At 38.8% G+C, this 72,089-nt stretch overlaps 4 protein-coding genes across 6 annotated transcripts; 2 read left to right on the top strand and 2 right to left on the bottom strand.

Annotated features, from left to right (window-relative positions):
• Positions 1-22,393: 22,393 nt before the first annotated feature.
• LOC103426979 (uncharacterized) lies at positions 22,394-33,791 on the bottom strand. Of its 2 annotated transcripts, none has more exons than XM_070819160.1 (11): positions 31,198-33,791; positions 30,819-31,058; positions 30,113-30,239; positions 27,815-27,970; positions 27,476-27,723; positions 27,319-27,388; positions 26,373-26,579; positions 24,564-24,799; positions 23,802-23,880; positions 23,598-23,735; positions 22,394-23,259 (listed from the first exon to the last, which is right to left on the bottom strand). In XM_070819160.1, the coding sequence occupies exons 1-11, from the start codon at positions 33,360-33,362 to the stop codon at positions 23,056-23,058; spliced, it is 3,870 nt and encodes a 1,289-aa protein (XP_070675261.1). In that variant the 5' UTR covers positions 33,363-33,791; the 3' UTR covers positions 22,394-23,055. The 2 variants fall into 2 exon arrangements, with proteins under 2 accessions (XP_070675261.1, XP_070675262.1); XM_070819161.1 differs by having other exon boundaries at positions 27,476-27,720.
• Positions 33,792-40,419: 6,628 nt separating this feature from the next.
• Positions 40,420-44,039, bottom strand: LOC103426964 (uncharacterized). 2 transcript variants are annotated; one of them, XM_008365045.4, is made up of 13 exons: positions 43,565-44,039; positions 43,348-43,386; positions 43,073-43,263; positions 42,806-42,886; positions 42,475-42,519; positions 42,304-42,342; positions 41,993-42,191; positions 41,687-41,763; positions 41,446-41,559; positions 41,268-41,360; positions 41,086-41,130; positions 40,917-40,955; positions 40,420-40,795 (listed from the first exon to the last, which is right to left on the bottom strand). In XM_008365045.4, the coding sequence occupies exons 1-13, from the start codon at positions 43,806-43,808 to the stop codon at positions 40,523-40,525; spliced, it is 1,479 nt and encodes a 492-aa protein (XP_008363267.3). In that variant the 5' UTR covers positions 43,809-44,039; the 3' UTR covers positions 40,420-40,522. The 2 variants fall into 2 exon arrangements, with proteins under 2 accessions (XP_008363267.3, XP_008363274.3); XM_008365052.4 differs by lacking the exon at positions 42,806-42,886.
• A 19,444-nt stretch (positions 44,040-63,483) lies between these two features.
• LOC103426956 (lysine--tRNA ligase-like) lies at positions 63,484-64,984 on the top strand. The gene is made up of 6 exons (XM_029100611.2): positions 63,484-63,583; positions 63,672-63,831; positions 64,029-64,172; positions 64,267-64,335; positions 64,428-64,553; positions 64,664-64,984. Exons 1-6 carry the CDS (start codon positions 63,489-63,491, stop codon positions 64,751-64,753), a joined length of 684 nt encoding a protein of 227 aa, XP_028956444.2. The 5' UTR covers positions 63,484-63,488; the 3' UTR covers positions 64,754-64,984.
• A 5,430-nt stretch (positions 64,985-70,414) lies between these two features.
• Positions 70,415-70,918, top strand: LOC103407908 (uncharacterized). The gene has a single exon (XM_008346784.3). It carries the CDS (start codon positions 70,415-70,417, stop codon positions 70,916-70,918), a length of 504 nt encoding a protein of 167 aa, XP_008345006.3.
• The last annotated feature ends 1,171 nt before the right edge of the window (positions 70,919-72,089 follow it).

Here is a 72,089-nt window from a genome sequence, read left to right as displayed (position 1 = left end):
TTCATCAAACAATACATGTCTGGACATAATCAACTTGTGTTTAGAAACATCAAAACAAATATAGCCTTTGTACTGGGCAGCATAACCCAAGAAAATACATTGTGTTGTTTTAGGATCAAGCTTAGTGGTTCTATAAGGTTTCAGAGAAGGATAACATGCACAACCAAACACTCTTAACTGATTTAATCGAGGTGGAGAGTGAAACAACACTTCAAATGGTGATTTCATGTGAATAATAGGTGTTGGCATCTTATTTATAACCTATGTCGCAGTAGCACATGCATGATACCAAAACAGATTTGACAAGGAAGCTTGCTGAATAAGAGTAATAGTTGTCTCAATGACATGCCTATTCTTTCTTTCAGCTAAGCAATTTTGCTCAGGTGTGTATGGGAAGGAAGGCTAATGAAATATGCCTTTGTATTCAAGAAAATATTGAAATTGGGTACTAGTGTACTCTCCACCACCATCACTTTGCAAGATTTTAATATGCTTATCAAAAGAATTGACTATATAGGCTTGAAACTGAACAAATAGTCCAAAAAACAGCAGCTTTATTGATAAGAGGAAATATCCATGCATACCTAGTACATTCATCTATCAATGAGACATAATACTTGAATCCTTCTAAAGACATTGCAAGAGTAGACCCCTATACATATGTGTGAATCACCTTAAAAAGAGTTGAGGATTTAGACACATTTACAAGAAATGGTAATTTTGTGAATTTGCCCTTTATGCAAGGAATACAAGTATGAGGATGTAGTGTACTAGGAAATGGAATAGATGACTTACTAAGGGCAGTTTGCACAATATTATTGGCAAGGTGGCCCAATCTACAGTGCCAAAGAGTTGAGCTAACTTTTTGTCCAAGAAATGCTGCTGGAAGACCTGTTGAGGATTTGAACATAGGAATAAGGTAAATTGCATTGTTACTCAGTCCGTGGAATAATGTTCTCTTGGTGACCTTATCCTGTACACAAACAGAAAACTCATCAACAATGCATCTACAATTGTTATCTTTACACAACTGATGCATAGATAGCAAATATTGAGACAATTGAGGCACATGTAGAACATAATTCAATTAAAAATTATGAGACTTAGTTTGAATATTAGTATTGCCAAAATTAGCAATTGTTAAACCTTCATCATTTGCACCAGTGACAGTATCAGTAGTAGGATAAGGAGCTGCAATATGAGGATTAAACAGATCACTGGTCATATGATTGGTTGCCCTCGAGTCAAGTAGCCAATACTCCTGTTAGGGTGCAAAATGGGATGCTTGAGTCCGAGCATTCATGGCAATGTGAGAGTTGTTTGAAGAACTGCCAGTATAAGACAAGTACTGAGAAGGCATTGCAGGTACTGAATTGTATGAAACATTAGCTAGGCCTGTATGTGGAACTTGAGATTGCATTGACTGTTGGTATTGTTGTGGATGAGATTGCATGGACTGTTGGTATTGCTATGGATGGAATAGTGGATTGACACCTTAATTCCTATCAAAACAAGTAACTGCAATGTGCCCCACCTGATGACAGATTTGACATCCAAGCTGAAAACAAGTGAGTGCAAAATGACATTTCCTATCACATATTTGACACACTTGTTGAGGATTCTCAGAAGACTGAGATCCTTAAGATTGAAATATGGACTATGGGAATGGATTAGCATCATAAGGTGGCTGTTGAATACATTGAGACTGATTCCCAAAGAAAAATCTTTTCCCTTTTCCTTTGGATTTGAAGTTGTTCTCCCTAAAATTATTGTAAGTACCTGAGCTAGATTGAAAGACAAATGTCTAAGGTCCAGGAAATGGAAGTTGTGAAAACTAAGGTATGAATGGCATTTGAGCAAATTGTTGTAAAACTGGAGGTGCAGAGAAAGGCAATGCATGTCTAGATGATTGACCAAGATCAGATCTTGAAGCATAAGCGTTTGCGCTTGAAGAACCACCAACATCAAATGTAGAGCCAATAGTTCGAGCATGCATGGCAGACATGAGAGGAATCTGCCTAGTGGTCTCATTTAGTGTAGATTCTTCAGCCCTCAGTTATGATCGAAGTTCTTTAAGTGAGACCAGATTCTCACGACCACGTATCATTGCTTTAATGGTGTTATACTCAGGAGGTAAACCTCACAATGCAACAATAACAATGTCCTCATCAGATATGAACACTCCAACTGTAGCCAATTGATCGTTAACATTTTTTATTCTTTGCAAGTATGCATCAATATTCTCAAATCCTTTCTTAATGTTTTGAAGATCAATTTTCATCTAGACAATACTGGTCCTAGTCATATTGGCAAACCTTTCATGAAGACAAGTCCACATTTCTTTCAAGCTTTTGTAACCAATCACACTGGACAAAGCCGTAATGGACAAAGTGGCAGCGATGAGTGCCATCAAAGCCTTATCATGAATCTTCCAAACTTTATATACATCAGTTAACATTTGTTCATTTTCTACTCTGTCATTATCCGAATCAGAATTAGCAAATTGTGCAGGACAAGGAATAGATCCATCAAGAAAGCCACGAATTCCATTGCCTTCTAACAACAATTCCAATTGGAAATTCCAAATAACATAATTTAAGTCATCAAGTTTGACCGTAACAGTGTTACTCACACTCGGAATCAATGAGAAAATTGGAGATTGTGTAAGAGCCAACTGTGCAGTGGTAACCATGTTTTTAGACAATTTGATACACTGCAAATCTTGAATCACAAGCAAGAACTCAACATGAATGACAAATTATACCACAGTTAATTCCAAAAACAAAGCAAGATCAAGCACAATCTTAATGTCACAGTAGAAAGACTACAAACAGAATCAAGAATCCATAGCAACAATCCCAAATATTAAGGTTTCAGTAGAAAGAACAAAGATCACAACAATTACCAACTACATAGTGATAATGTAGAAGTAATATCACCTCGATAACTGATTACGACAAACAACAGCATAAGATCACCAAAAATCCCCAAAACTCTAGGGTTTCACAAACCACTGACTTCGAACAATAGCAACAATCACCAACTGAAATAAGAAATTACAACCAGAACACCGACAAAACGACGACGACCAAGAAACCACAACAACAATTCGAGATGGAGAAAGAGCGGAACCAAGAGAGATCGACAACCAATGGTGTTAACCATTCCAGCGAAGATACCATGTTAACATTGTAAAGAATAAAGAAACTTAGCTATGAAGGCAGAGATAGAGAGAAGTCGAAGAGGTTTTAGAGAGAGAAGAATACTTTTCAACTGAGTTTCTATTTCTGTTAACTTAACTATTACTAAGCATTCCTACTTTTTATACTCATATACTCTCATAACTTCCTCCACTAATATCAATACATGTGGCACCCTTTACATAACACAAATGACAAGATACAAATATCCTTATATTCTAACAATAGTGTTAACACCCAGATTCTGGGTTCAACCTTGACCTGAACAATGGAGGATACAGAGAGAAAGATAGAGAGAGAGACAGAGAGAGAGATAGAGAAATTCAATTCTTTTCCATTTCTAACCGTTGCCTCCAAATTCGAGGACTTATAACAAACTCACAAGGCACGTAAGTGCTGACTCAGCAATACAAGAAGCATATTAAATCTATCCCCCACAACTTACTAAAATACTACTAAGTCCCAACTTATTACATTTCCATATTAAAACTACTTTGCCTTATTATATTTTCGTCCTCGTCCACAAGGTCTCAAAGTGGAAAATCTGGAAATTTTGAATGGAACTCATCAAAGTCCTCCTAAGTAGCCTCAATTGCTTCCTTGCCAAGCCATTTCTTCAGGTAGTTGATGTGCTAACCCGTCTTCCAAAGGGTGAGGTAACATTGGCTACACTAGAATGCCAGTTCCCACTTGCTTTTTAAGGCAACTCACATGAAACACTGGATGAATTTTGTTGCCCTCAGGGAGTTTGAGTTTATAAGCCATTTCTCCAATTTTTTCAATCACCTCGTAAGGATCATAGTATCTAGGTTGCAGCTTATGATAACTCTGTGGTGCCAATGATTGTAGCTGATAAGGAACCAACTTCAAGTAGATCAATTCCCCAACTCCAAATTGCCTTTCACACCTCTTTTTGTCCACTTGTACCTTTATGCGATTCTGAGCTAATTCCAAATTGGATTTAAGCACAGTTAGCATTTTATCCCTGTCAAGTAAGCTTTGTTCCACTGAATCAACTCGAGTAGTGCCCAACTCATAAGCTGCCAAATGTGGAGGTGGATAAACATATACCAGTTCAAAATGAGTGGTTTTAGCAACTGTGTGGTGAGAGGTGTTGAAACACCATTTTGCCTAAGCAAGCCACTTAACCCAGTTTCGAGGTTGCCTTACCACAAAGCATTTGAGATAAGTCTCCAAGCACCTATTGAGCACTTCAATTTGGCCACCACTTTGGGGGTGATACCCCGAACTCATACATAGTTTAGAATTCTGCAATTTAAAAAATTCTTTCCAGAATGCACTAAAAAATATAGGATCCCTATCACTCACTATAGTCTAAGGCATACCATGCAACTTGAAAATATGGTCCACAAACAACTGTGCCATACCAACAGCATTGTAGGGGTGAGAGAGGATCACAAAGTGTGCATACTTGGATAAACGATCAACAACCACCATGATCACTGATTTACCTTTGCAGAGAGGTAATCCACTTATAAAGTTCATACTTATATCAGTCCAAACTTTAGTGGGAATAGGTAGAGACTGCAATATACATGCTAGAGAAGTGGTTCCATACTTCTGTTGTTGGCAAATGTGACAACTAGAGATAAATTGATTAACATCTCACTTCATGCCTTGCCAATAAAATTGCTTTTTCAACCTATGATAGCTTTTTAAAACCCCTTGATGACCATTAGTAGGAGTGGAGTGGAACTTAGCCATGAGCTTACTTTTCCATTCAGAATCTGAACTCAACATTATTCTCCCCTTGTAGCACAAAAAACCATTCACAAAAGAGAATTTAGCAAGTGGTGAACTACTCTTGGTAGAAGTCCTACCCTTTAACACTTCCCTAATCTTCTGTATAACCCACTCATCCTTCTCATTGTACCTCCTAATGTCATCTAACTAGCCTTCATAAGGATAAGAAATAGAAAAACACTCCAATGAAGAAATGGCCCCCAAGTCCTTACTTGTAAACACTACATGCACTCTGGACAAAGCATCAGCTACCACATTCTCATGGCCAGCCTTATAGTGTATCTCATAATCGAACCCTAAGAGCTTAGAGACCCATTTTTGTGGTAGAGGTTGCTGGCCATTTAAGACTATGGTGGTCAGTCTTAATCATAAAGTGTCTACCCTAGAGGTAATTCTGCCATTTTTTAACTGCATAAATAATTGCAATTAACTCCCTCTCATAGGTAGACAAGGCTTGGTTTCTAGGTCCCAAAGTCTGGCTAGCAAATGCAATTGGCCTCTTATCTTGTTGTGGCACAGTACCTATTCCCTCACCCGAGGCATCACACTCAATCTCAAAAATCTTGGTAAAGTCTGGTAAGGCTAACACTTGTGGAAAAGCTATGGTAAACTTGAGGTTTTCAAAAGCTGCATTGGTCTCACTGGTCCATTGATATCCATCATTCTTCGTGAGATTATACAAGGGTTAACAGATACTACTATATCCAGGTATGAACTTCTTGTAGTAACCTGTCAATCCAAGGAATCCCCTCAATTGCTTGAATGTCTGTGGTCTAGGCCATTCCTTGATTGCTTATAGTTTAGATGGATCAGCTTCCACTTCATCACTAGAGACTATATGCCCCAAATATTCAACAATTCGTTGACCCAATGAACATTTAGACTTTTTAAGGAATAGTTGGTTGAGTTATAGAATCTGGAAAATAGTCTTAAGATTTTGCAGATGTTCCTCCCAACTTTTACTATAGACCAACAAATCATCAAAGAACACCTAGATAAATTTCCTCAAGTAAGGCTTGAACTTGTCATTCATCAAGCTTTAGAAGGTTGCAAAAGCATTAGTAAGATCGAAGGGCATCACTAAAAACTCATAATGACCTTTATGAGTCTTGAAAGCTGTTTTAGGCACATCCCCAGGGTGCATTAAAATCTAGTGGTATCCAGATCTAAGATCAATCTTGGAGAAGTAGGTAGCACCATCAAACTTATCAAGTAAATCATCAATCAAAGGAATATGATATTTATCTTTAATGGTCAGTGTATTAAGTTCTCTATAATTAATACACATGCGCCAAGTCCATTCCTCATTCTTCACCAAAGGATAGGAAATGAAAAGGTGATGTGACTTGGTCAAATAAACCTTGTAGCAAGCAATTCTTGGACAACCTTCTCGATTTCTTTCTTTTGCAAGAGACCATAATGATAAGGCCGTATGTTGGGAGGTTTAGCACCAGACACCAGTAGGATATGGTGATCGTGCAACCTCGAAGGAGATAGCTGATAGGGTATCCCAAACAAGTCTTCAAAATCTGCAATGATAAGTTGCAAATCTTCTAGCTGAGATGGTGCTAAATCAATGAGTTCACCATTTGAATCTTCCATAGAATACAAAAAGAAACCCAAATGTGAGTTGGAGACTTCCTTGTCTAAGTGGTAAAGGGACACTTCTTGGATAAGTGGTTCCGCATGAGGATTGCGATACAACTTATAGCGCTGCTAATTCTTTATAAACTCCATTGTCAATAATTGGAAATCCCAAAGACCAGGGCTGACTGTAGAGAGCCATTAAACCCCCAACACCACATCACACCCACCTAAATGAAGGGAATAGAGATCCACTTCACACTCATACCTTCCAAAGGACAGAGAAGTAGATCTGCAACAACCAAAACTTTTCACCTTCCCTCGATCTGCAATCATCACTTCAAAACTTCGAGTGGATTAAGCTGGTTGCCCATACTACCTCAAAAGCTTTAAACTATGAAATTGTGAGAGCTACTAGAGTCTAACAAAATCCTGACAGTTTGTCCATTCACCAAGCCACTAACCTTCATTATGCGAACATATTGCCTAGCATTAGTACCATAAAAGGCACACTCACTCAATTCCATGGACTGTAACTCAAGATTAACCTCATCAAAACAGTCTTCACACAATCCAGGATCAAGTTCGTCAATCATCAGCAACTGTTTAAGACCACATTTATGACCCCTAGTCTAATTATCTGAGTAAAACCAACATTCCTATCACTCTCGTTTGAGTTGATTCTCAGCGAGACTCAATTTCTTAATAGGCAAGGCTCTAGTTCTAGGTACAGTGTGAAGATTAGTTCCAAGTAATTGAGGTTTAGGGTTCATGGCATTTCTAAAGACATTAGACCTCATCTCGGAAATCTTTGTATCCAATTGCACGACTATAGCTATAGCATCGTGCAAAATTTCAGGCTTAAGAAGTTTCACATCATATTTCAACTCATGTTTAAGCCCTCCCAAGAAACAGCACTTGATGAGAATCGGACCTGAATCACTAGTTTGATTGGCTAACCTCCTAAATTCAATTATACAGTCTCAAAGTGTACCTGTTTAGCGGAGATTGAACAACGATTTTGCACTGTCATCAAACTCAGATGGGCCAAATTCTCGGCAAAACACTCTGGTGAAATCCTTCTAGCGTGGTGTGGTATGCACACAATCCATCCATTTGAACCACTGCAGTGCTTCCCCCTCGAGGTGGAAGGATGTTGTAAGGATGGGTTGGTTGTCCGGCGTGTTGTAGAACACGAAGAACTAGTCAGCCTTATAGATCCAAGCTAACGGATCATTACCATTAATAAAATGAGGAAATTCCACACAAGGAGTCTAATATTGGCGAGAAGTAGTGCCGCCTCGAGTCTAATTCTGATTGTGAGGTTGTTGAATTGAATTGAGCTTATGTAGTGGAAGTGGATCAGGGAGAATCGTCGCAGAAGAGCTCTCACCCTTCCGGCGAAACGAGAGTTCGCGGCGAAACTGCTCGAAATACCCCGGAAAGCGAGTATCCAGATGGATAAGCAATCGGGACTTCAAGACCTCAAAGATGGCAGTCTACATAGAAAAGTTCACCGCTTCAGCAATGGTGGAATGGATAGCAGCGAGGGAGGCTTCTAGAGCTAAAACACGAGCATTCATGGATGGCGCACGAGCAGCGACGGAGTGGCGGGTCATACACACAGAAAAGGAACCAGGAGAATTGGATGATACCAATGTTAACACCGAGATTCTGGATTCGACCTTGACCTGAGCAATGGAGGAGACAGAGAGATAGAGAGAAAGAAGGAGAAAAAGAAATTCAATTCTTTTCTATTTCTAGTCGTTGCCTCCAAATTCGAGGACTAATAACGAACTCACAAGGCATGTAAATGCTGACTCAACAATACAACAAGCATATTAAAACTATCCCCCACAACTTACTAAAATACTACTAAGTCCCAACTTATTACATTTCCATATTAAAACTACTTTGTCCCATTACATTTTCATCCTCATAGAATTGGATCATAACACATAGTAAGATAAATGACTTACATGAACCGAATAAACTTTTCATCAGTTCAGGCTAATAGTATCTTGGATTTTGATTCATTCTCATTCCAACTCCTGATTTTGATCCCCTCATTTCGACTCCTGATTAGTCTAAACGATCGTTCCAATTCCAAATTAGTAAATGTCATAAACGTGTTTTTAACTCTCAAGCAAAATATCCAACTTATTTCTAGTCGAGTTAACTCTCTTTACTTTCCAATTCTGAAGTATGAGAGCAACTGGCCAAAAATAAAATGATCACAATTGGAAACATGTTTAGTCTGGTCATAATGGTGGAAAGAACAAGTGACTTTTGTTTTTTGTTTTTCCTTCAGAAAATGATCCCTTAGATTCAATTGAACTTTGACATAAGGAGTTCTACACTTATAAGGGATGAGGCAAAGGTGCGAGTCATTCATCAAATGAAAAATAGATTTCCCTTTAAAACTACATTAGTGACGTATTTGCTGATGTGAGTTATCAAATACAAAAGTTTCTAAATTTGGTATTTATTTGGTACAATAAAAACAACTTACAAGTTGTCATAAATTGTTTAAATTCAACAATCACACATGTCACGCGCTGATCCTGACATACGTCCAAGATTGACACGTGACATCATCAAGTATCCGTATATCTAACATAACCTGCCTCCGGGATATGGCAACGCACAACTCGAGCATCGATTCGCATAGAAATTTTTTGTGCACTTTGTGGCTGCATCTAACCTCGTTATTAGATTGCCTACGTACCCTAAATATGGATCAAACCATTCGTAGTTCGTCATTCATCAAACTTTAATCTTTTTGTAAAATACTTCTAGCGGAAAACATAGTGTACCACACTACACATCAACCATAAGCTAAACACAATTAGCATCTTGTCATGCATGCACGTATACTGTTCCCACACATATGCTTTCCAATTCATCCTTCTAAGTCACTATGTTTCACATAATACCGCAATTCATAGTATGCAGCATCTCAAAGAATAGTCAACGAAACACAATGTTATCATCTAGCCACAATGGTCAATGAGTCTAACCATAATGACAACAATCGCAACCAACATTATTCCACAAACAAATTAATCAATAATGCATATCATATACCAATATGTAGGGCTAGAGTGACATAGTTCGGCCGAAGCCTACATCTCTAAAGCTGATATCAAATCCAAGGAACCAACAAGTCAAATGATGCGATTTCAGACCACTTAACGAAATCCATCCACATCGGGTTCCAGACCACTCGACGGAACCAAGACACCAAAGGGGATTTCAGACCACTCAACGGAATCAAGATGCCAAAGGGGATTCCAGACCTCTCAACAGGATCCAGACTAGGATACGATTCTAGACCATCACTCAACGGAATCGCAAAGTATAATGGATTTCAGACCATCACTCAATGGTATCTAAGCAGATACGATTCCAGACCATCACTCAATGGAATCGAGGAGTAGAAGGGATTTCGGACCATCACTCAATGGAATTGCAGTGTATAAGGGATTTAAGACCATCACTCAATGGAATCCAAGTGATACGATTCTGGACCATCATTCAATGAAATCGTGGAGTAGAAAGGATTCTGGACCATCACTCAATGGAATCCAAGTAGATACAATTTCGGATCATCACTCAATGGGAATCGTGGAGTAAAAGGGATTCCAAACCATCACTCAACGGAATCCAAGTGGATACGATTCCGGACCATCACTCAACGTAATCACGGAGTAGAAGGGACTTCAGACCATCGCTCAATGAAATCCAAGTGGATACGATTTCAAACCATCACTCAACGGAATCACAGAGTAGAAGGGATTTCGGACCATCCCTTAACGCAATCCAAGTGGATACGATTCCGGACCATCACTTAATGAAATCGCAGAGTAAAAGGGATTTCGGATCATCACTCAACGGAATTCAAGTGGATACGATTCCGGACCATCACTCAACAAAATTGTGGAGTAGAATACATAACAACGGCTCAAAGAAACAAATCATGAATCAAGTGCTCAATTTACAATGGCTCAACGAAATGAAACAAAGCACAAGTATTAAATTAGAATGGTCAAAGAAGTGAGAAATGAAATAATGAAATGGAATATGAAACAAGTTTCGAAGCAACAAACCCCATGGCAATGGGTTAATGGCCCACTACTAGCCCTCACATTTCATCATATCATACCATCTATGCAAATCAACCCCATTTCAAATATGCATGTCAAATCACATATCACAATCATCATCAGTACACAAGCCAAATCATGTTTAATAAACATAGGTCTATGGCTAAATATATAAATCACATTTCAATAGAAATCACATTATAAAACCAAGTCATATTCACAAATGATACCCATATAAGAAATCAAGGTATTAACCATATTACATGTGTTCAAGTCACTCTCTAACACATGTAGGCCCACTACACTTCACTTAAGTCTCCCATAGTACTAATTTTAGTATTTAGAACATTTCGAGACATGTTGACCAAAAGTCAACTCTCGATCAACGATAGGGTCCGCAATCCTAAATAATTTGATCTGGAAGATCCGTACATTGGATTTTTGATCCGTAACTTCCTAAGGTCCACATTTTTCTTCAAAAATAACCGGCTAAATTTTCATCGCAATCTGATGGTCGGATCTCCGCCAATTACAAATTCAAGTGGCGGCTCAACATTTGATTTTACAAACTTAGAAATTCAATTTGGGAAGTTCCATACGTCGGATCTCTGATTCGTAAGTTTCTATGGTTTCAAATATTATGCATTATAATGTATTAAAGTTTGGTGACGATCCAACAGTCAGATCGTCGATTCATATTTTGATCAAGTAATGTATCATAGTGAAATTAGATTCAAATGATCAACCCATGTCATACGAATATTAAATACAAAATCGGGATATCTAATTGAACTTAGAAAGGCCATCAACCCACTAGCCACGCGCCACCACACGGGTCGCCGCGGGTGGCGGTTTTCGGCAAACGGAAACCCAATTTTCCGACTAACTTCAAAAATTACCAAATTTCACAAATGTGTAGATCTCAATGAGTAGAGCAAGTTTCATACCTGTGACTAAGGCCAATTTGGCCAAGAAAATCCCCAATTTCACTCAAACCCGTCGGAAACCCTAGAATGGGTGAGCTTCGATTCTCCTTCCTTGGTGTTCTAACACCACTACAACTGGTTAGGTCTTGCTCCTGGGTCCAGTTGATTAAGGGTGGTGGTGGGTGGTGAGACTCACCGGAACAACGGAATCGCAGTCAAAACGCCACGGGTCACCCGCACGGTTTTGGACTAAAAAATCCTCAAATTTGGGCGAATAAGGTAGATGGGGGGGTTGTGGAAGAGGTTGCTGGTGATGGATGGGTGAAAATCGCCTGAAAATGGTTGAGAACAGTCGGAAAACACCCCAAGTTGAAACCGGGTTTTGTGTGTGTGGATGGTCGACGGGAAAGAGAGAAAGAATCAGTTTCTCTCTCCTCTCCTAATTGGTCCTCCCACTCCCCCCACATTTTTTTTTTCTGATTGGTCCCTCACCTTTATCTAACATATCTTATTGGCCTCTTTCCCACAAGGTGGGAGTTTAAAATAAATTTAAAATATATAGTTTAGTAACACAACTTCAGATGTCCGTAACTATACCGTTAAAATCCGGACTTGCAAACAGCTTTCGCCTATGCTCTCGTGCTTTCGAGATCTATTCAAAATTATAAATCGTGACCTCGAAAGGTCTACGGATTTTAGATAATTTATTTCCAAACTTCAAACTTCGTAACTAGTTTAATTAATATCTAAATTCAAATAAATTAATATAATTTCTCAAAAAATTATATAAAATCTCAATAATACAAATACGTAGATTGTAATAATGAAATCCAGGAACGGGATTTCACAACATAAGCATTTATTATTTCACACAAATATTACTTTGGAAATTAATTGATTGACTAGTTTGGTACAATAGAGTTGTGAAACCGTCAACTGAACTTGCATATCGTGTTTGCGAACATCATAAATGACTAAGTATCATTGCATGAAAAAGAGACAACAAGTAGGAAAAAGATCGCTTCTAGCTTTAACTGCTCCGCAGTAAATAGACAAACGTATTTCTCGAGCATTATTCCTATTATATCAAAATGAAAATATGACGTAAGAAAATAAATTTGTTAAGAAGCGAAGAATTGTTGGGGTACAATAGATTAAGTAAATCGGCGCCCTTTTTTGGTAAACCCATTTTAGCTTAAATATTATATCACACCCTTGTGTATATTGTACAATACTCATGTCCCACACGCCGAATATAACGTTAATTAGCTACAGTTGCGTCAATGATAAGTGTCAAATCATTCAAAATATTATAGTTTTGGTTATTAAGACCACATAAAATAAAGATAAAAAAATGCGAAGGTGTGCAAAATGGACACTTTTATGAAGTGTAGTATGTGCCTAAAAACTTGAATCAAAAGTTCAATAGGAGTTGATCAAGAATCTTTCATAAGCCTATTTCAACCTCATTTTGTAAGAAATTTGGGCAATACTATATGGTGAAGTTTTCATCTTTCTCAACTTAGATTCGAAAACAATAAAAAAGACATGTGTGACCGTTATAAGGAAGATTGTGATCATACGAGTAGCCATATGCTCGACAATATTTCCGTACATGCCTTAAATGGGACGAGCAATATAAGTTTGTACAAAAATGATCACGACACATCAATATGTGGTGTAGTTGCAATAATGTGACATAATGCAAGGGTAAAGGCTGAACAAATATAAAATTGACCTATATTACTTGCGATGTTTCACGAAGTTTTCTAAATTTGTGTGGTAGTTGTTTTCACTCCTCAATTATGAAGAAAATGCTTACAACTCAAAGCAACAAAGTGAAGTTGTAATAAGGCATCAAACAAATGTGTTGAAATTTTATTCAAACTCATGAAACATCCCACATATTTATTAGCCTATAGAAGTTCAATTCTCCTTTTTAGATAGAGAAGGATGAGGTGGGACGGAAAATGCAATTATACAATGATTAAATACTCGGTCAGCCCTTGTTTGAAAGGCAGTTCTGTTCTCGGTATGTTCATAAGTAAAAATGTTATTCACGAAAACATTATGGCACTGTCTTCCCAATGCCACAAGAGCCCGACATTTGCCGTCACTAATTTTTCTGCCATTTGAAAATATAGTTGTACACGTCAAATGCATAGTTTATGCTAAAATATTTTTACACTCGATTATTGTCGACTAGTCATCCAAATGCGCCAACGTCGGAAGTGAGCAACTGGAAAAAAGCAAAATGACCACAATTGGAAACATGTTTAGTCCAGCCATAATGGTCGAAAGAACAAGTGACTTTTGATTTTTTTTTTCTTCAGAAAATGATCCCTTAGATGCAATTGAACTTTGACGCAAGGATATCTTCACTTATATGGGATGAGGCAAAGGTGTGAGTAATTTGTAAGAGAATAAATTTGTTAAGAAGCGAAGAATTGTTGAAGTACAATAGATTAAATAAATGGGAGCCCTTTTTTGGTAGGCCCATGTCTTGTACTTTCTTATGTTTTTGTAACTAGGTTCATGTAGGTTGATATTGAGTCGAAAAATAAAAATCAAATCAAAACTTGAGGGCTTAATTGTAATGATAAAATTTAGGAAAGGCAATTTATAGTTTCACTTAAGGGCACGTTTGTTATACCTCCTTAGGAGGGATTGGCTTAGACTACCTGAAGGAGGACTATAATCCTACGTTTGGTAGGTTGTGGGACTAAAATAAATAGGACTTGCCTCGACTACAAGTCCTTGCGCGCTTTGCTAAAGCTCTCAACCTAATCCCACACTTTCGCTTGGTATTAGCAAGGACTAGAAGAAGGAAACCAGGCCGACATCCAATCCCCACTTTCGCTTGCTAAACCCCCCAGTCATTCCATGCTCCGTCTTCTTCTGCGTAGACGTCACCATGGCCAGGCCGTCGGAGGTGACCCACCTTCATCTTTTGTGCAACCAAGATTCTGTATCGTCGAGGGAGGACAATGATGAGCTCGAAAAATAAGAGATCGTCGACGACCAAGATTCGGTGTCGTTAAAGCCCACCGAAAGGAATAGTGCTACATTCGCACACTCTAGAGCATTCTTGGACCTTCTGGAGTTATGGGTTAATTTTATTTGGTTGGTAAGAAAACTTATATGGGTTTGGCGTTGCAGGGTGGAGTTCTGGCTATAATTTAATGTTAATTTGTTTCATTTCCTTTTTTTTTTTGTTTAATTTTGAGTTCTGGGTTAATTTTGTTAGGGCCTCAAAGTCTCATTCTCGAAAAAATATACAGTGTGTGGTCTTTGTCATAACCGGCATGCTTTGCTCATCTCCATTTTCTAGTGCTTTACACTGCCCATCATCGTTTCCAGTTCTAAGTTTAGTTTTGATGTTAAATTTCTTTAATATTTTTTTTTGGGTTTAATTTTGTTTGTTTGGGTTTAATTTTGTTTATTTTGGGTTTAATTCTGGAGTTTTGGAATGTGGCGCTGCATTTCTTTCTTAATTTCCTGTTCTCCTATTAACAGAAAATTTGGGTCAATATTTTAGTCCGACACTTAGTCCGGCATTGCACTAAACAGTTTACTATTTTTATCTTGTTTAGTCTAAGCCAAGTCAGTCTAACTTAGTCCTTTAAGCTAGTCCAATCTGAGATAGTCCAATGCAACTTCACTCTCTCTCTCTAACTCTCGAATTATCTCTCTCTAAGCTCCGAAAGCTTCTCGCCGTCTTCCTATTCGAGTTCTTGACACATCCAACCCCAAAATCTTATATTTGAAATCTCTGAGACTCAAGGAACTCAAATATGTCCTTGCATGGACATTGGTGCACCACGGTGCATCCTGCAATTAAAGCCGAGAGCTTCGAAGGTCTGAAACACGAATCTAGGGAGGTTTTTGTTTAATTCTTGCGTAACTGTATTCATTTCTTGCTTGGGATAAGATTTGTGATAAATTTTAGTTCGAAACTAAAGGTATTAGCCCCTACATTTCTCTGTACCCTTGCCCAATTTTTGTTGGAGTTCTCTAGGCAAACTCCGACGAGTTTATGGCTTGTGGCGCTCGAGTCCAGCTTGAACCAATCCTAGGTAACTATTCCTATCGTTTTGCATGGGCTTTACATTGAGTAACTCAGAGATTTTAACATGCTTGCTCTTGGTGTCCATTTCCAGAATCTAATGAAGCACTCCGACGAGTTTCCGTCGAATCCGAGTTGGGTTTGACTCCCATTCATCTTATTCCATGTTTGGGTAAGTTCTTAAGCTTTTAGGATAATTTTCCTTTGACTTAGAACTAAGAAACCTTCGATTTGGACTCGGGGGAAGTCCCTAACTGTTTTCTGCAGATTCTGGCAACGGCGTCGGCGACTGCCAATGGCAGTCTCTGTTGGACTTAATGGTGATGTCAACTGTGTCATAGACTTAACGGCATATTCTCATCCGCATCCACTCTGTTGTCTCTCTCTGGCGACGACAAGTATGACCCTTACTCGCCTAACCACGAGGGCTAGTAAAGTGTCGCGTTCGTTGGCGACGACGGCCACACAACGACGCGTGTTTTCCGGCACGTGATGGTGCCTAATGTAAAACCATTTTGTGAATGTCAATGAATTATGCCGAGAATAATTGAAGGAATAGTTGACTTGGCAATCAAGTTAATGAAATCTCTAGGATTCTCGGTGCCTTAAGGAAATAAACATATTGGAGTCCTAATTACATGCAATCAATTAAGGGCCTTTATTAAGTCAATACAAGGAATAAGAGTCATGATGGGACTATAATTGATGAGATATGATTTGGGTTGATATCTTTTCCGATAATAGGGAGGAATTGATTGAAACCCTAGCTATATAACCTAGGAGCAGTCCCTGCTTCCATACCGATAGAAACTCACGAAAACTATAAGCCTATTTCGATAGTAGAGTTCATTGAGAGGTACTGGAAGTAGAAGACTACTTCTACTTTGTTCGCAAGGATCAATGACTTCACCTTCATAACCATGTCTTCCGAATTCTACAGATAAGTTCAATATAATTAGTCGATCTCTATTTCATATTGATTTGATTTATTCGTGATCCTAATGTCTTGTTGTTGTGATTTCAGAATATGTCTTACACCTAACACCACTGCGGCAGCGCGTGGCCGAAGCACGGTGGCACATAAGGGCGCGTGGCCGATGCATAGCAACGCATGTAGGACCCGAGACCTAACCTTAGGTTTTTCGGTGTTTTGAATCACATGGCATCCTTTGTTTGTGCAAATTCGATGTCTAAATGATTATTCATAGTTTCCACTTTAAAGCTCACGCTAGTCATCGATCAATTAGATGCTACTTCACCTGCTTGCTATACATTTTGAATTACATTGATTATATGATTAGTATTACTTTCTTTGATATGACGAGCGATGTGATTTGAACTTGGCTACGTAAGTAGTTTTTATTGTATATATGATTTCAAAACGGGGTTTATTATATTTAAATTATTTTAACTAGATAAACTTGATCCACTCATGCTTTTGTTTTTTACCCTTCAGAACGTAGCGTGAATAAGGACAACCCCAAAGGTGACTAGCGGGCTTGGCAGTGAGGCATCCATCCTCTGGACTTTGGGTGATGATTCTCTATTGCAGTTTTTTTCTAGTTTGTAATAACCATATGATCACACTTTTCATTATGCAAAGCACTACACTTTTATGTGTTTATTGTTGTGTAAGAGTTCTAGCTGCTCTGATGTTATGTGATAGTAATGGGATCTTATCCCTGTACTTGTGTCCCCAAGTGGGAAGGTTGATTAGGAGACTTTGTAGTAGCTTTTATTCTATTAGTAAAGAACGTTTTGGTTCAAATTCTCTCACATCATAATTATCTTACTATGGTTTCGTCGTAATTATCATACTTAGGCTTTTCTATTAAGTTGGCTCGTGATGTCATCTCTCGATAGGGTCATGTGGTCAATTTAGTGACAACCAACACATCACAACCTCATAAATTGTGTTATTTGGGGTCGGTGTGGGTCAACGTTAACGAGCTACAGTTGTGTCAATGAAAAGTGACAAATCATTCAACAAAAATATTCTAATTTTGGTTATTCAGACTACCAAAAAAAAAAAATAGATAAAAAAAATGCTAAGGTGTGCAAAATGAACACACTTTTATAAAGTGTAGTATGTGCATAACAACTTGAATAAAAAAATTCAACAGGAGTCCAATGCACTGGTTTGAAGGGCCTTACGGGGGTTGGGCCTTGGCGAATTTTTAAAAGCTACCAACAGTTTGAGAACAATTCATGAGCAATCACAATATTATCCTTTATTGATCTACCAGGTGCAAATGCACCTTGGTTTGGAGAAATACAGAGATTCAGAATAGGCCTTAATCTCTTAATAATGACCTTAGTAGTTGTTTTATAACTCACATTACAAAGACTAATAGGCCTATAGTTACCAACAGTTTTTGGGTTTTCCACATTAGGAATGAGTGCTATATTTGTATGATTTGTCAGTCAGAGACTCGCATTATTTTCAAAGAAATCCTTCACCATACCGAAAAAATAGAGTTCTCAACTGTATCCTGATGCGTAAAATAACTAAACACACAAATTAAACCCTCTTGTTGACAATTGTAGTATGGATAAGTAGGGATCGTTCTAAACCGGGGATTAGGAGGGATTGCTAAACACTTGAAAACTGACTTAAAAACGTAAAAACAAAGTTTAAAACACTAAACTAGACTCAAAGAATGCAAAACTAAAATTTAAAACACTAAAGCAAACCAAAAGACTCAAAACTGCCTTAAAAACACTTTCTGGGCAGTTTTGAACTCTAACATAAATCTGAACGAAATTGGGTTATAACTTGAATCAAAACACTTAAAAACACAAACTAAAACACTTTCTAACTAATCTAGGACTTCAAAATAAATGGGAGATTGGTTTTGACGAAATTGAAAACAAAACAAAAACTTTGTAATTAAAACAGATTGTAAAACGAGTTGGGATTTTAAATGGATGATGGATTAGTTAGAGGCTCTTTCTCCACACATGACATATATTCAAACGACTCGATTTCCAATTATTCCTTCATAGAACTATGAACGACATTGCCCCAAATTAGCCGTGACATCACTAGCTAACTTTCAGGTTTTCCTTGTATTATTGGATTGGATGGCATCATTCGACAACCCAAAGCATTCTTCAAAGGTCCCCTACATGACATCATAATAGAGATACGATCAAAGATCATTACGTTCAATGAAAACCATAAGCAATGACAAAGCACTTGCAACTATGACATCATGTCACTCATGCTAGGAATTGAACTTAACGCGATTGTGACTAGCAACCTTCACTACATATGAATATAAGTTTGTAACGATTATGTGAAACATCCTTATACTCTAGCATCATATTTATGCATGCCAATTAAGTGTCGACCCCTAATTAACAAACACAAATAAGTTATTAATCAAATAGTTAGGCCAATTGCATTCACAATTCAAGAATTCATAATTGGAATTTATCAAATCAAATTGCACACATAGTCATGGCTTTGAAATCACCCCTAACCAATAAGGGTTTAGCCACTCATGTTTATAGCAAAACGAAAGGGGAAGAAATTACACAATGAAATCATAAAACGAATTACACCTAGAATGCACCAACAATGAAGCTTGAACATCCAAGGGTCCTTCCTTCTTCCTTCTTGTTGTGGCACACAAGTGGTTTGGTGATGAGTTTTGGGGGTTATGGATGATGTAGAAAGGTGGAATGGTATTTAGGATGGATGTATGGTGCGGCTAGGAGTGTTTGGGGTCAGAAATTATGGAGATTGGTGAAGGATGGGTGTGGCAAAGGGAGGTGGGATGGTTTCTGCATGAATAGGAATGAATGGTTCTTTTGTGGCTGCAAAAGAGATGCTTATTTAAAGGATTTCAGGAATTAAAACCCTAGGTTATTTAGGTAATCAGAAATTAAGTCTAAGGCTTCTAGAAATAGGAAACAAAATCAGAAAATTAAAGGAAAGGGCAAGGGATATGCGGCACAGCCTTGAAACACATTAGGAATGTGTTTGAATGCATAGAATCAGGAAAGAACCCTCTCCCTTGCACGGCAAGGAAGAGGAATGGGCAAGGTGTGTGTGGCAAGGACTTTAGGAAGGTCTAAGTGTCCTAAAACTGATGGGAGATGGCTCCCTTGCACGGCAAGGAGATGGGAAATTGGGAAAGGTGCGGCAAAGGTCCCTAAGAGTTCTAAGGCCTTTGTTTTGTGTCCTCAAGTGCATATGAAGTCCTCAAAGTGGCTGGAACATAAGTACTTTTAGAATTAGGAAAGGTCAAACCAAAATAGGAAACCTTGGCTTAACTTTCCTACTTCAAGTAGGAATCCTTGTTGGAATAGGAATCCTTGTTCTTCTAGGAATCCTCATGTGATTAGGAATCCATCTTCAATTAGGAATCCTTCGTTGATTAGGAAACCTAATTTCTTCAAGTCTCTAATTCATCCATTCCTTTTGCTCCATAAGGCTCCAAATTACATCATTTTGCACACTTTGGCCTTATAATCTGAAAACACACAAAAGTGACTTTAAACACTAAAATAACTAAAGAAACACAACGTAAAAGCACGAGAACAAGCCAATTAAGTCGCATAAATATGCTCCTATCATATCCCAGCAACCTTGGTAAAAACTAGTATGCAACGGCTCAAGGCTAGGGGCTTTTAGTGCCCCAATACTATCTACATCGTCCCAAACTTCATCTACAGTAATTGGGGAGAGTAAAAAATTATTTTCCTCCTCATTTATGCAAGGCTTGATAATATTCGCAATTTTAGACATCTCATTAGTGCTAGGAGGGGAAAACTTTGTAGTACTAAGATGGGAAAACTTTGTATTTTTATCTCCCAACTGTAAGCAATTAACTCTGGCTTTTTTGAGCCACATGATGCACTTCCTTAATCTAGTTCTTCTAGGTAACAACTAGAACCAGCCTCTGTAGCATCCTCTTCCCAGACTCTCTTCCTTGGACTCATCATTCCTACTTTAGGCCTTGTATTCGTAGAATCAGCTTCTGCAACAAGGCAGGCAGTAACCACACTTCCAGAATTACCCCTAGTTTCAACATCATCGTTTCTTGCATTCGACATGACATTCTGGTTTAGCAAAAAATCATTCACCAACAATTTCTATCAATATCAAGATACTTATAGTTTTCACTCAACATGCTTACCCCCTGATCATGCTCCACCATCTTCCCAGACCTCCCCAGTTCTGGACAAGGTTAGCTCCAGCCGCCCATTTGTGTTTAGGGCTGCTAACCACGTCACTGAGCCTATCATCCCTCAAACTTTCCCCACCCCTGCACTTCTCAGCTTTTCTCTTCTACTTAGGTATCACAGTAGTCCAGCCCTCCTCATCAGGACCTTCCTCCTTTATTCTCTGTACCGCCTCACGATTCTCTGTATACTCTTCATCCACATTTGCAGCGCTAGGAAAACACAACATCACATCCTTGTGCAGGTTGGCCTTCATATCCTCATCCACCAACTATATCTTCAGGAAAACTGAGGGCTCATCCTCATATACTCTATCATAAAACAGCCATCATTAGCCTCCACCTCAAGGCAATCATGTCCCTTAAGTCTTCTCCTACAACAGTAGAAGCAAACTTCGAACAACTTTTCGTAGCTCACTAGGGTAGGGCTATCCTCATCATGGTTCACTATCAAAACTCTCTTTAAAAGGGAACCTAAGGTCCACTTCCAATAGCATCTTCGCAAACAAGCCATTAAGCCCCAGAGTAACCTCATCAACCCTAATCACACAACCAATTGGTTGCCTGATATCCTTAATGATATTATCCTCCTTGTATTGAATCGGCACTCTAGGAAATCTAGCCCACAACCAATTTGGTTATCACATTAGTGTCCTTGAAGTTGTTGGCCAACACCGACCCTCTAGTAGCCCAAGAGTTGCCCAACACTCTTATTTCATCACCCATTTCCCAATTCCCTATTGCTTATCCACAAGTGGTTGGTGATTGGAGAGATATAGAGAGAGAACATGGTGAGTGGATGGGTTAATTTTTGCCGAGACACTGCGGTGGTTGGTAGCCAGCATAGGCGGGTGGATGGGTTTATTTTGGACTTCTAAACTTAATTCAAATACAGGTAAAATGAAAGTTTAAGTGAAAAGAATAAAAATATGGGGTGTCTTCATAAGATTGTACGGTGTTAATAGAACTATCCTATTGAATTAAAGTTTTTGTTAAAAATAAATATACATGCAATAATTAAATTGTAAATTCTAATACATATTGTGTTTACTATTGGTGAGAAAAGGAATTTGATTCTTTTTTTCTATCAGGTTGCATATACAACAATTAGTTTAGAATAAGAAATTTTAACATAACATTGATTCCTACTCCGATTCAGATGAATTGATGAATAGCTTATATGGAATTAGTATTCCTACACGTAAATACAAACTTTTGATAAACAACTTTACTCCGATTCAAATGAATTGATGAATAGCTTATATGGAATTAGTATTCCTACACGTAAATACAAACTTTTGATAAACAACTTTACTCCGATTCAAATGAATTGATGAATAGCTTATATGGAATTAGTATTCCTACACTTAAATGTACAAACTTTTATAAACAACTTCACTAGAAATCCAATTCTCACTTTATCCCATTCCAATTCCTCAATGCACATCAATTCATTTCCTCTTATTTTAATTACGGATTATTAAACGAGCCATAAAAGAAAAATTCCGCAAAAGGGCAGCCGGCTAGCAAAAGGAAAACGGTAGTGCACAAGATCTGGGCTCAGTAATGTAAATATATTGAATTTGAAAAAAATATATATAAAATCATTTCAACTTCCTCACCCAGAAATAGTGACTGTACACAAAACTAAAGAACCCCTCACCCGGTGTGTGTATCTGTGGCGTGTCGACAATATATTTTGTGGTAATAGTTTTCTCAGGCTCAATTATTCTTCAAACAATCTCTGAAGCAAAAGCATCAAACACACAAAAATTCCAGCACTTCAAACAATCTCTGGCGTGTCGATAAAATGACTAGCAAACTGGAACAAGCACTTTCTGGTTTGCGTCTTCACATACCGTCAGCTGTACGCATTATCGGTCCTCTTTTTCTACACACAAACACACATTGATGTAGGAGGTATCGCCTCGTTTGGTATTTTCAGACTACAGTATCTCCACCAAAGCTTATGTAAGCCTGCAAACTTTCCAAGGAAACTAGAGCTTTTTCCCCCCTACTGCCAGTAAACAATCACAATCCACGCAAGCTGTTGACTGTCGGGAGTTCACTACCATTGAGATGCAAGCTGAATCAACTGCACATGTCGGTTGATCCTTGAAGTGAAGCTACACATGTAGCAACGGAATAAATCCATCTTCTAACCTCATTCCATTCAAAACCTCTTCTGAAGAATCAAGGTTCCAATCAGGCATGTCTTCAAGAATATCTACTTGACCATGTTGCTTCTGACCCTCTAGAAGATGAGTTGCCATATGATCTCGGAACCTCTCTCCATTGTCGCCTACTACTGCTACTTTCAAATGGGTAATTTTGAACATCTGCTGGCATTCTAGATGTGCTGCTTCCACTGCGTTTCTTTTGTGCATTCCTCATCTCCTCTTCGGTGTCATACCTTGCACGCTGCAACATGAGTAAAATAAACACCACAATTTCTTAGAAAGTTGGGATTTTAACATTTCTTCATCAATTTTGTGAAACACAATACCCAAACAATAATCATTAGATTATAATTGACCAGAATATGAAACATCTCACTGGTCTCTACCAATAAAAGTTTAAAACCCATAGCATATCAACGTCTAAGAGGAAAAGATCTCTGATAACTCAAATAAGGATGAAGGCAGTATGAACAAAAAGTACAAACTTTTTTCAACAAAAAGGTGCTGCACAAAGACTTGTTTATTGAAACATAACCGGAAAAAAATAAAATAAAGCATTATTGCAAAGTGTTTAGAGACCTTGGTTGGGTCTGAAAGTACTGCATATGCCTCCCCAATCATTTTAAAAAGCCTGTCAGCATCCTTGTGCACTTCTTCCGCTATCTCCTTCCAACGCCCATCGTCACCATTATCGCTCCTTGAAAAGAATTGACCAGCCTATAAAAGAACATGTTAGACGGTGAATAGCAGTAAGCAAGCAACAAATCATAAAATATTACATACCTTGTCAGGATGATGTCGAAGTGCAGCTTTCCGATAGGCCTTCTTGATTTCTGATGCCGAAACAGAGGGTTCAACTCCCCTACCATTATAACCAAATTAACTTAATGATAATTTCAATCAATTATACTCGGAATTAAACTGTCTTAAAAAGCTACACCTTTTCTAGGAGAATCATAAACGGCATGTGTAAGTATTTCTTAGATTCCATGGATTATTCTTATCCGCCTACAATCCAGAGCATGGAGCATTACCAAAGAGCTTGTTGTAAATAATTACTTATATTATACCAAGGAATTATCAGCAAACAGCTTCAGTGTTAAGCTGACGATCTCGGTCTAAATTTTCATGATAGTCACAAATTCGAGATCAAGTCTCTGATAGTGTTCTCCCTGCTTCTAGCATAGGCTTTCCCATACACTTCACTGTAAAGCCAGCTTTTATTGTTCGTTTTTTCAATTGCTTAAATTACCATCTGGAGAAGTTTTTTATGCTTGGCAATTAAACCAACAGAAGGATACTTCAACTATTGTGAACAAGATGGAAGTCAATGAACCACCCATAATTTAAAAAATTGGTTTCCTCAGCCTCAGCCTCAGCCTCAACAGCTACAGTTAATTACTCAGTACACCCACATGAATGTATAACAACTCAGCCTCAACAATTATTTAACCGTATAGTCTAGAAGCATTCATGTAAACGTCCTAAAGAGGGGCCAGTTTGCAACCATATGCTAGAAACAAATATAGGTGCAGATAAACTTACAGAATAAGGTACATATCCAAGGGGATGTCCTTTCTGTCTTCTTCTTCTATTTCAGAAAGACGAAGACGAGCTTGTCTCAAGTCATTTGTGCTGCTAATGGATCTGTCAGATGTTCCACACAGATTAGTTTTTTCCTCTACCTGCTTAGTGAGAATAGATACCAGTCTCTGAAGATCTTTAGCAGCTTCTCCATAATCTCTGATCATTTCGTATAATGTGGCTCGTCTAGAAATAGCCTGTAAAAGTATAAAAGAAAACAGGAACTGACATAACATATAGGAGGACCCAACAAAGAAAATAATTGTTCTGAAATGCAATATGCCACAGGAAATGCAACTTTGTAAGGATTGTGAAAGCGGCAAAGCGCCACCTACTAGAGGAATGACAGCTTCATTGTAATAGTGTAGTCTTCTTCCATCCCCAACATAATCGACCCATAGACTTCAAATTTTAAATGTTCGTAGACAAGCAACCACTTATAACTCAAGAGGTTTAACTACAAAGGTTCACAAGGACCAATAAACCATACAGTATTTCACAACTCTGCCAACATCTTGTACAACATTCTGAAAGTTCAGGTCACTCTTTTCCAGTCTAGCCCGTTGGCATCCCAAATGTGGGAGACAAACAATTCTAATCCATATGCCTATGTCAATGTTATATGATTACTTTATCCCACGTAAACAGTTCATAAGAATTCCATATCCTTATGAAAAATTAATCACCAAAGAGCATTTCCGTGGTCACATCCATTCTAAATGTGATAAATATATTGCCTGTGAAGCACGTGTAAGGTTATGTTCTACACATCTATCTGTTGTTCATTGGAGATTAGAAACTGATATTCACACTACAGTATAACATAACACAATACATGAGGAAACCCGAGCAAAGCACACCAGATTTTTAAAGTCTAAATAAAATCTAACCCTGGAGAAGCTGCACTTTGAGATTGGTACAAACCACAAACCAAAAGATATGGGAGAAATTCTTAGTTAGAAATTAAAAATTATAATGGATGTCAAAAATGGTGTCAAGACTGAACTGACTGAAAATTCCTTCATTTTAATCTTTTATCCAGGGAAGACCTACTAAGTGGAGCCAACTACTCATATCTAATATATCTTAAATTCTCAAGGGTTAACCCAAAAGTAAAATTCTTGAATATCTTAATCAAAATCTGACCACAAATTTGAGAAGTTCAGTAGACTGCAATTGGAGACTTAGATGTTCATTGCAATTGAAATAGAAGGGAATTAAATGTGACATTCTTGGAAACTTGGATGTTCATTGCAATTGAAATAGAAGGGAATTAAATGTTTTAAGATTTCCTTGAAAATTAATGTGTTAGACATAAGATCCATTTATTGCATTTCCACAGGAAGTAACCGCACAAACACACAAATAAGTATCACAACACACATTCCCAATGCTCCCCAAAAACAGGTGGAAAGCTGTGTCACTAAGAAAATACAAATCAATTAGAGGTACTAATACACTTGGGGCACATTTGATGGCTTGTCCTAGATTAATTGCAGGGATTGGCTTGCATTGGTTCTATTTAGGCCCCACATTTTAAATAGCCTAAAATAAGCCCACAAAGAGAAGTCGTAATCCAGTCCTGGTCCGGTCAATCAAATGCCCTCTTAATGACCTAACCAGACTACTAGTTTGTATATCTCTGATATCAATCAAACAGAGATATAAAACCAGCCCCTCCTTTTACCAAAGAAAAAAGTAATGAATAAGTAAAATCATGAGCAATGCCATATCAAAGAATCATTAAGAAAACTTCAGCTTTGAACAAACCTTTAGATAATTTCCATCAAGAGCTATAGCTAGACTGCAATCAGCAATAGCATCAGTAATCTGGCCCAATGCTTTGTATGCAGCAGCACGATTGCAAAAACAAACAGCTGTAAATGGACGTGATTCAACATTGCAGGACAAAGCAGTAGTATAATGCTCAACAGCTTCAGTATGTCTTCCAGCCTGAAATGCTTCATTCCCTGCAACCTACGATGTACAATAACAAAGAAGAAAGTCACTACATAAGCAGCATGTATATGCAGTAGAGCATTTCATATTTTTCAATTAAACAGTTAATGATGAATAAATTAAGGGAGCTGTTATTGACACTCCAAATAAGTCAAAAGTGCAATTTTTCCCTTTTTATAAGGGAGGAGTAAAGGATGACCCTTGTGGAGTGCCATTAACACTTCCTCAAATTAAACGCATCAAATATTGGAAAAACAAACTAGCAGACACTGAAGAATGCCAAGCATAAACTAAGGTACAACCTTCTTTTACCCTGACACCACTTGAAAAAGGAAATATTGTTCGAGAAAGTGATTGGTTTGAAAATATATCTGCAATCGAATGACTAGAAACTACTATATATCTCAAAAACAAAAAATTAAAAAACCTGTAGCCAGACATCATAGCAAGTGCTAACATAGGAGAAAGTTCCACCAGGATAACCAATGAGGTTTGATAATAGGCCCTTTAAGTAACAAATGCACTCTTTGTCTATAGGAGGAAAATGACACGGTTAAGAAAGTCCTATCTAGTTTTGAAAATACGTCATGTCTTTATTTGTAATTACATGTCGGCAAGACAGCTGAAGAGGATCCTGCCCAACCTTCTTTAATATGGGATGAGGTATGAGTTCAAATATTTCTATTCAATTGTGATATTACGTGTGCACCCAGAGAGGATTGTACAAGTCAAGAAACACAGCATAGACTGAGCATACCTTATGAGACAGAAGTTCACGTACAACGAGAACAAGGGGTTCTGATGATTGCAGAGTTTTTCTCCAATTCCTGGACATTCGCATAGTGTTAGGAACTTCAAGCAACAAAAGCAAACCTTTAACACAATTTAACATCAAAATCGTGTCTAAAAGTTACCTATATGAGGTAGACATCTTTTCCTCATATTTATCTAGTGTAGCAAGACCCTCCTCGAGTTTTCCAAGATAAAAATAGGATTTAAAAATCATACGGCACCGCCAGAGTCTGAAGTAAAAGTACTTTGAGAGTTCAGAACTATCTACAGAAACGACCTGGTCATTGATATCTGCTGGAAGGTTGTTTTTTTCCGCAGAACTAAGAGTCTGCTCACACAGCTCAATCGCCTCTTCGTACCTCCGCACCTGCTAGGGAATACAGAATTCAACCCACAACTGACTGAAAATCAGAGTAGCAAAAACCAATAAAAGAAAAAACATAATTAAATAAATCACTAACCGCAAAAAGAGCCTCTGCTTTCATTTCAAATAATTTTTCTGAGCTAGGACTTATTACCAAACCTTCATCAATAAGTTGTAAAGCACGCTCGGCATTAGTAGATGTTTTCCATAGCAAAAGTTCAGCAGAAAGATTCAGGCATTCAGACACTTTCTGCCATCAATTAAAACCCCAAATCAGTTTGTATACAAACACTTCACTGTAAAAATCCAATGGTTAGAACAATGGCTTAAGATTTGATTGATATTTTGCAGGGATGATCCAATTGAGACATAATATAGATATTTCAGATCATTAAATACAATGCGGATAGGGATCCACAAGCGATCCCCATTATATACAAAAACTTTGTACGTGTGTACATGTAAGCAATATAAAACTGTTATTGGCCAAAAAATAATAAAAGAAAAATGTATATCTTAACCTGAAGTATAAAAAACGACCTCTCAAAAAGAGCTAAGTTATAATGTTACATAAACCAAGACTTCAAATATAAATTCATTTTCCCTGCTGCTAACACATCCATTATTATAAAAGAGTGAAAATAATCCCTACACATTTGAAGCTAACGTCCAAAGAGCTGCCCATTATCTAACTTGGTCCCACATTTCATCTACACATGTTCCCACAGTAACATGGGATAGGGTACACTTGCTAGAATGTGAAATAATCTTTAAAATCGGACTTTGAAATATAAAATGATATGTGAGCAAAAAGTTAAAGGTTGAAATTATTATAAATTTGATTTTACATCGTGGTACTCGCTTGCCATTCTTCTTTTTTTTTTTTCTTTTTTTTTTCCTTTTGAGGAAGACTAACTTTGATTAAAAACAGAAACAGTTCCAAAAATTAGATAAGCTACCCATAATCCAAAATCAAACTTTTAGTACAGAACCAGACCTCTCAAATTAAGATACAAAAACCTGAAGACTTGAAACCTAAATTCATTTCACAGCGGCAAATGCATCCATCCTTATTCGAAACTGATGTGCAAATAGCAGAGCTGCCCAGTATCTAACTATGTCATAATTCGTCTAGTCCCACACCCTTGTATTCTTTAAAATTCTTCTATTACGCTCCACCCAAATATTCCAAAAAACTGCCAGCACAAAAGCAACCCCACAAAAATTTAGCTTTCCTCCACCTTCCTAAAGCCTCAAACTTGGTACTTAGAAGCTCAAAACAACAATTTGGAATAACGCAACTAGCTCTAACTCCCCTACACAATTTCCATCACAACTGTGCAGAACAAGAGCAATGGAGAAAACATGATCCACAATCTCCTCCTCAGATAAACACAAAATGCACCAAGTGAGAAGATATACAAATAAAAGACCTTTGCTTTTGAATTTGAGGTTTAGGAGAGTACACGTAATACTATAGTTCAACCTTCAAGCTCACACTGCTTTTGATCCTATATCTCTCAAACTTATTATAGATATATTCTTTATAAAAAAAAAAATTAAAAAAAAATTTACTGGCCTGGAGGATGCAGAATGGTTATTTAAAATTCCCAAAATTTCATTACGATATCTTGTTTATAACACACTTAAATCCACTAAAATACTAACTTTTGCCTTCTCGTCACTGTTCAAAACAGCCCCACAATAACTCATTCTAATCCAAAAGAAACTCAAACCAAATTTTAAATTCACTGTCGACCAACAATACCAAGTCCTTGCTCAACAATAGCCTTTGCAAATACATTTGTCAGACCTCCCTGGCCATCCTCAATTGATACCAACTTGAAAGTATAGTTCCTCTGACCTATCCAACAGGGTTTTACTTCTACAACCAAGTTATAAGCATTCCTGACTACAATTTCACAACCAACCATATCATCAAGTATCAAACATGAGCAACAATAATTATGAGCACATTTGAAATCTGCAATGCCTTCAGACGAAATAATATATTGAAGATGAAAAGAAAGAAATTAAATATAAGTTAAAACCCCAAACAGATCAACACTCCAACTTTGATCCTTTTTTTACTCCAGTCTTTTCCCTTTACAAGCCAGAATAGGGGTTTTACAATCAGAAAATTCCTTAGTTCTTCTTGGCTCAATCACCCTACAAACTATGTGGTTTGCAACTTAAACTGTTTTTACGAAAATGAGAAAAAGTTTCAGCATTATCAGGGTTCAGATGAGTACTGTATTAACCAATTTCATGTACACAACATACGACTTAGAATTTATAATGTACACAACGTAATTTATAAGTGATGTTAACTGTAGACAATGGTGAATCCCATGGAAAGCAGTAAGATCGGGTTTTTAATTAATTACACTCCCTGTGCTTTTTGTAAGCCATCAGAAGCTTCTACTGCAATCTTTCGGTCCACACAGACATCATTTGCTAATTGCAGGCACCTCCTAAAATGTTGTGAAGCATCTTCAACTTCCCCAAGAGCAAGATAACAGCTTTAAGAATTTTAAAAAGAAATACAATTATGGAAGGTTATGTTATGTGAAAAGAAAAGCAATTATGAATTTATGACTGAAAAATTCTATGCCGGAACTCAAAAATCAAAGCGACAAAGCACATTCAATTGGAAATACCCAATGAAAGACCAGCAGAACAACATATGAAAATTATGAGAAGTAGAAATTTGAGTGCCAGTAAAATGTCTTACTTAGAACCAGACAATCCAAGAACAACCGCACAATATTGTATAAGTAATGGTAAGTAGCAAAAGTCTAACAATCAATTGTATTAAAATTCAACAAGAATTATAGCGAAATTTTAAAATGTTAAAGTCCATCATTTGACTTTTGTTATAAATTTATACCCAACCATATATAAATTTCAGGTGGTTGGCTTGTAAATTCCAAAACTTCATGGTCTAAAGTAAAAACGCACTAGATATCATGAAATGTTTGCATAACTCATCCTATTTTATGTCGGAAAGTGCGATCAACAAAAAAAGAAGCTGCATTAGCGCAGAGGTTCATACTGGAAAGTCAAAAGAAAATATCAAATAGTAAAGAGAAAATACTTACTTGGAAGCTCTAACCTGTACTTTCAGGAAGTTGGGATCAATTGCAGCAGCCATCATACAGTCCCCAAGTGCATCTCTTATTCTTCCAAGAGTCATACGTGTTGCTGCACGGTTGCTATAGCACAGCATCAATGCCCTAAGACAGCTTCTAGATGTCTCATTTCTAGAAACGCAATTCACTCCTTGTGTGTAGCAGTCCTCAGCTTTAAACAGATCCCCATTAGAGTATGCTTGGTTTCCCCTGGAGATGTATCAAATTCAACAAAAAGAAGCTCATCTTTAGCACAGGGCTATATTACTCCACTCAGAGGTCTAAAAGGGACATCAAACAATGAGTTTTAAGCATAGACAAAGATGATTAAATGAATATAAGTCCTGACCTTAGTCGCCACTTTTCACATGCTTCCTGAGCTGCAGCTGCTTCAGCAGACAAAGAAATAGATTCTTGCTTTATCTCCTGTTCCTTACGCACTCCAGTATTATCTCCACGTCTGGGTTGTGGGATAGATGACTCTATTTTCTGATAATGTCCAGGTGACATAAGTGCTGAAGCACCAGAATAGGGCAAAAACTGTGAAGAGGATGATGCATATGGAATCTTAACATTTGGAACTATAGTATTGGTATCTTGACCAGCCTTTACCAGACTTTTCTTTTTCTGGAGGCGTTTTGATGCAGATACTTGACTTTGTGCAGCGGAAGAGGCAGCAAAGGTGAAGTTAGACCCACTTCTATTTTCCAAACTTGAAGGGAAACCAAAGTGTAGCCTTCCATCAGTATCATGGCTCTCCATGTTTGAGCTCGAACTGGCTTCAGTTTCTGCCGAAGTATGAGAGTTATCGCTATTAAAGTCTACCTCCTCAGCTGCAGACTTAAAGCTTTCAGTTTCAACCTCGGACATAGATCCTTCAAGAGTTCCTTCAGTACCAACACTACCATCGTGACGGTACTCATAAGTGTCCTCTTTTGCTTCTCTGGTTGTTGCATCAGCTTCATTTATATCCAAATGTTCTGTAGCCATAGCCAGATCTTCATCAATAAGAATATTTGAAACAGTAGGTACTGAACAAGGGGCCGAATTGTTGTTATGTAGATTAAATGATTCACCAGATGCAGCAGAATTCTCTTTTGAACACTGGTTATCAGCCAATGTTTCTTGATATGGAGAAACCTCCATTGGCGAATAGGATTCAGAGGCCTCAATGTTTTCTTCGGAACTGCCTTCTCTAGAAACAAAATCATGCCCAGGTCCCAGAGGGGCTGAGGTAGAACGCCTTAATTTTGCGGATGTTTTTTTCATTTTTGTTTCCTTGAATGACTGCCTCTTCGCATTGAATTCCACTTTCTTGTTTACGCCAGAAAACACGTTTGCTTTAGGGTTTGGTGATTTAAATTCTAAAGAGTGTGTGCCTATACCATCGTGCTTGCTTGTAAAGTAAAACTCATCCCTCTTTTCATTCATGTGAAATAACTTGTCGCTACAATTTCCAGTTTCCATGGTTTTTATAAATGATTCATGTGAAGATCTCCCTGGATCTGGTTGCATAGAGCCTCCAGCCCTACTGCCTATATTCAACTTCTCCATCTTTCTCAATAGAAGATTACCTTTTCTTCCATCAAAAGTATCCTTTATGTTCAGAGTCTTCATCTTATCTGGAAGTACATTTTCCGGGGTTCCGGCTGATAAATAACTATCCTTTTTACTATTTCCAAAGACAAACTTATTCAAATCATCGGCATTATGCCTGTCAGTACTTTGATCCAGCTGCACAGTCTCTTGAATGTTCAATTTCTTCTTCAACTCATTTGGTAGTTCTGATTCGTTATTTTGGCCCAGAGAACCACCCACATTGTCATTAATACCCGACCCAAACTTGGTCTTATCACTTGCACTGCAATTAAACTTTTGATCTTTACCTATCTCAACAGATTCACGCTTCTCGGGACCTTCAATGTTCAACTTCCTCATATCCTCAGGAAGCTTTGACACAATGCTTTCATCAATACTAGAATTCTGCTTATTGCCATTTCCAAAAACAAAACCACCTTTATCCAACCCCGCAGGTGAACTCGAACTTCTTGCATTAAAACTAAAAGCACCCACTTTTGTATTGAAAAACTCATTGCCGCTCCCAATTTTCAAATTCCTCATATCATCAATCACAACTCTCCCCAAACCTCCACTAGAATCCCATTTCCCCGAATTCGCAGTCGGATCAATCTTATTGGCCCCAAACAACTTTTCCTCATTCCCACTCTTAGGGGTCCCAAATGCCCCAGAAACTGAAGTCCCAGCTTCTGGCCCGGATGAGACTGGATTCGAACTCTCGAAACCCGTTCGAAACGGATTAAATCCGGGATGAAACCCAGTTTCCAGGGAGCCAGCCGGCTTCAGAACCTGGGAGGCCGTGCCCCTCCTCACCTTCACAAGCCTCGGCCTGGAAAGACCCGACCCCTGCCGAGAACCGGGCGGCGTATTGAAGCTAAAATTGGAGTTTAACTCCATCGAATTCGACGATGTATCGCCTAAATTTGATGGGTCCATCGTGTGTGACGAACTTTGATATTGCTCGGATTGGTATGGCAACGAAAACCCAGGAAAAATCAAACGACAAAGGGCGAGAAATCTGACCGTTATTGAGGTTCGCTTGTTGCTGTTGATGGGGGTGCGCCGGAGCTCTAGGTCTCTAGCAACGCCGGCGACATGTCAACGCCGGAGTCATCAATCAGACGGTTGAGAATTGATTGAAGATCGTGATGCTTGATCAAACCCTGGTTTGTTCGTGATCGATATAAATGATTGAATGCAAAATATATTCATATACAAAATTACAAAAATGGAGATATTTATGAATAAAAGGTAAAGCCTTTCGGCGGTTGGGTGATAAGAAGGAAGGGGAAAGCAAGGGGGTTCTCTTCTTCTTGTATTAATGATCCTCTCATGCCATTTTCGTGAAACTTTTGTTTTCATTTTTCTCTTTAGTTACTTTATTTCCCTTTCATTTCTATTTTAACAAATCCTTTTTTTTTTCTTTTTTTCACAAATATCTAATTTTTTTGGGTTAACGTTGGTCGAGTTTGTCTTTCATATGAATGAACGGAATTGAGGTTTCACATAAAATTAAGAGCCGTGTCATTTACATACTATTTTTAGCTTTTACACATGTTTTATTAATTTTTGTTTTGATTCCCTTCAATTCATCTGCTAGTGTGTTTGTTGCATTGAACTGTCTCGGACTAAGCTTGACTCATTTATATTAGAATAAGTTAGGCTGGCTTAGTGAAGCATTTGGTGTAGCTTAGGAAATGTTGGTGCAGCGGTTCCTTTGGTTGCTACCACTTGTTTACTGCTGAGTATTTCATTAGTCATGCGTAGGAGGATGAGCGGGAAGGAAGTCGTGGGATTGTCGAAACTGCCCACAATTGTTTCAGAAGTTAATCTCAAGCATGGAAACGCACAGTTTTTGGTTAAATAGAACATCAATATAGGATCAATAAATACCAGCTAATAAGTTCGACGATGAGGGTTAGATGCCTCTGCTTCCAGCGACGACACTCTCAATCTCCTGATTCTGATTCTGCTAGAGATGATGGAGGTTATTGGCGTTGGGGTCGCCGGAGAAAGGTACTGGACTAATAATCCACTCATTTTGGAAAGGTTTATTAAGAAGGTGTATACCTGACTACCTTATCCGACTGGTTAAATTAATCCGGCGGCTATTCAATACGAGAAGACACCAAACAGTCGAGTTCGTAGTCCTATCTGATCGCTTATACGACATGCCAAACAAGGCCAAAGTGTTTAGAACACTCATCCTATCTCTAGACTCTCTCTAGAAAGTTCTTCAGTTCCGTCCCCCATTCACATTTGCTCCATTTTTTTCCTGCAAAACATCCTCCAAAACCATTTTTCTTGCAAACATCCCTAAAGATACTATTTCCTCCCTCTCCGTCTCTCCATTTCTTTTCGTCCTAAAACTACTATCTCCCCTTCTATGTCCATTTCTCTCCCCTTCCACAGAACAAACAACCTCGCAACGTTTATTCCACCCAACTCCATCCAAAGCTGGGAGGAATTAGTCAAGAAATTTCATGAGCAATTCTTTCGGTCAGGGATGGAAATGTCAGTTTCTTCTTTAGCCAAGATGGCTCAATCATCCGACAAGTCACCAATAGAATATCTTACGAGGTTTAAATCGGCCAGAAACTGGTGTCGAGTACCCCTCCCTGAAGTCGAGTTTGTTAGGCTTGCCCTGAATGGCCTGGATGTGGAGTACAAAAAGAAATTCTTGGGGGCAAACTTTCGAGATATGTATGAACAACATGTCGAGCAATTTGCTTTGAGAAGAGAAAATCTCGTAGTCCCCAACCCGAAGGCAAAGAGTCCCAATATGCCAGTATAGATGCGGCCGAGATAGTAATTGACAAACCATACATATGCAAAGCGTTGGTTCACGCTAATTCCAAAGATGTCAAAACCCGCTTGGCCTTTGTGGAAGCCGTCGTCAAAACATCAAAGGTTTACACTTTCGACATCACCAAGGCCGATGCCATCTTCGACCAATTGTTACTTGCAAAAATCGTCAAGCTTCGGCCATGGCATAATATTCCCAAGGCCGAAGATTTGAAAGGAAAGACGTATTGTAAAGACCACAATTCAAACAAGCATACGACAAATAATTGTGTCGTATTTTGTGACGCCATCCAAAGCTGGATCGACAATGGCAAACTTAAGTTTCCCAAGAAACCTCCAATGAGAGTTGACGCCGATCCTTTCCCATCGGCAACGGTAAGCATGGTAGATGCTCATCTACCCAAGGACAAGAGAAAAGAAAAAGCCGAGTTCATCCCGACGCAGTTTATTCCTAACCATAACTCTCAGCCACGATTGAAAATTGATCTATCTTCGAACGAGCCACCCAGATACTTTTCAAATCCAGATTAAGTCGAGTCAATATCGGACTCCAGCACAGAGGAAACTGACGAGCCGATGGTTTTATGTAGTCAGTGCTAATCAAACGTCATCATAATTGAGCCGAAGGAAAAGCCAATTTGGGCTGAAGAACCCAACTGGCGCCTGCAGTTGCGGCAATATCTCAAAAGTGCTCGACGTAGGCCAACGCCATAAATTTTTCGATAGGCTCGACCCTCAAACACAGAATAACAAGTCGTCTTCAGCTAGACGGCGACTTGATTTCGACGGGCCATTTTACAATGAAGATTATTATGTGCACAACTCTGGCAGCTTAAGTTCACTCGTGAACCAGCAAACCTTCAAGCCACTTGAGTTATGCGACCAGCGTTGGTATAGCTACAACTCCCTTACCGATGCATATACCGCGTTGTCCAAATCGCAAAAATGTCGCCGCCAAAGAATAGACTGTATGGTTCGCCGACGAGCAGCACAAGCTACCCCGGTTACCAAATGGCAGCCGAAAGAAACGGTGGGTAACAAAGACGACCGATAACCTCTGGCAATCATGAACGAGCTGCTTCAAGGAAAGAAGGTAATCGATTGTGTTTTTGAAACCATAATTGAAGAATTCGAGAAGCGAATCAAACTCCTAATTCGACCTGGGGAGATGAAAACTCCCTTCGAGCACTTCCGGAAAGAAGTCGAAAGCAAACTTCCTCCGCTACCCCTATAAAAGCCATTAATTAAAGTTAGACGGAATTATCACCTGCCATTTCTCGGTGAGGCTTTGGAATACGTGCGGGAGTTTCACAAGAAGTATTCAGTTAATGACTTGTACGACCTGCCAAAAGCATGCCAAGAACGATTCTCTCCAAACATTGGCAAATTGGCAATAAATTAAGAACACAGTTGCCGTTGCCACCACAATGGACATAACTGTCACAAGGGTCTCTCAAAAACACTGCGTGGAGTGTCCAATTATGGTCTGCCTGTGATTAAATCCACTCCTGGTGAAACGACATGGTATGGTTCATCATCATCATCCACCCAAGTAACGACGACAGGGCCTAGGCAGGAGCCTAGGATGTCTAGATGGATTTAAGTATATACATATTATATATAATATAAATAATTGCATATCTAAGAACTATACTTGTAAAATCAAACATACCATTCAAAATAAAACAATTTATGACACATAAGTGAGAGTTATTTCTCTCCGAAATGAGAGTGCTTTTGTGATTCCAACATCTCCGGTGGCACCGGCCCTAGCTTTGGTTGGGGTCGGTTGTTGTGTCATCTTCTCCCTTTTCTCCTTCTTCTCTCCTTGCATCTACTATTGGTTCTCCCCAATTTTCATTTCGGCTTATCCTATTTCTCCAACTCCGTGGGTATTCCTCTTCCTGGTTCTTCCTTGCTTTGATTTTCAGCCATGTCTTTTATGGAGTGTGTGTAGGGTTCCGATGCTTTCACCGGCTTGGGTGTTTTCAACACCACCACGTTCTCCTTTGTGTCCGCCGTTTCCGGCAGTGTTGCTCGGGAATTTTCCTGAGCTTCAATCTGGGGATTCACTTCTTTCGATTGGATGTCGATTACCTCTTGCTTATGGATGTGTGCAGGAGGCGTCAATGAAGGAGATGATCGACAGCGGTCAGAGAATCAGATGGCTAGAAGTTCCTTAAATCGACAGTGGAGAAGACAATGGGTGCTTCTCGGATGTTCTTTTGTTTTGGGCTTTTGGGCTCATTTTCTGTTTCTGTTGTTTTTTTCTTTCTGTTTAGGCCTTTTTGGTTGTGTATAGGTGTTGTTGGGCCTAGTTTGTATGTAAGTTTGTGTATTAGTGTGTTTGGTTGGAATAAAATCTTCCCTTTGACCAAAAAAAAAAAAAACCTCCTCTTTGCTCATTTTAGTACACATTCCTTTTCGCAATTTGAAGACCATTACATCAAAGTTTTTAACTTCTCACTAAAATAGTCGTTTTACATTGAGATTAACTGTACTTAAAATGCAATTTGGGGCAGTCAAGTTTATCGGCCAATTATTATTTATCACATGATTTGTATATATCTGTAACTGTATGATAAAAGTATCAATAGAATTAAGACATATCCACACTTAACAAAAAAAGGTGCAGTTAAACAAAATTTGTGCTCCTAATTCTTGATAGGCACCAAAAATGTCTGATCCAGACAACCAAGCCAACTGCCTTCTATTCAAACCAAATAGCATAACCGTTGCCTCCTCCTCTAACATCTATGTCTGTATAAGCAGAACATGAACAATTCGATAAGCATTTGGCCCTGCATTCAACGAAGTTCCTGCTTTTATTTATCCAATCGTGTGTAGTATCCAGCAATTTCAACCGCATATACTTAGCAAATCCATCATTCCTGCAACTCAACGACTTTCTCCTCACACAACCTTTTGAAAATCTTTCAAGTTCCAATCCTTCAGTGACCCAGGAAAGAACCTCTCCAAACATTGACAAATTGGCGATGAATTAAGAACACAGTTGCCACCGCACTGGACATAACCGTCACAAGGATCTCTTGGAAATGCTGCGTAGAGTGTCCAATTCTGATCTGCCTGTGATTAAATCCACTACTGATGAAACGCCGTGGTTTGGTTCATCATCATCATCTGCCCAAGTAACGACATGTTAATCATGTGAATTGTCATGTATCCTCTTCTCTATTGACAAAAGTGAGGTTCAAAGCCGGAAGTTCCTTGGTGGGTTTTCCACAGAACAAAAGGCCGTTCCATGGACTGCTTCTCAAGTACTCATTAGACCCTTTTCCACATGGCTCATAATGGTTTAGCAGTTTCGTCTCCCATATAAAGTCTCCCGGAGAAGGGTCGTCTGGACTCTTCCATGCTGTTACATGCCGCTTAAGTCTGGTCATCATGTCACACCCGAGATTCATTCCCGGAAGCAAGGTATCAAAAGGGTAGTCAAAGCTTTGTAACAAGTAGTTTTCTGAGTTGGTATCTTTCTCTCCCTTAGGACAAGGTTGCCAATGTTCAACAGATGCAGGTCATGGCTCTGGCTTTAGGTTTGTTTCGACGAATTTGCAGACCAAACAATTGTTTAGTTGTTTTCGAGAAGGACAAGGTGGCCTGTGTTGTTGACCATCCAACTGCCGGCAGTGTTTGAAATATCCGGACATGCTCAATATTTCCACGGAAATATCCAAAAATTTCAGGGAATAATATGAAAAGAGGGGTTAAGTCTAAACTTCTCCCCATATCCGCGATATTTCCTGAAATCAATCAATTTCCTCGATATTTTTGATATTTTAAGGAAATATCCAAGGTTTGCAGACAATTTGCAGGAAATATCCATGAGCATTCTTTATTTTTTCAATTTCTTTATTTATGGTATTAGTTTACTTCAATAAAACTTGTGTTACTTTCGTGACGAAAATTTCAATTAAGTTATGTATAATTTATTCTTTTTAGTAAAATGCTTTATTTTATTACTTGTCAGTAGAATGAAGTTTTACTTCTCACATATCACATATTTATTGTTTACACAACATCTAATCATTAATTCTTGATTCATATGTGTGTTATGACTTCGTATGACATTCCTTTAAAAAAAAAATTCAATTCCCATATTTTTGAACAAATTTCTATCATTTCCATCGATATCAATATTCGATACATCTATTGATATTTCCACAAATTTGCCTATCAATATTCCAGCGATACTGATATTTTAAACATTGACTGCCTGTGAAGCCATCGATTGGAGACTGCCTAAATAACCACGAGTCACAATTAATGACTTTCAAGATGCTGTCCTCATGGGAATGAACTTTAGGGGTGGGCACGATGCAATTCCACCCTCAAATAGAATCGGAATCGAAAAATATTTGCAGACCAAGGCTTTGTAACAAGTAGTTTTCTGAGTTGGTATCTTTCTCTCCCTCAGGACAAGGTTGCCATTGTCCAACAGCTGCAGGACAAGGCTCTGGCTTTAGGTTTGTTTCGACGAATTTGCAGACCAAACAACTATTTGGTTGTTTTCGAGAAGGACAAGATGGCCTGTGGTGTTGAACTTCACCCCATATCTGCGATATTTCTGAAAATCAATCAATTTTCTCAATATTTTTTATATTTTAAGGAAATATCCAGAGTTTGCAGACAATTTGCAGGAAATATCCATGAGTCTATGCATTCTTTATTTGTTCAATTTCTTTATTTATGGTATTAGTTTACTTCAATAAAACTTGTACTGCTTTCGTGACGAAAATATCAATTAAGTTATGTATAATTTATTCTTTCTAGTAAAATGATTTATTTTATTACTTGTCATTAGAATGAAGTTTTACTTCTCACACATCACATACTTATTATTTACACAGTATCTAATCATTAGTTCTTGATTCATACGTGTGTTGTGGCTTTGTATGACATTCCGTAAAAAATAATTTTAAATTCCCATGTTTTTAAGCAAATTTCCATCATTTCCATCCAAGACAATCGATATCGATATTCGATATATCTATTGATATTTCCACAAATTTACCTATCTATATTCCACCGATACCGATATTTTAAACATTGACTGCCGGTGGAGCCATCGATTGGAGACTGCCTAAACAACCACGAGTCACAATTAATGACTTTCAAGATGCCATCCTCGTGGGAATATTCTTCACAGAAATAAATCATAAAAAATCCATGAGATGAACTTTAGGGGTAGGCACGATACGATTCCACCCTCGAATAGAATCAGAATCGAAAAATATCAATGGTTCATGTCGGTGCAATTCTTCTTAAATTTATTACAAAAATATCAAGACGCTGCCCTCGTCGTGTGCATGTTCTTCACTCCATGAAGCACTCACATCTTCAGTTTTTGTTTTTTTCTTTCTTGGACAAGTTGCCAGAGCGTCTTCTCCTTCTCTATCTTTTCTTTTTTCAGACTTCATCAGCTTCAGCTTTGTGACGCAATCACTCTCAACATTATGAACTATATAGCCTTCCACCAAAATCCTCGCCATCTCCAAGTCTTCAGATTGACCGACAGCGCCCCCAACAAGAGTAACAGTGTCTTGCTATTATTCATTTAGGAAATTAAAATTCATTAATGAAACTCATAAATCACCAACGTGTACCACCCACCGGTGGGAATTAACACCAGATAAAGAAAACCCTAACCAAAATCACAACACTTACATAGTGATAAAGATTGGTGCCTGTCAAGCCAATGATCTCCTGCATCAAGAATATTGTCAAAAATTAGGCATACAACCAGAATAGAATTAAACCACCAATAATCATGTGTGTGTATATGAAGCCAAATCCAAAAGCAGTCGGCCATAATAATTTAGATCACTTTATTCACCTCTATAGAGGCACGAAATCTCCGGAGCCGATCTTCGTACTCCACCTGCAAACAACAGTAGAGATTAGAAAACAGTTACTGAGAGGTTTGGCTGAGTCTTCATTGAGCAGGTAGCACCAATCCCAAATTACCACATCTACAAAGATCAAGCCCAAATTAGGAAAACTGTATTCAATACCAACCTTCTCGATCCCAAACCTTGAGCATAGCCCACCTTCTTGCTGCCCAATCTTCATCAAGATATGCTGCTTACGACCGTTCATAATTTCTATCGCCTGAATCAAATGGTACAAGTCCAATATATATAGTGCAAACTTATAAGCAGTTTAAAAATTCTCACGAAATAGACAATAATCGTACAAGGGAAGGTGGAACGTTAGTTCTTCCTAGCAGTTCAAGAAGACGCCTGGCCCTGACAATACGATCTCGGTCCTTGATCTCTGTGGTTGTTGAGACTTTCATGGAACGGTTACACTAACCCACAATTGAAACACAAGAAGTGAACATGTGCATCAAACAACAGGCATAACTTCAAATAAACAACTGATCAATTAAGGGTAGGTTTCACAACCACGAGTTTATAGAATTAATCATGACATACCGCACTCAATTCGCATGAAATGCCGTTCTCCTGTAAAAACGATTTCACCATAGGCCAAGCATCTTGCACCATTTTTGCTGAACAAAAACAATTCAAAAGCTCATGAGTGAGAAAGCATTTGTTCTATTGAATAACTAAAACAAAATGAATTATTAGAAAGCATGAGAACAGGGAATTGTTCTCACAGAAAATTTAACAACAAAAGTAACTACGGGACATAAAAAATTTATTCAAAAAAAGGATTCTTCAATTTAATAAAAAAACAAAGAAAAAAGAAAAAGATGAATATGGATGAGATGAGCGCACCCCTGTCTTCACCATAGTATACAGTGAAAGAGGCCCACATGCTACTTTCTGCAAGACTCTTCTCGACAGTATCGTTTGATTCCTTACATTCAATCTTCACAGTCTGTGCAAGATCAACACCATGGAGAAAGATGCCTTCCACCATTGTCCTCAGCATCTCCAATCCATCAGATGTACCCACAGCAGTGAGCGTGCAATTCTATTCATTCATTAACAGGCAATTTATGTTCACCTCCACCAGAAGGTGGGAAGACCAAAGAGAGAAATGGAAAACATAAGCATTAAAATGATAAAGGGACAATAACACTTACGTAAAGGAAAAGTTTACACCGCGTCATCTTGCCCATTTTCTGCATCCAAATTATATTGCAGAATATTAGAGAAACAAGCAGCAAAATGGGACAGGTAACAGAATGTGAAGCCATAAATATTTTGCCAGTGGGAAGATCAACAAACATGATTAAATAGATTTATGCATGCACCTTGATGGAGCGCCTGGAAAGTTCGTCCCATTTCAATTTTACCTTCTGCACAAAATGTGTGAGATTAAATCCACCTAAAATAAGAACTTCAAATTCCATATCTCCACCATTATACATAAATTTGAGTCTGACTGAACATCAAGTAGCAAACATAAGACCCAAATAAAGGCTCATAGTCCTCTTACAAATTATCCTCAGATGTTGTTTTGCTAAAATTAAAAGGTCAGAATCACAGTGTCCAAAAATTAGATCATAGAAGTTTAATAACTTAGATTTGTTCAACACGTATTGATAGACAAAAAAAATGTTATGAAACTTATTCAATACCCACCTTCTCAATTTTAAATTTTTTGTTCAGATCAAGAAATCCAATGTTAACATGTTGCATGCTTCCATCAACTATCTCTAATATCTGAAATCAAATTGTCATGCACTAAAAAGAATCAGATAATTGTTACAAAATGGTTAAAAATAAAAAATCCAATCCAAATTCTCTTCTTTTTTTTTTATACATAAAAAGAAAATATTTGGAGATTTCAAGTACAAGGCGGCATACAAAACATTTCATAAAGCTTGCAAATACTTTGAAAATCTTTACCAGTGATGGGTCAACGGTAGTATATGCCAAGAGTTTAAGAATTTGACAAGCCTTGTTAGTAATATGTGGGTCCCCACTGGTGGTTGAAACTGTCATGGAACGAGGGACCTGACGATAATCTACTTTCCAGTTTATGCCTTGACCCTCCAAAGACGATTTCAATTGATTGTCATATCCGTCTAGCCTTTTTGCTGCATAAAACAAAGAAAGCTCATAGGTTGGGCAAGTGTTATTCTAAATTATAATAAAGAAAAAAGCACAAGAGAGGAAGGTACCAAACTTCGGAAGGATGGGCAAGGTCTTATACCATTCCACTGCGCACAAAACAAACAAAATACAATACAATGGAGATAAAGTGAGACAGTCAAAGCAAACAGAATACAACGTAGATGATTTGAGAAAATCGAAACATAAAGATGTGAATTTGTTGTTAGCCTAACCCCTAGGCTATCCAGAAAAAAAAATATGTACAAGGAGAAGAGATGATCATACAATTGGTTTCTTCCATGAATTCCTCCGTATACGTGGCCCGTTCGCTTGGAGGCTTACCGTATCCGCTCAAGCAATCTTCGATCCCGGTGAGTAGATTTGTGATGGTTTTTTTGAGAAATGTTTGATTTTCGGTGGCGGTGACGAGTAGATGATCTTTCAGGTTGCTTAAACTGGTTCTCAAACCAGCCACCCCATGGCTGAGGCCGTTGAGCTGGGTTTGGAGGCGCTCGCCGTGAGCATCCATGGATGAGCCTGTAACAGACGGGGAAGCTTTTCTGCTCCAACCCTAGACCGGTCGATCGTTTGGTCACAGAGAAATGTAAACACTTATCGGAAGAGGATTTTCTTTTCTTTCTCCTTTCTTGTTTGTTGGGAAGGGGGAATTTTATTACGGGCTTTGATGGTCTTGGTTGTTTGAGCTCTTGGATCACGGTGGCAGAACCTCAAATAGAAATACGATAATTATAGATAAATGTCCAAATGAGATAATTATAGATAATTATAATTATACATAAATGTCCAAATGAGATAATTATAGATAATTATAATTATACATAAATGTCCAAATGAGGCAGATTTGGGGATGAAAATTTGTGTAGTTTGAAGATATGAAGAAAAACCGTGAATATAATTTGGTTATGGTTTCGATATGGTTATAGGAATCCCCGATCTCTATTCATCTCTGAATCCACCCTGAATAATGTATACAACAACAACAACAAAGTTTTATCCTACTAAGTGGGGTTCTCGAGGAGTGGCAAACACCTACCAATGTGAGTGAGCAAAGATCTTTTTTAAGGCTCATGAACTATTACCAAAGATCTTTTTTAGGGCTCGTGAACTATTACCGAAGATTCATCGTAAATTAGGGTTGCTCAATCTCGGTTGGTGGTGCCCTCTCGATGATTGTTGAAAGACTGCACCACTACCAAAAACAGAACTACGAGCAATCAATCGGGAGCCAGAGTATCGACAATGACACACTGATCGATGCAGCAGATGCTCTCAATGATGAGATGTTGGTCGGTCTAAGGGGTACCTTTGTTTGCCACCCAATGACTCTGTTGGTCGGTCTAAGGGGTACCTTTGTTTGCCACCCAATCACTCAATCACCCATAATAGACTTGGAGGATTCTTCAAACCATGAGCAAGAATCCACATTCGACCGAGATGAGCGATGAAAACCCCCTTGACACCTCTGATTATCTGAAGCCACCATCATCTCGATCTGGATACGTGAGGATCTCATCCTGTGAGTTCTGAGACGGGGTATGGGACTCTTTGTTTCTTTACAGGGTTGGTGTTCTCATCGACCGACATCAAAGGATATTGTCGGTGTCATGACCCAGACATGGTTGGAGGAGTTGAGGAAACGATATCTTTTCTCGACCAATATCATTCTCTAAGTACTTGCTCTAGGGGATAGGCCTGGTCCACCTCCTCGTGGTTTGGTAGCCTTCTCCACCGAGCTCTTCAAGTTATGTGTTGTGTTCGACTTCATTTACCCAAACTCAATCTGATTCTTCCTTAGCATTTACGTGCTCTAGATAGAGCAGCACAAGGTAGAACCCAGCCTGAGCATAATTAAAGACTGCTACAAAGTATAAATTTTGTGTTACGAAACTTGCAATTGTTATACCCATGATAAATTCAACTTGTTCTTGCTCGAAGATGATAAGTTCTTAAAAGAAAAATCTTCTTCCACTGAAGAAGCCTGGTTTTTTGGTTTCCAACAACGGGTACCCGTCCCCTAACAGTTGAAATCAGAGTATTATTTTTCCAACAATAACATCAGAAACACAGATGACATGGTTGGTCTGTCCTCAGAAAGTTGTTGCACACATAAAACACTAACATGTATGTAAACTTAGGATGTCCGATAGAGTGCGCGAGCACTGGCGGAGGCAGTAACAAGGCTACGGTGGGCTCTAGCATAAGGAGAGTTTTAGTTGTGTAAGGTTAAAATACTTATAATTTAGAATATTTTATTATTTTTAATTGTTATAGCCCACCCAATAAGTAAAAGTTTTGAAAAATAAGACTACTTTAAAAAAAAAGTAAGAGTTAATAAATATGAAATAAATTATTTACTTTCATCAATATCAAAATTTATTATTATCATGTTTGAAATTGTACACACACTGACACACACCACACGTCCCAATAATCTTTTTATTTGATTAGTTTCTAGGGTAGGGAGTGGTCTGATTAGTTTAGGTTTCCTAGAATGAGTAGTCATGATTGTACACACACATTGACACACACCACACGTCCCAATTGCTTTAAATTGTTTTTTATATCCCATCCAAAGTGTTTGTCCATTATTTTAAATCTCATCCCCAACCCACATCATTCCCCACTGTCCCACCCTTCCCCCGCTTCCCGCTCTTCTGCTTCCCTCAATGCCCAATAACATATTCACCCAAATTTCTCTTCTACTTCCCCCAACTCCTCAGATTTCAAAACCCTAAAATTCTAAATCCCACACCCAATCCCATATAATTATTTTATTACTCTAATATCATACCTCCCAAAATCTCTAGGCCACCACTATTTGGTTCACAATTCAAGTAAGTTTTTTGGTATTCTAATCTAATCTCAATTAAATTATATTAGATATTGATGAAGATTTTTAGTCTATTATTGATATGATTGTTGATATGTTTTATGTTTATACTCATTTGATCATTAGAATTTAGATGGAATTTTTATTTATTGGGTAGTTCAAGCTCAAGACAAAAGGACCATCTATTTGTTTATACTAATCTCAAGCCAAAGCCAATAGGATCATCTATTTGTTCAGGTAGTTCAAGCTCAAGACCAAAGGACCATATTTTCAATGTTATTTTTGTCTATAAATTTTTTGACTTTTATTAATAGGTAAGTTTTTTACCACTTTATTCTTATGTCTTGATGATTTTATTTGTTTATTGCTTTAATTTTAAGAGTTCGTACTTTAAAAATTCAATTTCAAGTTTAATATATTTTTTCTGATAGTCTGATAAATTTCTTAGAAATATGAGTTATTATATAAACTTGCATTATTGTTGTTCAATTTATTCTGCAAGAAACATGACGTTCATATGCCCGATATGAATGCTCAATACAAAGTAGGAACTTGTCGTTCTTGTCAGCAAATAGATCTTATTACATTTGAGCATCATTATCACATTGATATCTTCAATAATGTCTACTACTTACATTGAGGTGTGAGTTGAAAAAGAGCTACATACGTTGAGGTGTGAGTTGAAAATCTATGAATCAGACGTACCGCATCATCATGTGTTTCAAAAAATGTCTACTACTTCGGAATTATGTCGGGCATTAGTTGAAACAAAGAGGTCTGAAAGGTACTATTTGATTGATAGGTTAATTCGACTTGTATTGACTCTTCCCGTTTCTACAGCAACTACTGAACGAGCTTTTTCAACAATGAATCTTATTAAAACAAGACTTCGCAACAAGATGGAGAGTGAATTTCTAGCAGATTCAATGGTTGTGTACATTGAAAAAGAGCTTGCCGAGAAGATTGATTCAGAAGAAATAACAAAGGATTTCAATTCCATTAAGGATCGAAGGGCACAACTTGAATAGGTACCTTTTCTTTTATTTGTTAAGTTGTTATGACAAGATTGATGATCTATGTTTTTTTCTACTATAAGTTGCAACTTCAAATGTTTTCTTTGTTAAATCTAGTTGAAACTTACTTTATTCATAGTTAAATTTCCTACTTTAAATTATTGCTTTTAGGCTTGTTATTGTGTAACTTTATGTAAGTAACAAAAAAATTTATCCATTTAATCTCCTAGTAATAATTTTAGTTTAGCCCACCCACCAAATAATTCTTGGCTCCGCTATTGTGCGCGAGTCCCTTAATCATTCGTTAATCAACTTTAAAGATTTCCCTGCTTTCCACAATCTCCATGCCTAAGGTGTTAGTATATTGATTATGAGTGTATGATTTCAATGGAATGAATATATGAGTTCTGGAAAATTGCAGAACAAGAAATCGGAAAAATTGACAATGTAACAAAGCTCGAAAACTTCATTGGATTCTTACTCTCACACCAAATGTGTGAAGATAATATATTACCATTAGAGGAGGTGCCAGCTCACTCTCTCACTCTATCACATCATTACAAAATCATCCTAGCCATTCACTCTTAAGTCATCCTATGATATGCTTACATTTGTCATGAACCATGACTCAATAAAATCTAACAAAGAGACCACATGGAATATGACCCAATGGCTCGCAGCCAATCCCTCCCCTCCCAGTCAGCTGACTCGCGCCGGCCCACGTGGGGTTATCTTCTCGTGGGCTGACTGCTGCAGCTGGTCTCACTTGCAACCTAATCTTATTTTTCCCACCCCCCAAAAATACATCCGTTAGAGAGGTTTTGGGCCCAAATTTTGGATTTTTTTGGTTTCCCACCCCTCCCTTGGTGACCATAAGGGGGCGTTTGTTGCGCCGGACTATCTCGGACTGGACTAGCTTCAAGGACTAAGCTGGACTGGCTTAGACTAAACTAAGCTGGACTAACTTAGTGAAGCGTTTGGTGCAGTGTTGGACTAAGAAGCTGGATAATAACAAATTCTAATATTATATTATTTAATATATAAATTATTAATATTTTATTATGATCTAGGTGACCGGAGATGACGGGGAGTCTATCGGGAGTGGTTGTTGAGCATGACGAGGACGAGAGAAGATAGTCTTAGCTAGTCCCATGGTTATTGGGGGGTCTCGCTAAGACCTCTTAGTGAAGGGTTTTGTCCATGCTAGTCCCCTTTAGTCTCATTAATGTTAGTCCCAGCATGGAACAAACACAGTATTGGACTAACAGCTAGTCCAGTCTAGTCCAGTCCCACTTAGTGAGGGCAAACAAACGCCCCCTAAAAGTTTCCTCCTAAGCATGGATTACATGCGCAACCCATGCTTGTTGTACATTCACCCGCAGAGTATTCATCTATCGTTTTGTTGCTATTGCATGAGGCCCGCGTGGCCTTTTTTCACGTGATGAATCAGAGTTGGGTGGGGCTTCAACTTACTTGAAGCCTTATCTATCTGGGGAGATAGAAGACCCAAATACCCACCCTAAACCCAAAGTCCTATGTTTTTTTTTTGTTTACCCCAAAATATATCTTTGGAGATGATTTGGACCAAATGTTTGATTTTTTCCCCACCTCCCATTGGAAACAGCCTTAGATCGAAAAAAAAAAAACTAAAGATTGCTAACAAGACTCTCCCCTAAGGCGAGTCTAACTAGACACGCTAACCACGTTTCTTTCTCACTCTTTCATGCATCAAAAACAGTTATTTAAAACAATTTGTTTTCAAAAGGATCCACTACCACCCTAGGCTCCTTGCATGGCTCCAACTTTACCTAACTTGAACCTGTGAAAGTAATATCTTAACTTAACTAAGCATTTATTGGCATTTAACCAAACTATGTTTAAAACTACTATTTAGACAATGAATTTGCACAAACGGAAGCCGCTACATGATTCAGAACATAAAAAAACTGCAAGTAAATCTCGGGTCTTGCACGTGACGTGCGGTGGCATCACTCGTCGGCATACTCACTGCCGCGGTTCAATGAGTGGACGCCACACTCGTCATCGCCAGAGCCACACGCCGGTCATAAAAAAATGTACATATGGAATATACCTTAATTTACCATCTAAAGATTCTGCTAAAACTAATAGAATGGCCGTTGTCGCCGTTAACCCTAATGGTGACTGTCGTCTGCCGCCGCTTGTTGGCACAGGAAATCACCAGAATCTACAGAAAAGCCCAGAACGATGTAGAACTCGATCTCAGTCCAAACTTAACCCCAAAATTTATAGGAAACACCCCTAAAGAATTTAGAAACTCACATGCAACGATTTTAGGTTGATTGGAGGTGGAATCCACCTTGGAATCTACGAATTTTCTTTGAAGGTGCTCGCCAGATTTTGGGAAAGAAAACAGAGTGTATGCATAAGTTAGAACACAAAACCTTAGCTCAGAACTTCACCATTTCCTCCCTAAACTAAAACAGAATAAAACCCAGAAGAAGAACAACCCCAAATGGCTTCAAACTCGACGGTTTTCACCAGAGTTCGTCGTTGGAGCTGGGAATGCATGCACAGATTATAATAGGGGTTTAAAACCGTCAAATTTAAGCTTGAAACCTACCACAATTCATCACATCTTGTTACCTGGTTTCACAATAGAGCTTGAGGCTCTCGACTTCAATGGAAAAGCACCTCACGGTGCTTCGATGATGCATGCAAGACCATGGTTGTGTTCCTCGAATTCCATAGGTTCAAAATATAGGAGTTTAAGGTTCGATTTGTTGTAAGATAATGGGAAAATGAAGGCTAAAGCCTTTGGTGCTAAAGAGAGAGTGAGAGTGTTCGAGAGTTAGAGCGAGAGAGTGTCTGCAGAGAGTGAGGAATGAGTAACCGGATTGGGGTTTAATCCCACTTAAATTTCTTCACGTGAAATTACAATTTTGCCTTTTTTAGAATTCGAATTGTAACTCGATTCTCGTAACTCCGAATTCGATTCCATCTTCCCCCATGTTCTTTTTTAGAACGGTACGATATTCATTAAGCAACGAAGAATACATACAACCTGAGGATAGTGTGCATAATGGGCCTCGATAAAAACCTTGTCGGAGATTTCAACCCGGTCGAAGGGAAAAAGAGTGTCCCGCACAACAATGTGACCTATCCTCAGCTGAACAATAAAGAAACTTACATTCCCTCCTTAACTAAAACATCTTGGAGTAAATCTGGAGGCTCCTCAAACCACATAATCTCTTGAGAACTCCCAATACCTATACTAGCAAGGCGATGTGCTGTAGAGTTACACTCCCGTTGTACATGGATAACCCGGGATTCTGCAAATAAGCCATCTCTATGAGGAAGACTTTAACATGGTTGATTACAGAACCAAATGATGATCAATATTCCCCTTAATTCTTTGTTGCCACCAGCACCAAGCTAGAGTCTCCTTAAAAAATAACCCTCCATCAGATAGAACAATTATTTTTAACCAATAAAACTGCATTTCGAATAGCAATCAACTCTGCATGGAATGCCAATTGTGTCATCTCAATAGGACCCGTAGAAGCCGCCAGGAACTCCCCCAAGTGATTGCGAATTACCACCCCAAAACCCCCTCATAACCCAATTTGACTCCATGCCCCATCAAAGTTGCACTTGACCCATCTACCTTCCGATTTCTGCCACTGCTGCACCTTTTGGCTAGCCTTCCTGGTAGGCCTCTTATGCCACTTTTGAAACTCACTCAGCCAACCTTCAGCTCTCAAAACCACCTCCTGCGACAGGATCGAAGAGCTGTTCCAAACCATGTCATTCTTTAGCTTCCAGATAGCCCAAAGTAACATCAAGCACAACTCAAACCGGATGATGCAATCTGCCAAGATAATCGAGATATCCATTGCACTAAAGACAGCCCGTGGTCTAGCTCCACCCTCAGTCCCAAACTTCAAAACCACACCGCCCTGGCCAAGCTACAATCCTGCAAAGCATGTTCCACAAACTCGACTAGCCCACCACAAACCACACATACATCTTTACTCATCACTCGCCGTTGGCACATATTCAAGCGTGTCGGTAACGCATCTAAAGACGTATGCCAAGCACATATCTTAACCTTCTTTAGAACACATGTGTCCTATAATTTCTTCCAAAACTTCTCACTCACATTACCAGAAGAGAAAGACAATGCTGCTGCATTTCCCCGCTAGAGACATTAAGGCCCCATGCTACATGGCAAGCGCGCCGCACCGTGAACTTGCCATTCCGCTCATAATGCCAAATCCGATGATCCTCCATGTTCCTCAAGTTAAGCAGGAGGCTCCGAATTATCTCCACCTCTTCCGAATAGAAGAGCTCACCCAATAACTGAACATTTCATTGCTTGACTCATTCCAAATGAGACCATCCATCGTAGCATCAATATCCCAATGGGCCGGAGAAGGGGTCAAAATCCGAAAGTAATGATCTCTCGACACCCAATTATCTTGCCATATGCGTATACTCCTCCCATTCCCTACCTGCCACCGAGAACCTTTCTAAATCACCCTATATGAAGGGGCAATGCTTCTTTACACATAAGAGGTATTAGCATTAACCCTAGCCTCCAAAAAATTCGTAGTAGGAAAGTATCTAGCCTTAAATACCCGAAAAGCAAGCGACTCAACTTGATGCATGAGGCATCAAGCTTGCTTTGCTAACAAAGCAAGATTAAAAACATATAGATCCCTAAACCCAATGCCTCCCTCACTCTTAGGCTTACACAACCATTGTCTATTAAGCCAATGTATTTTCCATTTACCTGGATCACCACTCCACCAAAATTTAGCAATCATCATATTTAACTCCTCGCAAAAGGACTTCGGAAGAAGGAAGCACTGCATAGAATACATCACAAAGCTTGGGTAACTATCTTTACCAATAACTCCTACCCTGCACAACTCAGTAATCATCCCCGCCAACTTTGTAGTTTCTTCCAAAGCCTATCTTTCACATACGCAAAAGTTTCCTTTTTCGATTTCCTGATTAGGATCGGCAGACCCAAGTATTTATCATGAAACTCCACCCGCCTTATTCCAAGATAGTCGGCAAGCAATTGCTTATCAACACTCGTGAGATTATGGCTAAATGAGACATAACTCTTTTTGAAATTCACTGCCTACCCAAAGGCCTCCTCATACGTATGTAACACCTGCTTGATTTTCTGACACTTATAAAGGGTACCACGAGCAAATAGAAAGCTATCATCAGTAAAGAATAAATGATGAATACTTGGAGCAGTATGACTAACTTTAATTCCTTGCAATTCCCCATCAGTTTCAGCCTTCGAGAGCAATGCCGAGAAGTTTTCGGCACAAATGACGAACAAATAAGGTGAGAGTGGGTCCCCTTGTTTTCCCTTTCCGGATGTGCACATAACCCACTAGATCCCCGTTCAGCTTAAATGGGTAGGTCACCATTGTAAAAAAATTACATAATCATCTCAATTGATTTATTTGAGAATCTCATGAGAGACATCATGGCGTTAAGAAACCTCCACTCCACCGGATCATACGCCTTACTAATATCCAATTTCAATGCCATGAGACCATTAGACCTAGGTGATCTCTTATGCTTATAATGAGCAACTTCGGTGGCAACCAAATAATTATAAGAGACTAGATGCCCCAGAATAAACGCACTATGGGTAGGCGCAATAATACGAGGGAAAATAGCTTTCAACCTGTTCATGAGAACCTTTGCCACAATCTTGTATAAGACATTGCGTAAACTAATAGGCCGTAATTGCGTCATCTTCGTAGCATCTTTTACCTTGGGGATTAACGTAACATGGGTATAATTAATTTTCTTCAAAAAGTGGCCCGACAGGAGCATGTTATGAATCCTATTGCATACATCCGTACCAACCACCCCCCCAATGTTTTTGATAAAATCCAAGAGACATACCATCAGGGCCAGGAGCTTTCGTTGGATGCATTTGAAACACTGCACATTTAATCTCATCATCTGTAAATGGGCTCTCTAATGAAGAGTTCATCTCATCTGTTACCGAGGGCGATATATTACATAAGACCTCATCAAAGTTCTGCACTCCATTAGAGGCAAACAAGCGGGAAAAATATGACACAATTGTAACCTCCATCCCTCCACGGTCCTTATGCCACATCCCATTATCATCCAACAGACCAAACAAACAATTTCTTTTATGTCGCCTATTTTCTTTCTGATGAAAGTATTTGGTATTACGATCCCTAAATTTAACCCAATTCTCCTTCAACTGCTATCTCCAATATTGTTCTTCTTGTTCAAGTAACATGTTTAGTTTGGCGATAAGTGCCTTCTTTTGCTCAATAGAGTCTTCCGTGAAAGGGTGGAGTAATATGCTGGTAAGCTTGTCCTCCATTTCCCTAATCTCTCTAGGCCTCGACCTGGCATTACTTCGAGCCCAGTTGTTTAGTTGCATTCTTGTCAATTTTATTTTCTCGGTGACTCGATACATTGGCTACCTAACCACATCCCGCTTCAATCCATTCCGTACCACTGCAGTACACTCCTTATGCATGTTCCGAAATTCCTCATAATGAAACTGTTTTCTCCCCTGAACTGGTATACACCCTGCCAATTCAATAGAACTAGTACATGATCAGATGTGGATTTATTCAAATGATGCACTATGAATTATGGAAACAAATTTATCTACGCTTGAGTACCCAGAGCACGATCTAACCTCACCTTTATTCCACCCCCTTTCATTGTAAACCACGTATACTTATTCCCATTGAAGTCAATATCAATAAATCAACAGCTCTCCACTGCGTTACGAAATCTGTCCATTTGTCTATCTTGTCGGACATTACCCCTTTCCTGCTCATGAGCTTAGAAAACTTCGTTGAAGTCACCGATACATAACCAAGGCTGAGAGTCATTTCGGCACAGAGATTGTAACAACTGCCAAGACTTATACCAATCGGCAGCAGCAGGAAATCCATAAAACGCGGTAAAGTGCCAATAATCTGCATCCCTCGGAACACCCACATCAAAATCAACATGGTTCTAAGAATAAGACCTTAAACATAAATTTATTTCCTCCTTCCATAAAATGCACAATCCCCCCGAGCTATCTCTACTATCAATTGTAAAACTACGATCAAACTTCAACTTTAAACGTAAACGGTCTATGTCACGAGAATTATTTTTAGTCTCACACAAGAACACTATAGTGGGATCTTGACTAGAAATTAAGCATTGAAGTGCATGAATTGCAAGAAGGTTCCCAAGCCCTCGTCAATTCCAACTTAAACAACTCATTGTTGACGGCGGGGTTGAACTCCGTCAACCTCCGTCGATGAACTGAAAAGCTCCGAGTTAGTCATCACATTCCTACGAGCACCTGGCCGTGACACCATATCCTCATCCTCACACACCAAACGTTTTTCGAGTTCAGGTAGTGGGGCATCACCACCCCACCTTGCATCGGCCTGCAATTTGCTGGAATTAGCACCATCAACCCATTTCTCCCTTCTAAACTTCTTCCTTTTAACCTTTTGCAAATGCTCAATGATAGGCATTAATTCAAATGGGTCTGATCCTAGTCTCGACATCTCCCGCTGTGGGAAGCCCGAGTCCCCTTCAGTCTGTGCGTGGACCAAATTATGATCCTCCGTATCCCCATGATGGTTTAATGCATTCCTCACACCATTGCGAGACCCAAATAACCCTTCCTCATTACTATTACCTGCCCCCACCGTTTAATATAAGAGCCCAAATTAAAACCCACCGTCTCTCCATAATGGCCCAAAACATTCCCCACACCACTGCGAGGCCTAAAAAGTCCATCCCCATTACTACCACATGCCTCACCGTTTCAATAAAAGAAAGAATCGAAGTATGCTCCCCATTCATAGCTGGTGGGGCATTCAAATCAAAACCAAATAAAGTCAACCCACCTAATTCTTGATTTGTAGGAGTTAGCTAGAAAGGAATAATTGCCATAACAACAATCATGATCTCTTCCAATGTAAGGGCAACATTCAAATCCAACAAATTAATGGTGTCATTATTACTGCCATCATCATGTTCCCCTCTCCAACTGTCATTTGTTGGCCATGCCTCTATAGCCACTGGCGCAACTTCCTCTACCGCGTCCTGAAACTCTACTTCAAAATTATTCCTACTATCGACCTCCTCGACATCCATTGGGGCTTTCATAGACCATCCATGTAATGGATCCAACCCAAATCTCTTACCTTGTTGCTTACGGTAATTATCTCCCAAAGCCGCGTTCTGGAACCAGGAACCATACGGCTTCGCGAGGTCATCATCGTTCTTCCCCTTGAACTGAGCGTTCTGTTCTTCTATATGACCCATAATCCCACATAAATAGCATGTTATTGGCAGCCTCTTGTATCGTAAATCAACTCAAACCTCCGTGCCTTGTATGGACAGCAACAGACTTCAACGAAGTGGTATCGTAAGACTCAGTACAACTCTAACACGCAGAATGCTACCTAAGAGCTCACCTTTCTTGCTCTGATCAGTTAATATATGATTTCCAATCTGATTACCTATAAACCGACCCATATGCCGAGTCATATAACCCAACGATAAACCTTTAACTTGAACCCAGAATTCTTGAGACACCAACGGAATATGTGCCGGGTTCGCCAAACTATCTGCCTCTGCCAACACTAATAAAGCACCATCATACAGCCATGGCCCCCTTTTTTGCACCATCACCCTCTCCCGGCGACTATCAAAACCGAACGAGAACAAACCATCTTTTAATTCAACCATTATAACTTTTGTCTTCGGGCGCCAAAGATTCAACATTTGATGTTTGAACCTATCTTTGTTGAAAACCTTTCGTGTAAGCGCCCTCCCCACCAAGAATACGTTGTCGATCTTGAGAAGTGCGTTTTCCTGGTCGTGGATCACCATAACCCTTTGTTCCTTAGTAGTAAGTGACAATCCTTCTACAAACTTCGAAACCATATCGTCCATCCCCCTACACACCACTTGCACAATGTTCCTCAAGAACCCGCAGAGCAAAACCCCCACTAACCTTACAATTCTAGAAAACATCTACCCTTGGTGTTCCCAGATTATTGCCTCGAGTACCAGCCAACCATGCCTCAAAAAGCCCTAGAATTCTTAACAGTCGCCGCCGCAATTTCTAACCATAACGCTCTCCTAGCCAAACCCTAGAGAGCAATTCTTTAAAATTTTCCCCCACATTCTTGATACTAAACTAATTAAAAAAACTAAGAAAGTATGAAAAATTAGAATTCAACAACGAGGCTTGATAATTTAATGAAGACAACCAACTAAGAGCATTTTGGTCAATTTACATGATTTGGAATAAAATACAATATTTAAACTACGGGTTATGATAGAGCGAGTCTCCATAGCATTTCCCAAAAAAGTTATTTGACTATTAGTATTCATAATTTTAGCCTCAGATATCTTCCAAATCCTGCCCATGATAACTTGTTTTGAAGATCGGGATGTTCTGAACACATCTCCAGAAGGCCACGAACCCATCCGATGTCATCTTGGACTCTAAAAACGCAACTCAAGCCCAACTATTCCAACACCACGCATCACTCCTTTATTTTATTTCCAGAAAATCATCTCTTGGTAGAAAAATATGATATTTTGATACGATCAAGCTAACTGACTCAAGAATGTCCTTCAACTAGAATTACTCCAAAATTCCTCCATTTGACCACATTTTGCTCCAGAGGAAGTTGAAAGTCCTATATTAGAAATACAATTAAAAGTATCAAAATTCTTCCAAAATATACTAAGAATAAGGTTAAATATATAATATAAAATCTACTCAACACTAGTGAAAAAAGATTGTTGGACTGTGTGAGTTTAAGAAAGTGAGCAACATTGGACACCGAGAGCAAGTTTCTAAAAAACGCTAGGCGCTAGTCGGGCGGCGGGCTGGCGCCTAGCGCCTAGTGCCTAGGCGGCTAGGCGGGATCTAGGAGGGCGCCTAGGCGGCCTAGGTGGATTTAGGTAAATTTCTTGTATATTTTGTAAATAAGTGCATATAGACACATAAAAAATTATACTTGTACAAAATTCATAGATAAGATAATAAAAGATTAATAAAATACAAAAAGAATATCTAACAAGTTTAAAATTTAGAAACACATTAAGCATATATGCCATATAACTTAAGATATTTTGAATGATTATATCTAATTTTTCAAAAATAAAAATAAAAATCTCACGTAATGGATTGGATGGTTTCATAATAAAACTACTAGAAAGCAATGCCAGACATCCCCAAACTACGTACATTGCTATCATCAAAGAAATCCCCTAACCAAACACACGTGGCTTAACGCGCTGTCAAGTTATATGGGTGGCTTACATTTGGAAATGTTTGGCATTGCTTTAATGATAGCAATGCAAACACCTCCAACGGTCAGAAAAGCATTGCAAACACCTCCCATCACTCACATCAGCAAGAGACTCACAAACAAAGACCAATTTTTATTCTTTTTTATTCTTTGCTTTTCCCCATCTTGAATATAAAAATTTAAACCTGGGTATTAACAGCCCATTTTTCCTTTTTGAAAACGTCAACTTAATGCTAGCTATCCAAATGTGATTGGACAAAATTATAAAATAAATTAAATGGGAAAGTTTGAGATGGTCACGTGAGAATGAAAGGATGAGAGAGAAACTCATCTTCTTCCTCCTTTCGTCGCAAGAACAGAACCTGAAAAACTTAGAAATTCCAGAACACTGCACTCATCCTTTCTCAAGTTTGAAAACAGAAAAAAATTGAAATTCCAGACCGCCTAGGCCAATTAGTCGGCCGCCTAGGAAGCCCAAGGTCCGCCCAAGCCGCCTCGGCGCCCACCTAATTCCTTCCCCGATTTTTCTCCCGATTAGGAGTTAATCCCGGCAGCTGGCCACCGCCCAGCGCCTAGACGCCGCCTAAGTGGCCGCCTAGACCGATTTTTAGAACACTGACTGAGAGAGATGAGCCATTAAGAAAAGAGAAAGAAGGAGGTGAGGGACGACAAGAAGGAAGAAAATATGCTAGGGTTGGCAATAGAAAGAATGGGTTGAGAGAGGAAAAATAGGTCTAGGAAAAATTACCTTAACAATTTATACCATGTTGAAAAGTATTTCTTTGATAATTCATTGACGTGTAAAGTGTACAATATATAAACAAGTCTTTGACTTGTAGTACAATTAATTTTCTTACGAATCAAGGATAATAAATACACAATCAATCAGTTAAGAGAAGGAGAATCCAAATCCGATTCACCTATCCTGACATGAACAAATGATCTCGAGTGCAAATGAATATTACGCTTTGTAGTTATGAGCTCATTGTTTTAAAACCCAAACATTCAAACATAGATGTAAACGTTGTTAAGCACTTAAGGTACAACACACTGAACTGAACAAAGGATCTCGAATGCAAATATAAATGCTCATAAGCTCTTTATATTTTAGCTCATTATTTTATAACATCTGCTCTCAAATGTAGCTGTAAGTGTTCTTAAAATTCCAAATATTTTTCACTATTATTTCCAGCAATAATAACAAGTTCAGCTTCAACAAGTGTCTACCCTTAATAAGTATATCCAGAATGGTTGGTAGTTTTGCAGCCTTCACAATCTTTTCCCAATGGATAGGTAATGAAGAACAATAGAAAGTCGTCTAAGCCTGATGCTAAGTAATTTTGGCGAAACTTTGGCAGATACAATGTTAGAGTAGGCTAGTTGTATCTAGCATACGAGTGAAAGGTCAACCTTGTTCTCAACCTCATGTAATGTTTTTTTATACCTTTTTTTTCCAGACTGAGTCCTCATGGAAATGGGACTGTGAAATGATCAAGTTTAGATATGGCACAGTCGAGTCCTCAGTAAACTGAAACTGCCAAGGATCAGAATAAGCTTTCATTAGATGTGAATTATTCTAAGGATAAGATATCATTCTCGGTCAGATAAGAATGAGTCAATCGCATAAAGGGGGTAAGTTCAAAATCCTTGTTGGAATCAAAGATGCGGGGGCTGAATAAGGATGAAGTATTGGCAAAGAATAAAAGAAGAGATTCTAGATCTTAGTCGATGACACCTGCCATGCTGAAGATAGCTAGTACGATTGCTGATAGGATTACTTAGCATAGAGGTTCCGTTGTGCCCCTAGTGCCGAAGTTTGTGCCAAGACGTTTGTTAGGATCTAAGTCTGGTTCACCTTTGGAGAGGTTTGCTACTATGAAGAGTGATAAGGTGGACCGTGTTGCTAAAATGGCGCCATGGCCTACTCTTCTTGTTGCTGAGACTAGTTCGCCTGCTGAGAAAGATGAGATTACTCGCTTAGGCAGTTGTGAGAAATCCACCAAGCTTATTACTGGATAGGCTGCTGAGATCGGTACATTTTTTAAGCCATATCTGCTCGAAGATATGGACGTGTGTGACAACCTTGTTAATGGCGTTAGAGAGGTTGTTTGCCTAAGTTCATTTCCAAAGCATACAACTCAATATAGGAGGACTGCTCTACTTGCCATGATGCAAAAAAACGACGATAATGTAATGGGAGGTCACGCATGGTACTTCCTTATATTGTAGGCTGATCTTGTATGGACCTTCCCATATGGGATCCATCTTTTTGGAGCTTTCTCTAGGTATTGTGCCATCTGCAGGTTGTTTTCTGTGTACTCCCCAGTAGTTTGGCTGGTGATTAGCTGGGAATTGGAATGAATTGCAAGTTTTTTCACCTCTAAGTCTTTTGCCATTCGGAGGCTTGCTAGTAAAGCTTCGTCCTCTACTTCGTTGTTGGATGCTTTGAAGCTTAGAGTGATTGCTTGTTCAAGCATCGAACCGTCTAGGGTGACAAGGACCACACCTGCTCCCAAGCCTTTGTAGTTAGATGCGTCATCGATGTGCAAATGCCAGAAGTCTCCATCGGGTGAGGCATACATGGCTAGGGTGTGCTCGGTTGCCTCCAGGGTGTCGTTGGGTCGCTCTATTGCATCGTCTAGGCCAGGAGTGAATTTTGCTATGAAGTTAGCTAAGGCTTGGGCTTTTATCGCTGTGTGGGGTCAGAAAAATAAGCCTTATAGGCCAAGTTCCAACACCCATTTCATTACTCATTGAGAGTCATCTGGACCATGTAGGATAGATTTGAGATAATTTTTTAGGTCTTGGAAAGCTCTTTCGCACTCATTAGCCTATTTGTCTCATTGTTCCCTCTTGATTGCTTTGAAAAAAGGTACGCGTCAATCAATGGACCGCAAGAGGAAGCGGTTGAGAGCAGCTACTCGTCCGGTCAAGCTTTGGATATTTTTCAAGGTAATTGAAGACTACATCTCTAGGATTGCTCGGATCTGCTTAGGATGTGATTTGGTTCCTCGTTGGGTTACTAGGTATCCTAAGAATCTGCATGAAGATACTCCTAATATACATTTGGCATGATTAAGCTTCATCTTGTACTTTCTAAAGATGTCAAAAGTTTCCGTCAAGTTGCCAATGTAGTTTAATCGCTGATTGCACTTCACCATGATGTCGTCGACGTAGACCTCCATGGTTACTCCAATTTGGTTCTTGAATATCATGTTTACCAGTTGTTGGTAAGTAGGTCCCACGTTCTTGAGGCCAAAAGGCATGACTTTGTAGCAGTAGGTGCCTCGTTCGATCATGAACACGATTTTATCCTTGTTAGGCTTGTGCATGGCTATTTGGTTTATAGCGGAAGTATGCATCCAAGAAACTGAGCAACTGGTTCTTGGAAGTTGAATTTACTAGTAGATTGATTTAAGGAATTGGATAAGGATCATTCGGGCATGCTTTGTTAAGGTCGATGTAGTCTATGCAAACCCTCTATTTTCCCTTCTATTTCTTTATTACTAGCATGACATTGGCTAGCCAAGTTTAGTGTGCTACCTCTTCTATGAATCCGGCTTCTAGTAGCTTGCCGATTTCCACTTTAGTGATCGCCACTCGTTCAGGTGCGAAATGTCTTATCTTTTGGATCACCAGTTTGGCAGCGGGGTCGACATGCAACTTGTGGTAAGCTATCTTGGGGTTAATGTAGGGCATATCAGAAGGTGAGCATGTGAAGATGTCATAATTTTCCCTAATGAAAGCCTTGAGTTCCTCATTTTCCTTCAGGCTTAGAAATGAGCCGATTCTAGCAGTCTTCTTCGGCTGCTGAGGATTAAGAATGATGTGCTTGGCGTCATCTTCGGGGTTTACATCCCGTTTCATCTGCTAGCGCCTTGATTTGGACACCATCTTCTTGATACATTTACTATGATTGTTATTTGGTAGCTTCGTCGTCATTTTGGACTTTGGTAGCCTCTATGAGGGTAAAGGTCTTCTTCTTTGACTCCTTCAGTATTTGGACAGTGTATCGTCGCGATGTGGCATGGTCGCGATTTTTTTTATACTTGACAAAGGTTTCAACATCCAGCTTGATCTCATTATAGGGAGATAGGTTGCTTACTATCGTGAACATCTACTTTGAGATGACTGGCGATGTTTTCACGTCAAGTGTAATGTTGCCGATGGCAGCCGAGGTATGTCCGTTGAATCCGGTGAGTACCTTCGCTTAGCGTATGATCATGCTTTCTAGGCCTATCTTCTAAATAATTAAGAAATGAAGTAGGTTAATTGCACTTTCGTTGTCCACCATCATTCTGTTGACTATAGAGTGGGCTAGTTGGAAAGATACCACTAGTGTATCGTCATGTGGGAAGTCAATGCCTTCGGCATCTTGCTCGGTGAAGCCAATGATGGGTCCAGGTTTGGTGACTAATAGAGCTTCCTGAATCTTTCTTTTCTTGGAGTTGTTGGTAGCCCCCAAGTGCTCGGATTCGGCGAAGATGCCATTGATTCGAATTATCTTGGTTGGCGACTCTTCGTCGGCGTCTGCATTCCTTCTAGGCTGCAACTGGCTTGTCCAAGTATATGTCAACCTTGCCTTCTTTCACCAACTTCTCTAGATAGTTCCTCCAAGTGTAGCAGTCATCGGTTGTGTGACCTAAACCTCGATGGAATGCGCAGTACTTGGTGTGGTCCAAATTGGAGGTATCTCCCTTTGATTTCTTCGGCAGTTTGAATCATGGTTCTCTCTTGATGTCGTGGAGGATTTGGTGGATCGAGATCAAGAACTTAGAGTAGTTCTTGGGCTTCGGACTTCTTTTAGTCAGGGATCGGTCCCTACGATTGGTCTCCTACTTGCTTTTATTGTTGTACTGCTTCTCATCCTCCTTGTTTTAAGCTACTGCTTATTTTTTTAAAGGCTACTCGGGTGCCTTGTCTGCTCACCAAGCCTCGTCCCAAAGTGCATACTTCTCTGCCATAGCGAATAAGTCTACCAGAGTTAGATCTTCTTTCATGATCAATTTTCCGAATAGCAGGTGGTCTGCTGGTAGTCCTTTTTGAAAGGCTACACTAGCTATTGAGTCGTAGCATCGGACTATCTTTGCCTTCTCTGCTTTGACCCTCTTCACATAGTTGCGGAGCGACTCCTTAGGGTTCTTCTTGACGTTGAACAAGTGGTCAGACTTCTTCTTAATCGAGCGATATGATGAATACTCCTTGGTGAAAACCAAAGAAAGCTCATCGAAACTCTAGATGGATTGTGGGGCAAGGTTTGGAGCCAATCTTGCACCTTACCTTGTAAAGTGGTGGCAAATATCTTGTACATAAGAGCGTCGTTGTTCCGATAAAGGATCATTGCGCTTTGGTAGTGCTTTAGTTGCCTCTCCAGGTCTCCATCTCCTTTGAAGGATGTGAAATGTGCCATGTTGAATTTGCGTGGAGGCTCTGCCTACTCGATCTCGTCCATGAAGGGTGACCTACTTATGTTGGTCATGGCCTATAGCAGTGCCTCGTCAATGACCTTGTTGCGTTGGAAATCGAGCAATCGCTCGATCAAGAGCCTCTCTACTTCTTCTTGAATTTGCCTTTGTTGGAGTAGCAAAGCTTCCGGTTGCCCCTAGTCGTGATCTGCTGGTCTAGGCTGCTCTTCCATATGTTCGGCTTGTCTATACCGCAGCTGGGGTGCATGTGGTACGTTCCTAGCAGGTGAGCGAATTACTCACAAGCTACCAGTTGAACTTGAGTCGGATTGAGTGACTGCGTCTCTCCGTCCATCATGCTGCCTACTCCGATGTGAGGTGGAGGATGCTCCTTGCAAGCCCAGTCGCGAACGAACACTTCACCTGGAAGGTTGCTCATGTTAATTATTGGAGTCCAGTCGCGAACGAACACTTCACCTGGAAGGTTGCTCATGTTGATTATTGGAGTATGGCCCCAACCGTATAGATTTCCTTGTTCCTTTCCCCGTTGAGAGTACTTGATTTGTTTGCTAATATATTAACCCTAAAATAGGGATGGTCAAGGAACTAACTGGTGGATATAAAATCAAGTATCATTTGAATGGGCTCGACAAGGATCTAATTGAGATTGACTTTACTCCTCCTTTCAGGTCTGTAAACTATATTTTGGTCATGAATATTACAGCTTAAACGTATGTTAAGAAACTTATTTGGTGGTTTTAACTGTAACTACTGCAGAAGGATCGACATGGTTGAGGAATTAAATAAGATTGGAGGTCTCAACATAAATCCAGAGGATCTCTCCAGTGCGGAAGCTAACCAATATCTTAAGGATGTGTGCAAGAAGTTTGATATCAAATGTTCCCCTCCTGAAACAACAACTCGTTTGTTAGACAAGGTAACTCATTTTCTTCTTCCTCCCATATATTCTTTAAAATCAAGTACATGAATCAGGAGACTATCTCTGGTTTTATGTGGTGGCGGGGAATGACGTTACACTCAATGCAATGTTATGCTTTGTCAGTTAAGAAAAAACCTAGTCAGTTAAGAAAAAATGACTCGTGCATCTGTTTTTACTTTTTGGTTCTTTTGCAGCTTGTGGGGCACTTGTTGGAAGAGACGTGTGTAAATCCTGCGTTCATCATTAACCATCCTGAGATAATGAGTCCTTCAGCAAAGTGGCACCGATCGAAACGTGGCCTGACTGAACGTTTTGAATTGTTTATCAACAAGCATGAAGTATGCCTACCAACTTGAGGATTTGAATGATTTCTTTATTGGCTACCTTTTTCTTTGTCATTAAGCCTGTTTACGATTTTCATTTGCTTTCCAGCTTGCCAATGCATACACAAAATTGAATGATCCTGTGGTACAACGCCAACGATTTGCTGATCAACTCAAGGTATCACTTAATTGTTTAGTTATGGTACCTTATTAAACAATTTTTGCAGAAATCTAATGATATATGGTTTTGGGTTCACGACCGACAATCAGGTGATGATGAAGCAATGGTTTTGGACGAAGCATAGAGCTGTTGAGTACGGGTTACCTCCAACTGGTGGTTGGGGTTTGCTCATTGATCGACTCTGTATGTGGCTAACTGATTCACAAAATATTAAGGTTTATCTCTCTCTCTCTCTCTCTCTCTCTCTCTCTCTCTCTCTCTCTCTCTCTCTCGTATTTGTTTCGTGTGAGCTGTTTCTCACTGTCTATTGTTTGTGGTTGGATAGGAAGTTCTACTCTTCCCGGCTATGAAACCACAGGATGAGCCTTCTGCTAAAGGTACTAACTTCTTTTGGAATAACTTTCCTCGAACGTGACCAATAAATTTCCGAAGTGCCAAATTTGTATGTCTCTGTTGTGGTATTTTCTTTTGAATAAGGATCTGTTACAACTGAAAAGAAAGTCTCTCACCGTCTGTTGGTTTGGTTTCATTAAAAAATTTGTAGTGAAAAATTGGTAAAGTCTTTGAAGGATAACAAATTGGTAGTGAAAACATTTGGAATAAAATTTATTAAAAAATAAATTGAGAGACAAATTCATACCTTTAATTTTCTTCCAATTCCGTCACAAACCTACAACAAAATTACTTAATTACACAATTAAACAAAAAATTTAACAAATAAAAAAAACCTTAAATTAATTGGGAGAGGGATGATGAGAGATGGGTGATGAGTTGGGTATGAGATGGTTGTGAGAGAGAGGGAGAGAGTAGAAATATGGCAGAGAAGAAGAGTGTTGTTGGGGAAAGAAAGAAGAAAGGAGAAGCAGAATGAAAAGGAAGGCCACGTGGCCTGTTTTATGGCTGGTTTTGTATTGATGTGTTTTGAAAAAAAAAACTGATTCTGCTGTGCTGTGAGAATAAGCTCATTTTTTATGCTGTTTTTAAGTGTTTACCAAACACCTTTTTGAGCTCAGCTTTTTTTTATACCCACTTTTTATAAAAGCACATCAGTACCAAACACCTTTTTGAAAAAAAACAAAATTACTTAATTACACAATTAAACAAAAAAATTAACAAATAAAAAAACCTTAAATTAATTGGGAGAGGGATGATGAGAGATGGGTGATGAGTTGGGTATGAGATGGTTGTGAGTGAAAGAGATAGAGAGAGAGAGTAGAAATATGGCAGAGAAGAAGAGAGTTGTTGGGGAAAGAAAGAAGAAAGGAGAAGTAGAATGAAAAGGAAGGCCACGTGGCCTGTTTTATGGCTGGTTTGGTATTGCTATGTTTTGAAAAAAAAAAACTGATTCTGCTGTGCTGTGAGAATAAGCTCATTTTTTAATGCTATTTTTAAGTGTTTACCAAACACCTTTTTTAGCTCAGCTTTTATAGGAAAACTAATGAAAAGGGCTTGAAAACTTTGAGTTTTAATGATAAGGACAAAATAAAGGGTAAAGTGAATAGTACCATGATTGACTTTTTAGTGTTAAAATGTGGTTTTTCGTTAAAGTGAACAGTACCGGATGCTTTTCGTTAAAGTTCCCTTTTTTTATACCCACTTTTTATAAAAGCACATCATTACCAAACCAATACTTAATGAATTGGGTTTGCTCGACGAAATGGTTCATTTGGTAACCTCACCTATGTCGTCGAGCAAAGAATCGTCGTTGGGCAAACACACAAAAAATGGTCACAAAAAAAAAGATGGTTAGTTTTAGGACAAGTCATTGTGGATCTATACCTGACGACTCGTATACATTGCCTGATGGAACGGTTCGTCGGGCAAAGTCATTTTATCCTACGAATTTGTTCTTCTATAGGTCAAAAGGTGGCATAATACTCACCAATTTTTCCCTTGGCACTAAAGCTTTGCCTGACGAAGAATAGTTTGCTCGTCGAAATGTTTCATCACCTAAGGTCTCTAAAAAAAAATAAAAACATTAACCACTTTTGCCCAACCAAATTTTTTTTGTCTGTCGAGTAAAGTTACTTTGCCCCACGACATTTCGTCAGACAAATAATTTTTAGTAATGATATATAAGTTGTCAAAATAGTTTATATAGCACATGTATACCATTATTGCAGCGTTATGTACTAGTTATAGAATTTCATACGAATAAAAGCTTACACATGACATTACATGATTGACACGAAACGCTACAATGACATTTTACTCGTGTATATAAGTCCTTATGCGTAGGTGCTCACAAACAAAATGAAGATATACAAAATTGTTGGAGTACTAGTTCTATGTCCAACGCCTAATAGGTTTTCACAGTTAATTAAAAAAAATCTTAGAATGCAAGTAAGGTTAGAATTGACTAGACATTAGTGTCTTAACCCTAATGACATTATGATAGGAAGACTGCTAAATACAAGACTAAAGTCTCTACACGCACCATGAAATATAACTTAGAATATCGCCCCATTAAATTCAGTGCTACCGAGCGGTGAATGCGCATAACAACTTGGCCAATTAACTTGTTTTCAAGACTATAATTTGTTTTGCATCTTCGAAGCAGCCTGCACTAGTTTGAGCAGAATAGGAATTCCTATCCGGATGAGGATCCTAGGGATTAGTTTAACTTCATCATATCCGTTCATAAGTCATTTTGCGGCTAGAAATTATTTTGAATTTTTTATTTAAAATTGAACATAAACAATGCCCAACAAAAAGTAGTTGCATTGTAACAGCCCTTCCCTAAAAATTATGGTTTTTATAATTTTAATACGTGAAATGACGGAAATGCCCTATGGGCAAAGCATGATTTTTCGAGGACGTGTGTGATTCTCGTATTTTGTCATGTTTCTTGACATATTCGGATTAGGTTCAATCTTACGGATGCGTAGGCATGGGTAGAAGTGATTGTGGAGTTACGGTTAAAGTTTTATTGAGTTACGAACCCGAAGGTATTTGGAATGAAGTATTATTTTAATTATTTTTACACTATGTTTTTATTATTAATACAAAGTGAAACATATGCATGGTGGGGGTGTGTGTGTGGGAGAAAAGGGGAGGAAGGAGGGGCTGCCTGATGGCAGCAAAGGAGTGGAGAAAATGGAAGAAAATGGGGAAACCAATCAGGGAAAGAGAGTGGAGAAAGGAGGACCAATGGGAAAGAGAGCAGGAGGAAAGGAGAGAAGAAGAAAATGAGGGAACCCAAATGGGTCTTCCTTAACCCGTGCAACCCGTTTCCTCAAACCAGCGGCTCCTCGCCATTTCTCATCCAATTTTCTGACGAATTGGACCTATAAACTGCTCCCAATCATCACCTTGGCCCTTTCTCTTCTTGTTCCACCGTTGGATCGTCACCAAACTTTAATATATTTTAGTACGTAATATTTGAGGACCATTGGAACTTATGGATCGGGAATCCAATATATGGATTTTCCCGAATTGAATTTGTAAGTTTATGAAATAAAAGGTTAACCGCCACTTAGTTTTGGCAATTAGCAGAGATCCGACCGTTGGATCGTAATGGGACTTTAAGATGTTGTTCTAGAGGTATAATGTTGATCTTTGGAAGCAACAGATCGGAAATCCGTGATGCAAATCTTCCAAATTGATAACGTAGGGATTTGTTTTATGTAAATTGTGTATTTTATCGATACGAACTCTGAGATGTGATTTGATAATTGGTCATAGGCGACGATGGTTCGTGATGTCTCGATATGCGTGCTAGGGAGTCGTAGCGCATACCTCAGGTAAGTAGGTCTTTTCCTTTTTTATCGTATATTATATATATGTGATTGGCAATTCCACAACGTTTATAAATTGCTTATTGCATATAATTACTATGAATGCCTTGAAGTACTTATGTGAACTACGAATGGGTTGATCCCTGTTTATGGTACGTAGGCAATCTAACGAGACATTAGATGTAGCCATACAATATTTGAAACAAAAACCTTGTTTGGGAATTGAGCAATGTGAAGGAAATTGGTGAAAAATATGAGATTTAACCTTATGTTTTTAGTGATTGGATGTTGGTCATAAATCAATGTGGAAGGAATCAAGAAACTAAAATAAGGAAACGTAAGTAATGATAGTTAATTAAACTGGTGTTTAGCTGGACTTATCCCTAATAATTATTTCCGAAAATAAATAATTCGAGAGTAGGGCGTTATAGATTGTGCATTATACGCCAAATTATATATATATATATATATATATATATGTGTGTGTATGTATGTATTGGAAAAATACTATGATATGGTTGAGTTTTAGATTTGCATTATGGCATATCCATGTGTATACTACCTGCACAAAATTATTACGAATGCTTTGAAGTGCGAAGATGAACGCGGAACACACAAGTAAGTTCAGGTGAGTTATGGTATTTGTTGAAATGATTGAGTTATGGGATGATCACATTATGTTTTAGGCAACTCCGACATTGTTGTACAAGTTTCCCATGAATTGTATATGTCACATGAGATGCATTTAGAGCTCACAAACCTGCACCCCGGTGTTAGTGCTCCCGCCCATGGCCAGGGCACAGTCCTTCACGTGATGTTCACGTTCCGCACCTTACGCTCACCTTGGATCAAAGGTAGGTGCACAGGCCTATCGTACAGACCACTATAGGTGGTTCCGACTCGTAGGTGACCCGCGATTATTCGCACAGTCTTCACGTGATCGTAGCACTTGAGCGTACTTATTTACACCCAATCCTGTCGTACAGACCACTATAGGTGGTTTTGACTCGTGTGCAGGGATATATGATGAGCTATGGATAAGTCGTACAAGTCACTATAGGTGACTCCGACTTATGAGCTAGCATATGTGATGAGCTAGCATATGTGATGAGATATGTGATGAGCTAGCATATGTGATGAAATATGTGATAAGCTAGCATATGTGATGAGATATGGGTAAGTCGTACAGGTCACTATAGGTGACTCCGACTTATGAGTTAACATCGATTGATGAGATATGGGTGCAGTCATACAGGTCATAATAGGTGACTCCGACTTGCATGCTAGTATGAGTTATTAATCACATGATTATTGATATTGCTGATGAGACGATGTGTTGTGGTATATTTATGATTTTCTACAGGTGTTGTAGCGAGGGGTTATGATGTTTTATATGGTTTCTATTAAAATTTTATTTCCAAGGCCACTCACCCTTGTTTTCTCTTCACCCTCAAGGTTTTATTAGCTGAGCTTTCTTATCATCAATGATTCGTGGTGATTCTTAGTATTGGAGATTATTTCGAGGGTACGATTCTTAATTCACTCTACTGTACTTGCTTATGCTCTAACGTCACGTGTGAAGTGGGTTCGTTCCCGCTCACCAGCGCATTCTGGTATTTAGGAACTCTTAAGTTTAAATTTATTCACATTTTTCCTCATCATCATACTTTATGGCTTCGTCACCCTACAGGTGTCGACCAGCATAGCTCGATTTGGAGTCATAGTGGACATCCCGGGTCGGGGTGTGTTATGCACGATGTACGATAAACGGCTAAGATGAATTGATCCCTAAGACCATCTCCAACCATGGCCTAAAACCTAAAAATATTTAGCCCAAAAAATTTAGGTTTTAGCCCGGAAACAGTTTTTCTCCTCCAACCCTTTTGGCCTAAAATTTTAGCCCATGATTATTAAACAATGAACTTAGGCTAATTTTTTTCTTAAATTAACTGTTTTTTTTTTAAATTATGTAAACTATCATAATTTAATTTTATGAACATTTTAATCTAAAAATATTTAAATTCCGATAAATATTGAAAAATCACTAAATCGACACTTGAAACTCACCAAACTTTTAACTTTCACCAATCGTTCAACTTTCACCAAACTTTCACTTTTCACCAACCGTTCAACTTTCACCAAACTTTCACTTTTCACCAACCGTTCAACTTTCAACAAACTTTCAACTTTCCCCAACCATTCAACTTTCATCCTTTATATAAACACAAGTCCAATATCATTTCTCACACAATCTTTCAACCTTCAATCATCCTCTATATTCACCAATCTTTCAACTTTCAAAGTGTTTTAGTTTCCTAAAAATCCTCAATATCTCACCAATGGGTGATAGAAGAATGAGTAACAGGGCAATGCAAATGGCACAATATCAAGCAAGGCTTGACATTAAGAATGCTGAAATAATCAACACTGAAGCCGAACTTGTAAACTTGCTTATGCAATATGAGCACCATGTCGAATCTAGTCATCGTGGTTCTGTCACGGGGCCTTCATTTGTGCAGCGTGATAAAGAAGAGTGTCATAACCAAATGATGAAAGATTATTTCATCGAGCATCTGAGATTTCCTCTTCATGATTTTTGGAGGCTGTTTCGAATGAGGAGAGAGCTTTTTGAAAGCATATTGAACGCAGTTGTCAATCATGACCATTACTTTGCAAAGAAGATAGATGTCATTGACCGACAAAGTCTGTCACCTCATCAGAAGCTCACTTTTGCATTTCGGATGCTAGTTAATGGATGCTTTGCAAACTCTACTAATGAGTATTGCCAACTTGCGAAAATTACTGCTATTGAGAACTTAAAGCGCTCATGTCAGGCAATTTAAGCCATATATGGAGCCACATACATCCGCAAGCCAAATTGTGATGACTTAAAGAGGCTTCAACGCAAGGCAAACAAAAGAGGCTTCCCTGGCATGATAGGAAGTCTCGATTGTATGCATTGGGAGTGGAAGAATTATCTTACTGCTTGGGCTGGCCAATTCAAGGGCCATCATAACAAGCCAACCATCGTGCTTCTTACAACACATGGATTTGGCATGCATTCTTCAGCGCTTCAAGATCAAACAACTATATTAATGTTCTTTGGTCTTCACCTCTGTTCGATGATGTTGTCAATGGATGGGCACCAGAATTTCGGTACTAGGTCAATGGTAATAGGTATGAGCTAGGTTACTACCTAACTGGTGGTATTTATCCTAGTTGGTCTACCTTTGTCAAAAGTTTTTCTCATCCTGATAGTGCAAAGAAGAAATTATTTTTGCAGAGGCAAGAGTCTTACAAGAAGGATGTGGAAAGAGTGTTCGGGATCCTACAAGCTCGATAGGCCATTGTTAGAGGGCCTGCACGACTTCAGCATACCGAAGACCTCCATTCAATCATGATGACGTGCATAATTTTGCACAACATAATTGTGGAAGATGAGTACATCGAAATTGAAAAAGATTCATATGAAGATGTGGATGATGACCAACCAATACATGCGAGAGCTATTGCAAGAGATGTTGAACATCTCGCTGAAACCACATATGAGACCCGACATGATAGGGTCACATTGACACCTTCATTCGCACCTTCATTGAAATCATTTGGGAGCAAGGCTTCGCTATGAAATAATCTTCCCCATTGTTGGTCCGCATCGGTTTCCCACCTCGGACAATCCTTGAGGATGTTCCAAGCATGATGCAACTTAAAAGCTTGATTTTTTGGAATAGTTCTTGTCTTGTAAATTGCCATTGCTTTGTCACCCTATGCAAAAAATACATAAAAACAATTAGTTGCAAAATACTATTATGTACATGACAAATAAAATATCAACAAAGAAACTCACAATTTCTGAGGCGCCCCTCTACTAGGCATGTCAACCATGCCACTCTCCAAGCTTCCCTTCCACAAAGTACACGCTTTGTTGATAATATTCCACCGATCATAAACACCACCAGCTTCCCTTCAACCGACATTCGAGTTTTCATGGAACTTATCAACGATTTCACCTCA

The sequence above is a fragment of the Malus domestica genome, chromosome 03 (genome assembly GCF_042453785.1).
Source record: "Malus domestica chromosome 03, GDT2T_hap1".
NCBI classification, from domain to species: domain Eukaryota; kingdom Viridiplantae; phylum Streptophyta; class Magnoliopsida; order Rosales; family Rosaceae; genus Malus; species Malus domestica.
The sequence above is the reverse complement of the archived record's forward strand: the minus strand, read 5'-3'. Positions and strand labels throughout refer to the sequence as shown.

What these genes read in the sequence shown, in the direction of transcription:
- LOC103426956 (XM_029100611.2), top strand. Translation starts at nt 63,489, where the DNA reads ATGGTCAAGGAACTAACTGGTGGATATAAAATCAAGTATCATTTGAAT. An exon ending in CAACTCGTTTGTTAGACAAG is followed by an intron (nt 63,832 to 64,028) that starts GTAACTCATTTT and finishes GTTCTTTTGCAG; the next exon opens with CTTGTGGGGCACTTGTTGGA. An exon ending in GATTTGCTGATCAACTCAAG is followed by an intron (nt 64,336 to 64,427) that starts GTATCACTTAAT and finishes ACCGACAATCAG; the next exon opens with GTGATGATGAAGCAATGGTT.
- LOC103407908 (XM_008346784.3), top strand. Translation starts at nt 70,415, where the DNA reads ATGGGTGATAGAAGAATGAGTAACAGGGCAATGCAAATGGCACAATAT.
- LOC103426979 (XM_070819160.1), bottom strand. Translation starts at nt 33,362, where the DNA reads ATGGACCCATCAAATTTAGGCGATACATCGTCGAATTCGATGGAGTTA. An exon ending in CTGATGGCTTACAAAAAGCA is followed by an intron (nt 27,971 to 30,112) that starts CAGGGAGTGTAA and finishes TTTAATTGATGG; the next exon opens with CAGAAAGTGTCTGAATGCCT. An exon ending in GTGAACTTCTGTCTCATAAG is followed by an intron (nt 26,580 to 27,318) that starts GTATGCTCAGTC and finishes TGTACATCGTAG; the next exon opens with GTTGCAGGGAATGAAGCATT.
- LOC103426964 (XM_008365045.4), bottom strand. Translation starts at nt 43,808, where the DNA reads ATGGATGCTCACGGCGAGCGCCTCCAAACCCAGCTCAACGGCCTCAGC. An exon ending in ATACTATGGTGAAGACAGGG is followed by an intron (nt 41,764 to 41,992) that starts GTGCGCTCATCT and finishes GTTTTTGTTCAG; the next exon opens with CAAAAATGGTGCAAGATGCT. An exon ending in GATTTCGTGCCTCTATAGAG is followed by an intron (nt 40,956 to 41,085) that starts GTGAATAAAGTG and finishes TTCTTGATGCAG; the next exon opens with GAGATCATTGGCTTGACAGG.